The following is a 71507-nucleotide window of genomic DNA, read 5'->3' on the forward strand; positions in this document are numbered from 1 at the left end:
CTGCGGAGGCAATGGACCTTTTCCACATACCGACGGCACCAGGCGGTGGGCTGCACGAACTAAAAATCAAGGAAGTGACCTACCTGCGCTACCAATCGATACCGGGAGCTACGCTACCAGTTTCTTCGCTCTCCGAGCTGCGGCGCGTGCCCAACGCGAGCTTAAAGATGGGCATCCGTGGCGTCCACCCAATAGTTGTGTTTTTCCTTCCGTCCACCTTCTTTTTTTTTGTGTAACCCAATTATATATATATGCAGCAATTACCTGTTCTACTCGCTTATCCACAGGCTCATTCCGATTTTCCTCGATTTTTCGTTCCGACTTACGCCGCTTGGCATCGGGCGTTTGCGCGTGCGCAGAACGCTTCTCGGAAAAGGTCCATTGCCCCCCCCCCCCCCCCCCCCCCCCCCCCCCCCCCCCCCCCCCCCCCTTCCCGGTTCCGGAGCCCCCGCGTGTACAAAAATAAATACACCAACATCTACGCGGCCCTTGATGTCACGCCGCTTTTGTGGCGCTGCTATCGGCAAGGGCCCACGCGCAGACGCTATATACACGCGGTTCCTGCGCATACGCAGTGCACTGCCCACACCCTGTGGGGAACTGCGCGTCCACACCTCGTGTGGACTTGCTTGTAAAAAGCGCGTTGGCCGTCCATGTCCGCGCACTCGAGGTATCGGCCCCTCTCTGTTCAAGATGGCCTCTTCGTTGAATCCAGGACGCTTCCGTTCCGACGTGTATCGTAACCTTCGTCACCGGCGTACGAGGCTTTCACTTGTCAGTGCGACGCTGTCAAGGATGGCGTGGTTTCCGAAGCGCTGTGAAACCTACTTTCGCGAGCATGTGGCTTCATTTGGGCGAGCCTCTTTGGCGCGAGAGCGTCTGCGAAGGAAGTCGAACCCACGTGCTCAGCTTTGACAGCGTCACACGGAAGAGTGGCGTCACGGCGCCTGATCGTGCCATCTAGAGGCACTCTGTTTCCCGACATTGTTGTCGGCGCCGCCATTTTTGTTCGTATGCAGAGACGCAACTGCGATCGTCATGATTCTAAAGGGGCGACTTCCTCAGCCTCAGATTCGGTGTTAGGAACATCACGTAATATTTCTTTGCTCTGTCGCGAACTGTTTTGAACATTTGAGGAGGGCGGAAAAGAGTCTCCTGTGATTTCAGATAAAGCGTTAGATAACTGACAACCATGATTTTAAGCCAAATTATAGGTAAGTTTCGTTACTCTGAAGCGTAGCTTATTTAGTGGCACTAGTCCCGTACTTTCACCCCAAAGCAGAACGGCGCGCCAGTCGGTACGCGGTCCACCATGGGAATGTGATCTTTGCCTAAAAATCTTGCACCCGAGCTTTTAGGCGACGGATATACATGTTGCTTTCCTTTTTTCGCTACTTTTTATCGTATCAGTTGACAAGCTCCACGGAAGAGAGGCGTCCGAAATCGGTTCAGTTGCGCAAGCTTTATGCTTGCGCAACTGAACCACCGCAGGTAATGTGCATCCATTCATACTATCGCGGACAATATGAGCTGGAATAGTCCTCGATTTTTTGGCGTACATGCCATTTTCTGAAAGAGCTAGCTGTGGTCCGGTCTACAAAGGGAATGCGAAGTTGGGGTCCCATGCATACTTCGAACTTTTGACGAATTGAGAGATTATTTATTTACCTATTAATTATTATTTACAGATGGTGGTGTGGAACGCGCGATGAGCGCCGTCACGTGACACTTGTGGCGCTTCCCGATTGGTTACGTCAGGTCGTAGTGTTAAACCGGGTGCAGACGATTTCGCGATCCATTGCGTGATCGAGTTCAGGTAACGGGAAGTCGTCCACCCCCCCCGCGGGCAGTTCGTCAACAGGGCGATAGTGCAGGAGCGACTTGCGAACGGACGCTTTCTTGGAATGACGGCGGCGATTGCTGCACGCCCCCGGGCTTCCTCGCCTCGGCTATCGCGGCGCGGGGGGAGCGATGATATAGTCGTCTGCCTTCCGGAGGCCCGGCGGTTTACGGGAGAGTTGCCGGAGCAGGTGGTTGGAGCGGCGATGACGTGCTCCGACTTGCGTTTTTGGTGTCGTGTGGGTGAAGATGTCGCGAACCTTTGTAGAACCTAAGGTTCGGCGCCGAATCTTCGAACTTTGAGCTAAACTCAATGTTTAGCTCAAAGTTAATGTTTTATGAAATAACTACCACTGCGTACACAATACAAAAACAACATAATATTTTAAAATTTCTTTCGTTAAAATGCTGCACCCCTCTTCCGTCACTGCCAGCTGCCAGCTAGTTTTTAATTTCCGTGCATGCGGGAGATTAGTGCACGCGTATAATGTGCCTAGTAGTCGAAATTTTGGCGAGTTTTCGTCGAAAAACAAGATGAAAGTTCGAAGAAGTCGAACCTGGCCAAACTCGAACCCTGGTAGTTTTGTTTGTCACATAATCGTGTGAGTAAAGCGATACACGGCTTGCTTCTAAAAACAAACAACAACAACAACAACAACAAAGTCTAGACGCACAAGCGCGTGCTCCGGGCTTTCAGCGTCCCCTGCCAATCACGCACGCTCGTGCAGTGGAAGCACTGCTCAGGGCCACATGCATCGGCTGCGCCTGGACCCGCGGCCTGGACTGCAACTGAGTATACCAAGGTTTTAGGCGCCTTCACGCAGGCGGTCACACCCTGCAACGAAGTTAGCGCGAAGCGAATTTTCGCAAGGAGTTGATCAGCGTCCAACTTCTCGTACTCCCGGCTTGCTCCTGCTGTCCTGTTTCCTGGCACCAGCAGAAGGCAGAGTGGAGCTTCCAGACGTGAGAACGACATTACCTTCCTCCGGAGAAGCGGTGAGCGAGAATGCCACAATATAGATATGTATTCATTCATTCATTCATTCATTTGTTTATTTTTTGTGCTCATGAACAGCTTGAAGCCTTGAGAATGATGCACAATTAACATACAGCAAAAAGAGGAATAATTCTACAAATTGACAATAGAAAGCTTGAACGCTTCAAACGATGGTTATAGATTTGTAAGAGAAAACTTGAACGCTGCAAAAGATGGATTAGACATGTCAATGCAAGAATCATTGAAAGTATTATACGAGGTCTGAGTACGTGTCATGGGGCAGGTTCGGAAGAATAATGGAAGAGACATTCGCAAAAATTTTCTCGGAACATGAATATTTATCGATGAAGTTAGGTTTGAACAAAAATATGAGATCTCTGTCGCGTCGTCTGGCACTCAAAGTAGAACAGCTGCGGCTGAAACGGTTCCTCTTTACTCCAGCGTGCTCGTGTTCCATTCTCGACTCGCGAAGACGGTTTCTTGGACTTCCAAAAACGGAAAGCTACTGGAACGAGTCAAATTACAGGCCTAGAGCGCACACGCGCAACCTCTTTTTTTTTTTTTTTTTTTTTTCTCCTTCCTTTTTCTATAGGATCACTTAAAAAACGCCCTTGAGCTGCGTTGCATGCGCATCCCCGTTTTCATGCCCGGACACCAAACATCGGTTCAATGCCCCTGTTCAATCACGATGCACAGAAAAAAAAAATATTTGGAACAGCTATGACGTTCACAGACGCAGAGAACAAAAAGGGCGAGAGGAATGTTTTCGAAAACCTGCAACGGCGGCAACTAAACTAAAGTGAGGGAAAATTGAAGGGCGCCAGAGTGACGCCGACGCCTTTGAAAATGGCAGGCAACGCTCGCCAGACGAACGGCCAGTAGTGTCGACGTACTGATGGATAAATGGAGGGGTCTCAGGCGGTTGCCAGAGTGAATGCCAAATTTAAACGAGTATTGCGGAATCCCCAATAAATCCAAACGACACTGCCCGAGGCACGCACCCAAACAACCCCAGCCGGCTACATTGTTAACTTCAGCACCCTTTTTCGAGCAACAGCCTTCAATTCTAAAGGGTGTGACAAAGGGTGTGGAATCCCGGACAAAAGCTCACCGGACAAAAGCTCACCGGACAATAAAGGGTGTGACAAAGGGTGTGGAATCCCGGACAAAAGCTCACCGGACAAAAGCTCACCGACAGAAGCTCACCGTACAAAAGCTCACCCATTTTTGCACAGACCCGGACAAAGCTCACCCGGGAGAAAATTTCATGTTGGTCTTAACACGAGTGCGGACAACTTAGGCGCATGCGTGCGACATTAAAATGCAACGATAAATTAAATCTGACAGGCGCATACGGTTTGTTGATTAGAGTAAAAACAATTTTATTTATCGAATGGTTAGAAGCGAATGCAGTCCCCCAGCAGTCTTAGTAGATCTGGGTGTACCTGGAGCCCCTCGCAAGTATTTTTTCAGACGATTCTGCAGGCACAGGGTGGTTTTTCGCACCCGCTTCTCTGGGGGTTCACCTCTCCGGGCTTGTGTCAATGCCCTGCCAACGAGCGCCTGATTTTTTCTTTCGGCATTCATTCGGCCTCCTGACGCTTGGATGGGTGTGGCCAACAAGCTTCTGGAACCGATATTCCATCTTTCGCAGGTGTTGTTCATTCCGGTATTTATCTTGAAGAGTGGCGTAGTGCACCATTCTACCGCACTGAGGGAAACTCCGGTCGTCGTCGGCGCACAGTCAGGCAAGGGGAAGAATTCGCTCTCGGTGCCGCCGCAGAAGGAGCAGAAGCATAACGGAAGGGGCCGTTGACATACGTACAGTCAAAGCAGTCCAGCAGGTCGCCGATGTCACCGGTAGAGCTTCCCTGATGTAGATTAGTCCTTCGGGTACAAGTTATGATGGAAAGAGCGCCAGCCTATCCCAACTCCCGCACAGCTTTCTAAATTGGTCATCTGTCTTGTACTTGTCCAAAAGGTCCAACTCCTGTCCCATAAACAGACTTTTTTTTTAAATTCGCGATTCAATAATTTGTGTATTACTGTCCTGCTCCAGTTTCCCTTTCACATCACCCTGATCAAATTCTTGAGATTTCAAATACATTTACGACTCGCAATGATGGAAATAATTTAATTTTCCTAGCCATTCACTTCAAATATTACCCTGAACCCCAAGAAAACCCATGCACCAGTAATGAAGAGACATTGTGCCTAACCTTTATGTGCGCATTTAGGCGTGGCATAAGCACAATGGAAAAGCGAGGTCATCGAAGTGTGACTTCGCTTCTTTGGTCACTCCTCGGGTTCAAAAAATTCAGTTCACGAAGTTTCTTGGTGTGGCACAAGGTGCTCCGGCATACCTTAAGTCAAGCAAGCTTGCTCCTAAATTTTGGTCCCAAATCGTTTGCTCCCCTGCCTGTTATGGCTTACCTATCGACACCTTTGCTTGGGATGGCGTACCAGTTCTAAAAATGGTGCAATGTCCATCGCGTCCGCACTTTATCCCAGCCCATGTTTCGCCCGAGTAGCCCCCGCAAAAAAGGAGGTGAGCTTTTGCCCGGGTCTGTGAAAAAAATTGGTGCTTTTGTCCGGTGAGCTTCTGTCCGGTGAGCTTTTGTCCGGTTACCAAGGCTCTGACCATTTGCTATATGATATTTTCTAATCAACACCAAGAACGTATATATATGCTGCTCTGTAGCTTTTAAAACAAATTGTTCTACAAGATGCGCACTTCGTCACATCTTGTGCACATCTTGTCGAACAATTTGTTTTAAAAACTACAGAGCAGCACCATTTCGTTTGAATCATACCCTCGGCACCGTGGATACCGGGTCCCGTTGATACACGCAAGCACAACACCGGCTGCAAAAAAAAAAAAAAAAAAAAAAGTGAAAAGGCGTTGGTTTTGTGGTCTTGTGTTCGTGCTATCGATGCGATCCGTACGTGTCTCTTCCGGGATGAGGGCGATTCGTCAGATGCGCACTCGTCACAGGGTGATTGGTCACAGGACGATTCGTGACATAGGAGCATTTGTCACAGGATGACCGTAACGCGGACAAGGTCACATCGAGTGGGCAAGGGAAGATAGTAAAATGAAAATTTCAACAACTGCTCACATTCCCTGATGAGGAGTGTCACGACTTCCCGCTGTGACATAAACCAATGGTTAGAAAAACTAATCTTACAATACTCAACGTAGAAAAGGTTTTGTCAGCAGCGGCATACCAACTTGTTTTTGAGTGGGGGGGGGGGGGCAAACCAGACCCCCCCCCCCCCTGGGCCGGGGGGCGGGGCCCCTTTGTATCCCTTGGGCGCCGCCGGCCAGTGTTTGCCCTGCCCAGTGGCGGCTGTTTCAGGGGGGGGGGGGGGGGGGGGCAAAACACATGCCTTGCCCCCCCCCCCCCCCCCCCCCCCCCACACTCTGAGAACTGGGGGGGGGGGGGGGGGCCTTGCCCGCCCGGTTGGTACGCCCATGTTTGTCACTCATCCGCTTCTCCTTTCATCATGTGACGTACGAGTCTTCAGCAGGCTGAACTCAGTCGGGTCCCCCGCGTGTGCATCCTGGCTTGAACGAGCAATAATCCGACTGGCAGCCAAATCAGTTGTTACTTTTGCCTTGGGTACACCTCTTCTGCGACAAATCCATTAAGTATCAGTGTTCTTTCTGCTGCATGTGTACGAGTACCCCTCGTGAAGCAGCATAGCTCCACCTCTCACTGTTGCGATCACCAGGCTCCATCTTTTCGAATGCAGTCCGAATTCAAAAATAGTTGCTCGTATATGACCTCCGCATTCATAGTTCGGGACGGAATTAAAAGCTTAAATGTCTATTACCAATTTTTCGCGTTTGAGAAGCGAAATGCATACTGAGATATGAGGTGAACCACTTTGTCCGCCCGAACCAGATGGAACAATACATTTTTATAGGGGACGAACTTTTGTGGGACCGGTTGCCCACGTGACGAGTCATCCTATGAAGAATGTTCCTGCGTGACGAATCGTCCTGTGTCCAATCGTCTTGTAACAAATGGACCGTATATCGTCTCTTCCATCGTTAGGAAGTTTTAAGCCACATTGCTAATGCGCAGTGTGAAGACACTGACTCAGGCTGCTTGTGTGGCTGCTACAACGGTAATTCAAAGACTGTCCGTAGAGATGTTCGAAGCTGCCCGCAGAGTCCTCTCTGCGGTGAACCCAGAGTCTAATGGTAAGCTGTATGAGGAGCGGTGTGACCGCCGTCGTTTTAGATACCCCGCTGGCGCCTTTGCGCATGCATCGTATCGTTATCGGGTACCGTGATCTCTAGTATCCATCTCACAAGCATCTGCAGAGCAGGCCGATGGCACGAGCGCGTGGCTTTGGAAAGTGCCTCATATGCAAGTGAGTTCTTGTGAGATCAAAAGCATTCTGCCGCCTGTGACTGTCTTTACTGCAGACACTCGTGAGATGGAGCTTATAAAAGTCCCAATTTGTTCGCAGTGCGTACTACGACGAGTTCGTTCGTCATCATAGATGCGCTTGCGCTTCTGGAACCGCCTGTAGCTGCCCAAGCGCTCTCCGACGCTCGCGCTACGCCGGTTGCACGTGCGTCCTGCGTGGCCATCTGCTCGACAGTGCGCAGGGCAACTAACCGGAGGAGAGTTTTCAGCAGACAGCCGTTCGGGGTGGTCGACGGCAACGAGAAGAAAGCGCCCAGTGTGTCTGTGTGTGCGTGTCTCCCACTTTAGTCGGTTTCAAGCTTTATATTTTTCGCTCCGGGTCGGAGAAGAAAAAAGAAGAAAAAAAAAGTAAAAAAAGGAGAGTGTCTGCAAGACAACAAGTCGTTTCCGAGCGGCCGCCGCCGCTTGGGCCCCAGGATTTCTGTTCGTTTCCCATTGGAGCTCGGAGGCCCCTGGTAACAGACGCCCAAAAGTCCAAATATGAGCATCGAGGGGACGTTCGGCCTGCGGAGCGACCGGACGGCTCTCTGTGCCGCCGCGACAAGATGCACGCGGCCAAAGAGGGCCGCTGAATCTTCGCTCTCTCCCTCGTGCGTATCGGACCCCTCTCTCTCTCTAACGGGGCTTGTTTTCTTTTCTGCTGGGGCTGCCCCTTTTCCCACTTCTTGTTTTCTTATTCGTATGTACGGATCTCGCAGCTCGATGGACTAGAGCAAGGCGAGTCGGTGGCGGAGTGGTTTTTACGCGGGACAGAAAGGCGTATTCACGGCGTCTCTGTCTGTCTGTCTGCTGGAATCCGGCGCATGTCGTCCCCTCTTCCCTGTCAACTTGTGAGCGCATTGGCACGCGAAGTTGCATTCATAGACAGTGCGAATGTGCGGAATCTTGATCACAACGCTTCTCTCTCTCTCTCTCTTCACAACACTTCTCTCTCTGCGGAATCTTGGTCGTTGATTTGCTATGGTCGCTCTCCCGCTGCTGGTCCGAACTGCAGAGAAAACGATGACTATAAGCAACATTCGCGCGTGTGGACACACATACATACATGCACACAGACACACGGGTCCATATCACATGAGCGAATGACGTTTTAGCGAACAGCGACATTTGAGCGAATCGACGTTTCAGCGAATAACAGGGGCACGTGTTAAGCCCCCCCCCCCCCCCCCCCCCCCGTCTTTCTCGTTGCGCTTACGCTAAAAAAGCACCTTCATGTTTCAAAAGTACCGCGAGGTGCGTCGATGCACGAGACACGTGCGACATGCAGCCCTTGGGAAGATCATGGCGGCACAGCCCAGCTCTGAGCTAGATTTCACGCCATGCTCTCCCCAGAAGTGGCGCGCGGCACGTGTCTCCAGCATTTGCACAACAAATAATGGCGCCACTTTTCCCAGGATAGGGGGGCTAGCTTACCCCGCTTCGCGGCGACTGTCTGCGGCGGGGAGGCACTCACTTGATCGAATGACGTTTTAGCGAACGCCCACGTTTCATCGAACGACACTTTAGCGAAAAGTCGGACGCCGCGAAGCGGCGTTTTCGGGTGGGCCAAGTGAGTTCATATTTTTGTAATGAGTTGCCGCAGACTGTCGCCGCGAAGCGGCGTAAAGCGCAGCGCGACGGATGGGTTAACGCGCGCCCCCGTTATTCGCTAAAACGACCATTCGCTCAAATGTCGCCGTTCGCTAAAATGTCATTCGCTCTTGTGATATGGACCCTCTGCGGCGGCTCATTACAAAAATGTGAACCCACTTGACCCATGCGTAAACGCCGCTTCGCGGCGTCCGACTCTTCGCTAAAGTGTCATTCGGTGAAACGTGGGCGTTCGCTAAAACGTCGTTCGATCACGTGAGTGCCTCCCCTCTTTACCATTGTTACAACAATGAATCTTAATTGCACGGGCCGTTGACAGAAGGTGCCGGCGGCGCATAAAGGTGTAGTGTCGTCAGTAGTCATTAGATGGCGCAAGAGGCGACTTATCCTTAAAGTCCCTTGATACTCTTTTTTACAAGTAACGACAACCAATACCAATGACAAAGCACGTGCCGCTAGAACAAAAATACGTCATTCAGTTCAGTCATCTGCTGTCCGTCGCCATTCGCTTCCTAAAACCTGCACAGTCACGCAGTCGGCGCTACAAAGAATGTCGCTGACTGTAAAAAGCTCTTATTAGGAACTTTACTCTTCCTCCTCCCCCTCACTCCTCTCTGTTACCACTTGTCCCCAAGGTGACATGAGGAAGTCAGGGATCGGTGGCCGAGTGAACGCGTCTCAGCTCGGAGCGTGGAGCGAAAACTTCTGGCTGCCAAACCTTCTCGGTTCGATCCCCACTCCCTGCGCCCGTTTCGAGCTGGATGAGTTTCGTACCGGCACGCGTTCGTGTAATCACTACTGCGTGGTGCACGTTAAAGACCCCAGGTTAGCGGTTGTACTGCACTGGCTGAAGTTTTCATATAGAGCTGAGAGACAGGTCACCCGTTGAGGCGTACCAACTTCAAAGCTGTCGAAACATACAAGCGATATAATTTTTTGAAATGTCAGTTGGCTAGCGAGCTGGCTCTCGGGGGTAAAGACGAGGCAGGCGTAGCTACGCGAGGCCTCCTCGCCTCGTAGGGAGTAAACGTGGTAGACGGCGCCACCGTCACTGGACGCCTGGGCAGCATGGTCCCACGAGCCGTTGTCGACACCGTCTCGTTTCCTTTGGGTGTTGCGATCGCGGGTAGCTTTGCCGAGTCACGACCCGCTAGGCTTGGTTCCCCACCCAAACGGGAAGTGTTCCAAGGGTGCCCGACAGATGGCGCCGGCGTGCCTGTGAGATTTTTCGTCGTCGGCAGTCACAAGTGGGCAGAACGCACTCGGTCACTCTCAAACGCAAATGGCGCCATCTATCGGTTAGCACTGAAACACTTCAGACCTGAATAGAACTAGTCTGCGGGTTTTCCAGTATTTGCCAGGTCAAATCTACGCATTATTTACAAGAAATGATCGCTTACAACATTAACAAAATAATTTCGAGTGAAAAAAAAAATAATGCGTAAAAATATATAAACTATACACGCGGGTCGGAAGCGCTACAGGACCATCCGATAGCTGGCGCCAGTGTTTTAAGCTGTTACACGGGAACGCAACGCACTCGAGCACACCCAAACGCAAATGTGAGGGCCAGCCTCAAGTCGCGGACACCACTACAGTCTGCCGACTGTCTGAGACGTGTTTCACCACAGCGGATGCAAGCGTTTCCAGGGAGGGGAAGTCCGGATCTCTTGACTCCCGCCCCTCAGAATCCGCACACTGGATGGTTGTGCTAATGCGTGTCCGCACGTAATTCTGCCATCATGTCTGTAGCGACCACCCTGTCTACGATGTACGACCAGTGTTGCAGACAGCTTACGCACCAAACCCGGAAACAAGGATCGGGCGACGGATTTCGACAGTTGCTGCAACAGCGCCAAAGCGGGAGACTACGTCAACAGCGGCAACGGTTGGAACCAGGAAAGGCGGCTCGCAAGTGCGCAGATTACAAGCCATTCATCCTCCACCCATAAATCAGAAGAAACAAAGTCTTTCATCTCTAAATAATTCACAAAATGCAGTATTTAATATAAGGAGCCATCGCTTAAATTTGTTAAGAAGACATCATCACTTGTTTCCAAGGCGAAGAACAAATTCTTTTTTCTTTATTCAACGGTGAAAGACTTGGAGTTTAAGTCAACTCTCTGTTTACAAACAAGACCGCGTTTGCACAGAGACTAGGTGTGGGCACTGGACGCGAGGTGAGGCATCTGCGCATGCGCTGTGATGACAGCAGCGCCACCGTGTCGGCGAGACGCCAGAGCTGCCTGTTGGTGACGTCAATTTCTCCGCTAAATTTAGCGCGGAACTAAATCGGTGTTTAGGCCATATGACGTCAAGTCATAAGTTATAACCCAGACGGGCCGTCATACAAGCAAGAGGCATGGCTGAGACAATAGGGAGTTTTCTTCGATCGTTCCGCCGTCCCGCAACGCTGTCCGCAACCTGCTAGGGTACCCGGAACTCTACAGTCAAGGCCATGGACGCGCAGGCGCAGTAGTGGCTTCTTCGTTGCGGAGGGCTTAGCGGGGGAGGAAACGCGGTCTATGAAAGCTCCCCAATGTCTGCAGACGGTGTGATGAATTAGCGGTGTAAGAGCGGCTTTAGGGGTGATCCCGGATCGGACACGTCACGCGGAGTGCAGCGCTGAGGTCAGGCACTCCGGGAGGCGTTGGACGGAGGATTGGCCAATACGCAAGACCTCGTCCAGTGACCTCAGCCTGGGAGGTAATGAATCCTCGGGGTGCACGCCTCCGGACGGCTTATCGCTCGGAATAAGAGCAAGCATGTTGCTTCCACCAACGTTCCTCCAGGGCCCGCGGTATGTACTAACCTTCATCGAGATATACCATATCTTGGTGTCCAAGAAAAAGAAAATATTCTGCCGCACAGATTCTGTGTATGAAAAGGCCGCGAACCGCAATCTTTCCCTGACGGCTTGAGAGCTATATCATACATTTTCATCAATGATAACTCCTTCGCATGTTGTTTTCCTTTCCTTGCGCAGCTCGAATCGAATACTAGGAATCGTCAATACCAGATGCCACAACCGCGTATGCACCGTCCCTTTGATCAGCCTCGGGAGCTGCGTTCTACAGTCGAGCACAGAATGGGAAATTTTCGTGGACAGTTTTTCCTCCTCGCTCTCCCCAACGAACACGCCACTATACTGCGCATGCTCGCCGCTAGCCTTGTCCGCAGAGTTCCAGATATCCTAGCGGGTTTCGGAGAACGTTGCAGGTCCGCGGAAACGATCTACGAAGGCTTCCTAATGTATCCGCTCGATGCATCCCCCAACATTGATAAATAATAATAAGAATCATCATTTATTTGCATTTTTTCATTACAAAACGAAAAAAGGTGGAAAAGAGGGAAAAAAGCTAATATTGCAGCTTGACGAGGCCCTAGTTCCCACACACACCTTGGCGGAAAAGCAGCGTAAAATAAAAATACAGGACCCAAGCAATCAAATATGCTCCAGCACACCACTCCAATTGTTATACTTAGAAAGATAACTAAAAAACATATGCCACTCAGAAACCATTTCAGAACTCATGCGTGACACTATACGGTATCATATAGAAAATGGGGTTGTAGTAGTTTGTCCGCTAACATTCGGTTTGACTTTCCAAATGTACACGCATCATTTGCTTCAAGTTCATTTAGTAAAGATGGCAACACGTACTTTAATCATGTAAAACCATAATTAGTACGGGGTGTTGAAACATGCAGGTCTCGCCATGGCGGGTAACGTATTTACGATCTAACTTAGTTAAACATGACAATGCAGATATGAAAAAAAAAAAAAAAAAACTATTGTCGTGTTTTAAGGCTACATTATCAGTCACAAACAACCGAAACCTGTGCAGCCGTTCAATAGGAATTACACGATGCTTGAAAAAGAGTTCCTTAGAAGGATGCAAAGAAGAAACATTTGAAACAATTCCAATAGCCCTCTTTTGGGTTAGTAGTAGTCTTGTTAAGTTATATTTTGTAGTTTGGCTCCAAAGTAAATGACAATATAAATAGTGAGTATAAACCAAAGAGTAATATAAAAGCAATTTTATACTAGTTCGAAAGACATGACGGTTTCTACAAAGGAGACCAACAGATTTGCTAGCTTTTGTATGGACATATTCAACGTGCTCATTCCATGATAATAATCCAGTGAAAAGTACACCCAGTGTTTTAACCGACTTTACCACCTCTAGTGTTAATGAGCGTAACGTTATTTAAAACGAATAAGATATTCGTCTACTTCGAGGTCGAAATAGCACACATTTAGTCTTTTCAAAATTTATTTTTAGTCCATTTACTTTGGTCCACGAGTCAATTTTTGAAAGAACTCCTATTGCTTTCCTTTCTATATCATCTGCTGAGCCGCCTTTAATAAAAATAGTCCTATCATCGGCATAAGACACAAGGTTTGCATGCGGTACGCAATTTTCAATGTCATTTATGAAGATTATAAGCAAGAGTGGCTTGAGCACACTAGCTTGAGGTACACCAGTTCTCAGTTTTTGAATGGTTGATATAATTATTATTATTAACGAACTGCATACGGTACTGTAGGTATGACTTAAATAGGTCTAGAGGCGTTCCACGTATACCGTAATTTTCTAGCTTCATAAACAAAATTTTGTGGTTAATTAAATCGAACGCTTTGGGGAAGTCCATGTATACACCCATGATGAGTTCTTTATTCTCAAAACATTCTATCATTTGTTGCTTTTGTACTAACAGTGCTGATTCAGTTGAGCGATGTTTTCGGAAACCGTGCTGACTATTAGAAATTATTGAAAATTTTTCTAGCTAAATATGAAGTCTTTTATGCATGATTTTCTCAAGGCCTTTAGAAAAAATGAATAAAAGAGAAATAGGTCTGTAGTTTTTAAACGTATTCTTGCCCCCCCCCCCCCCCCCCCCTTTAAACAAAGCGACAACCTTAGCACACTGCATTGCTTTAGGAAAAATACCAGAAGAAAATGACAGATTAAATATATACGTTAAAACCGCGGTACCACTATGTCGAGAGTATGCTTAATCACTTTGATGTTAAGATCGTCTACATCTTGACTCCTGGAGTTCTTCAAGTTTTTAAAAACTGCAAACACTTCACCCTCATCAGTAGGGCTCATAAAAAAAGGGTTTTCGAAATTACGCTCAGGAGGTGTAGCTATATCACTTGATTGGCTAACAAAATAATTCAATGCATTCGAAGCACAGCCGGATAAATGGTCGTCTCCGCAGCTTATATTATCTAATATTTGACGCTCGTGGGTGAGGACGCAAGAACTTATTTACCCTTTCCCAGAGTATGCGCGAATTTTTATTATCATCTCTTGTAAAGAGGGTTGTGTAGAATGCGGACTTCGCGCGTATTAACCGGTTAGTTGGTTACGATACCTTTTGAAGGCCCTTAGGTCTTCAGAGTCTCTTGTATTTAAAAAGCGCTGGTATATGCCGGTTTTCTTATGCACTTTGTGCAACAACTTTTTCGTCATCCACGGCTTGCGCAATTTTTTTACAGAGTTTTACGGTTCAATAAAGAAAACTATAATTGTATACAGCTTTTTAAGTGTTCGTAAATGTTCGATGAGTTGAGCAATTTGATATATGGACCAGGAGGCGGGTGTAACAACCACGGATACACCCTTTTCCTCCCAGGGTGTATTCGGCTACCTAAAGTCGGGGTCACACTGCTTATACATCATAAAAAAGGACATACAGATCCGAACGCGAGTCACCGCGTGATCCGGTGACTCGCGGTTCATCACTGGTTCATCACTGATCAGCATCGTTGTTATGTAGGGGGGCTGAGTGGATTGGACGTATGCGTGCGGCGGAACCATTTTAGTTGGGCGGCGACTTGCGCCACCTAACCAGTGACTTCAACATAGTTAAGTGAGTTCCCACCAGCCTAAAAAAAAAAAAAATGCTTTTGCGATATGAGGAAAAAAAAAAAGAAAGAATAACCTGCGGCGCAATAAAGATATTTGTACCAAATAAAAAATGAATTTATTTTATTTAAATTAGATATATTTGATTTATGTAACTTTATCTTTCATATTTTTTTAGATATAGCAAATTCATTATCAGTTGTTTCAATGAAACTGAAACAAAAATTCTTCTAAATTAAATAAAAAAAGATATTAAATTGTGCTTTAAACGTTAGTAAGTATACTTTAAGTGCCTTAACGCATTAACATACCCAAATGTGAGCAACTTGAGATAAATATTGAAATCTTGGGGAAAATACTTTCATCTTATCTAGGTTCGAGGATAACCCATGCCACACAAACGATCTCACAGAGCAGAGCACTTTCATCCTGAAATGCTGCCTACCCATGGAGTCAGAAAGCTCAACGCATCTTGTCGGTCGGTCAAAATCGTCCTTGTCAGAATCATCCGAACGCCGCAGGTTGGAAACGCACCGCACCAGAGAAGCGATGACAACACTGAAGCGGTCGAAGGAAAGAAGAGAGCCGGACACTGCTCCTCCATTAGCCTTTACAGAGAAAACACACACAAAAAAAGTAAACATCCTGATCGGTGTTAACCTCAAACATGGAGCGCTTTTTTTTTTTCTTTTTTTCTCCACCTTGACAATAATTTCTCCTCCGATTTAAGTCAAAAATCAGTGAATTCATCAAAAGTATAACTTTATTGGGGGAGACTTCAAATCTGAATAAATATTGAAATATTGTTCTCAAGTTTGCTTTTTTTTTTTTTTTTCTTTTTTCCCTGAGAAAGGGGGTTTGATTCAAGTTAGGTAGGAAACTTTACGTGATATAAACGATTACATAAATCATCAATTAAATCGTGATTCAAATTACGATTAAAAACACATTGCTTTTTTTTTTCATCCTGCATACAGCTCTTAGGCAAAACACACCACATTCGGTTTTCACAGACACAGAGACGCATGAAGCACGCGTGACACCAGAATCACGATACTTTTGTCTGCTCCTCAGCGTTACATAGCCGACATTATTTGAAAAGCTATACTTTAAGAGAGGACATACAAAAAAAAAAAAAAAAAAGAATAGAATGGCACAGCCAAGATTATTTGACAGAGTCGCTACAACAACTTCCGCTAGAGTGGTTCCAAGCGGGTATGCTGTCGCTATCGCACACAACACCCTTGCCGGACCCTTTTTACACTCTTAGGCCTCCAGAAAACCATAGAGTGTGTTACACAAAATAGGCCCGATGAAGGGCTGTAGCGACGTGTGTAAGTCGTCGGAGCATCCTTGTAACACCTAAGAGGGTGTAAAAATATCTTCATGTGTGGATTGCCGAAACGAGGAACCGAATTTCATCATCGACTATTTTGCGACAGAATGCAACCCTGAGAACCAAATGCTCAGTCTGCGAGACACTTTGCCGACACATCACGCAAGATGCTAGGGCATTCCGCAAATCCAGATGGCTCCAGTAATTCTCAGTGCTGTGCAGTAACGTCATCGTAGACTTTCAATCAGTCAGTGCAACTGCACAAAAGCCCCGCAATGAAACGGAGTAAATCCGTAAAAATGCAATGCAAAGAAAAAAAAACAAAAAAACAATGGCGGCAATCTCATTTAGCCTCGAACCCGGGCGCCTAAAGGGCCACAGCGACGTCGTTTTCGGAGAAGCCGGCTTCCACGAAGCCTGCATACGCTACGCCAAGCACGTCATCTTTTGAGTGACGGCACTTAACGAGCCACAACCGGCCCATTTTAGGTATCAAAATTAAGAATAGTAATAAAAAAAGAAAAATAATAAACCGCTTGTTTCGGTTTCTTCCTTGTCGCTTGCAGCATCGAGAGAGAGACCGTGGGGCTTGCAAGCTCTTCAGGCAACGTGAGCTTTTAACGGGCACGGCCGCTCCGCGTGTGAAAAAACCTCCTCCCCTTCTAGCAAATCCGACATCTAGAAATGCGTGCGTCTACTCGGCGTTTATAAAGGGCCCGGCATCAGGTGCTACTGCGACAAAACAGCGACAGCAACGCTCGGGGACAGCGAGCTTCCCCCGGTTTCCGCGTCGCGTCGCGACCGTCGCGCCTCGTTTTCTCGTTTTTATACCGAAGTTTTTTTGTTCGTTTAGTTTATTTCCGTGACTGCCTACCACCCCCTATCTCTCTTTCCCCCGTTCCTTTATCACCGCTGCGTCGTCGCGGACTGCTCACTTCTTTTAAACATAATACTCCAGCCGTACGCATCGAGAAGATTCTGAGTACGAGAGTGCATTTCACCGCGTCGTCTGCTACCCAAGTGCGTCGTCTGCAAAACAGAGCATCGTCTGCTAGTCAGAGACTGCCGGCCGCCAAGCCACCGTAGCCTTCTGCCCCGAGCCTCGACTCTACCTTCTGTTCGAACTCTTTCGCCAGCGCGCTATTTATTATTGCTCTTATTTATTAACTTACATACGCAAGAATTCCACTCGCAGTGACGAGACCGAAGACGCATTCTGCAAGCTCCTACGACGAGAAAATGGCACAAACAAGAATACATCGCCACGACCACTCTTCCTCTTCATCATCATCTTGCCATGGAACCTTATCGGAGTGCGTCTTCTGCTGCGTCTTTCTGACTGCCTTCTCAACAGCGGCTATGTTGAACTCTCCGCCCGCCGGGAACGTGCTCAGCAGCCGTACCGGTCAGCAATCATCGCTGTCAGCATGCCAGGACTGCGCTCTTCGGAAACTAATCGAAGACCCCAACAGCGAAGAGTACCGTTACGCCAGGATCGAGTTCATCAAGCAACAGATCCTCAAAAAGCTCCGGCTCAAAGAGCCACCCAACGTTCGAATCCCGAGATCCGTGCTGCCTTCGGTGCTCGCCGATCGGGAGGTTCTGCTGTCCAAGGGTGTTGATGATGATGATGCATTTGCGACGAACTCTCGGACCCGGGACGATTTTTACGGAACTATGCAGACTGCCGTGATCTTTCCACAGAACGGTGAGTGTTTCGAAACTTCTTTTCCGTCGTTGATTGCTCGAAAGAAGATGCCTCCTTAGTGTATAATAATTTTTTATTTTTTTTTTTAAGGAGGGGGGGGGGGTTGGAGAGATGGGCGATAGCAGACGCGTAGTATTACTTCTGCGAACAGGCGAGTGGCTTGTGCTCGCATCATGTAGCTTCTCTTAATGCCAAATTCGGGAAAAAAAAAAAAAAATCTTTTATCATAATTTTGAGTAAAATTACATAGTCTCTATTTTGCGGTTTTGACGAGCAGATATCTGTTAAGGTTCGGGGCGGAAGGTTCGAGGAATAGTCCACGCAAGACCTATGCTTCGCCTATATTTTACGCTGTGGCCGCAAAGTATCACGCCGCTCACGTGCTACACGCACACATAATGTCGGAAATGATCCCTGCACATAATGTATAGCAAAGTCACGGCTGTGAGCTAGAAGTATATTACCTAAATACCTCCTGTCAAGATTTTTCTACACCCGGAAAATTGCGATAAATCCATCCAGTTGAGCTCTACCATTCCATATAAATGACGTCAAAGACAAGGTGTCCGTGTGCAACGCACGCGGTCGTTTACTCGCACAAACCGTCGTTATCAAATAGTTTGATTATAATCTCTGGCAGAAGACGGAGCGGAATTCTCCCAGATAAAACCTCTGACCATGAATCGTTGATTGTAGTTCGGTGGACCGCGTGACAACAACGCTGCCTTCCGCCATCTTTTAGTGAGCCTCACGTCAACCACGGTGCCGAGAACTTGCGTAACGGAGGTGATAACGAGGCGATGATTGCGATGATCGCTTCCTTCGGGGATTAGGGACAACCATATACATTTAATTGCCACAAGCTAATGCAGACACCGCGAGATCGTCCGAGGCTCAACCTTAATTGCTCCAGCGCACCACGATTTTGCTATCAGCATGACCATGCAAGAGCAAGAGACGCGGCGTCGCATTCATCAGTCTTGCACAAACAAAATAACTAGTCACTGTAAAAAAAAAAAAAAAAGTTTTTATGTATACAAATTAACCGAAAGCGTTTGCACAGTTCGTCAAATCGGGAGGACTTCCTCCAACTTTTGTGTGCACAAACTACACTCTCTTCTCGTCGCAGACGCTTCATCGCACGCGATTTACGAGATACAAAATCAATTTCTGCATTGGCAAGAAAAGAAAACCTAAGCGACATGGAGCAAGTGCCGATACTTGATCCACGTCGATTCCGTTTGTGCCGGGCCGGCTTAGCGACAGCATACTTCAACCGTTTATTCGAGGTAATCTGTCCCGTGCACACAATCTCGGATTAGTAAAATGCCTTAAATGTCACGTAGTGTGAAGCTATTGATACAATGAATTAGGCACGTAGCCAGGATTTTAATTTGGGGGAGGGGGGGGGGGGGGGCTTATGGCAAAATCAAGGTATTTTGGCAAAATGCTGCATGAGGGGGAGGGGGAAGGGGAGGCCCCATGCGAAATAAAAGATTTCGAAGGGAGGGAGGGGGGGGGGGATTGCAGGCACGCAGCCAGGGGGGGGGGGGCGCCCATGGGCTCCCCCCCCCCTCCCTTGGCTACATGCCTTCAATGGATAATACCGTTGTAATACCCGGCTGCATCTAATCGGTGGCAATATCGGAGTAAAAGCTAACTCCACGTTATTTTCCTGCATATCACATAAGCAAAGATGGCGACTATTCGCGAAAAAACACTCTGTGCCGACATTTCAGTGGTTGCAAGTTGCGACAGTGAATTAATGCGCGAATAATTCCGCATTTATTAACTAATCACTCGACAAATCATTACGTCCCGTTGAGCTTTGGGTACACAACTCGGATTATTCTCAATTCACGACCGATAAAGACGAATTAAAAGACTAGGCCGCTTTGTCAAAGAAGACGCGTGTTTAGGAGAAAGACGACAGAAGTTCTCAAAGGTTCGGGTACTGATATTATCTGCTACAGAAGAGAAATGAATAACCAAAGCTCCCAATACTTTCTTTTACAACTTACGACAGCCAACACGCATGACGAGGCACATTTTGCGAGAACAAGATGGCGGCTTTCAGTTTATCCTGCTGGAGTGTTCCGCCATTAGGCTTCAAAAACCGTAGCGTCCGCCCAACGCCGCCTGTATCGGTCCGCCTTGACGCTTGCTCTGCAGTCGCAACATTGCCACAGCCACAAGCAGCCTCCACGTACCAGACACCGGCATAATCTTGAGACGGTGAAATAAAATATCCGAAGGAAGTCTAGTTTCCTTACAAGACTTTTCTTTCTGTCTCTCGCTCCAAAAGAAGAGAGGAAGAGAGAGAAGTGATTTATCGGCCAAGTTAAAAGTTGTGAACTGCAAAATATCATGTTACGTTTTTTTCTTTCTTGAGAGGGGGGGGGGGGGGGGGTTGTGCAAGGTTATCACGCATTCCGGTGGAAGTAGCAAAGCCCTTTTCCGGTGCCGGTCAGATTGGCGTAGGGTTCGGCCTCTCTTTCAAGGCCGAGGACAGCGCAGCCAATTAAAGATTCCAGAATACGTTTTTACACAAAGGAGCGGTTTTGACCCGCGGTAGAAATATGGGGCGTCTGAAGCCACCAGGCTCGATCTAAAATGGACCGCAAAAATCGACGCCTGCACGAAGCAATCTAAAATTTTTGTCAATGGTGTATTTCACAAGGCCGTTTTGCAGCGAAGCTGTTTACGGCTAGGGTTCCGTGAATTTTTCGTGTGCGTGACCAAAGACTCTCCGCTCGCACCGCCGCACGCGCAAAGTAAATAACCAAAATAAAGCGTCGACGAACGCGCATGCAAGTTGACATTTGTTTTAGGCTTTTGCTTTAGAACAGTTACTGCTGCAGATGCCGGCACGTGCGGAACACACTTCCCTGCCTTCTCCTTGATGCTTGGGTAATCAAGCATCAGAAAGAAGGCAGGGATGGGTGTTCCACGCGCCGCACGTGCTGGCCTCAGCAGTAGTAACTTTTCTAAAGCAAATACCTAAAGCAAAAGACATCTTGCACGCGCGTTCGTCAACGCTTTATTTTGGTTATTTAATTCGAGTCTTTTATACGGGGAAGGTGTCCGCGTGTGGCGCGTGGAACACCAATCCCTGCATTCTTTTTGGTTCTTGGGTAATATAGCAAATGGTCTATCCAGTAGATTAGTTATCGATGGGGACCATTTTCAAGATCAGTAGACTCTCAGGTAGATAATAAAGGTTTCTCAACGATTTGCCACTACGCGACCCGCCTCGGCCATGTCTACGCTCGCATCGCCCTCTCTTTGTCGTCGTTCCAAGCGCTAGCGTGTTTAGTTCCCTTTCCTCCCGCTCTCCCGAGGTGGCGGGCCCGTCGCGCGTGTCTAGTTTCCTCCGGCTCCTCGGGGCGTGTTTGTGTCATGTGCTAAACAACTTCGCTGATCATCAACCATCACAGAGTGGAGTAGCTCACAATTCTTTTTTCTTCTAAAATTACAAAACGTAACTCCCTTTCTGTAATATAAAAAAAAGGGCTAACAAGAACAAACTTGCCAGGGTCAACGGCGGGCGGCGAAGCAGACGACTGAGTCGAGCGGCGGTGCGCGTTTGGCGCACGTATTGACAGACGGCGCTACTTCCTCAACGAGGCGAGAGTTCCTGTACAGCTACCTACGGGAACTCTAAACGAGGCTGCTCGCAGCGACCATGACCTACTAAAATGAAAATAATCTTTTAGTAGTGTGCCTTTAATTAAAAAAAAAAAAAAATAAAAAAAAAAAAAAAAAACGCGGCAGCATAACGACGGCGTTTCTTGCTGCCGACAGATTTCGTCTGCGTGTCGTCTGCTTTGTTTCGCTAACGGCTACATTTCCGACGCTATCTATCAATACGTGCGCCAAACGCGCCCCGCCTATCATCTGCGTCACCGCACGCCGTTGACCCTGGCAGGTTTTTTGGCCCTATTTTTTACAGGAAGGGAAGCTACGCTTTGTAATTCTACAAGAACAAACAGACTTGTGAAAGACACCTTTGGCGGAAAGTTTAGTTTGCTTCGTGCAGGCGACGAGTTTTACTGTCCATTTTAGAACGAGCCTGGTGACTTCAGACACCCTATAGTTGCATATCCACTCACATTCGATAAACATAAAAAAAAAATTTTACAAACGCACGCAGAAGCTTTCACGAATTAAGTACAAAACGAGCGTGTCGGTAACAGTGATTAAACATGAGGAATATACATAGAAAGGGAAGTCTTCGTTGTCCGTCCCCCCTTTCTATGTATCTTCCTCACGTTTAATTACGCTCACGAATGATTCCCTCTTTTTCTTCACTCAGAATTTCCCACGCTGCGAAAGACTATCCCTGCGGTTTTAGCAACGGAACCTCCGCAACGAAAGACGGGCACGGTAGTTGAAACGAAAGCAGACGACAATATGACAGGTGTAACGTGGCCAGACGAAAAAAGCTAGCGCCACCAACAGTACCCAATTAAAGCGGCGTGCTCATGAAGCAGGAATCCGACAAGAAATGTGACGTTTTATCATTATGGGCATGCATTAAAAGACGCCAAGAAGGGGATTATACCTGCGAACCCGCGAATTTTGTCGGGTGCGCAAATGAACTCCACGGTTTCAATAGTTTCGTCTTGGCTGCTATCAAAGCCGATGTTGAAAGCGTAGCGCGGTGATGTCATTTTGCATGCGTCTCGTAAATAGATTGTCGGTTTCCACACTGCTGAGGATAAGAAACCTCCGTCGCGTAAACACATTAATTACCCCCGAAAGACGAGTACGTCGCAAAATAAAGAGTTAAGCAGTTTCACCTCTGCTTATTTTAAAAGGGCACTTCGCAGTTTTTTTAGCGACCCCAACTACTTTCTTACCCGGCATGCTATTTAGTATATATATAAATACAGAATAGCACTTGAGAAAACGACATATGAAGGTGATGCCAAAAGTTTCTCCGCGCTTCCTAGTGACGTGACGTAACATGGAAAACTAGCAAGTCGAGCAAGTGTAAAAACCAAAGTAGGCTGTACATCTTTGTGTATGTGTGTGGGCGTGTGCACATGAGCTCCAGATATGGGCTTGTGTTCTAGTAGTAGCAATGTGTGCGTGCGTGTGCGCGCGTGTATATATATACATATAAAAATATATACAAGCAGCATTAACCAGTGCGGAAGTGCTGAATAGCCCATGCTATTTGTTCGAGCCATAAAATTCACCCTTCAAATTCTCTTCCCTGCAGACACTCACCAGTGCATGTCCAAGGGCCCGCACCCAGGGAACTGCTTCTCCTTCCGGCTAACGACCGAGATCAGCAGCCGTAGTGTGACGCACGCCGAGCTGTGGGCCTTCAAGTCCTTCGACCCTACCCTGACCAACCACACCTTCGTGGTGTCCGAACTGTCCGTGGACCCCCACCAGAACCACCAGCACCTCCGCAAGCGAATCATCGCCTTCGAGACGGCACCCCACAAGTCTGGTTGGTTCCGCTTCAACCTCACCCAGCTGGTGACCCAGTGGGCCATCCGCCGCAACCGACCCAGAGGACTCGAAATCAGCTGCAAGACATGTCCCTCAGGACAAGACGGCGGCTCCTCGCTCCTCGGCACGCAGGGGGACAAGCAGCCGTTCCTGGTGGTCCGGACGGATCCGCGGGCAGCACCCAGTCGGACCAGACGCAGCGTCGACTGCAACGCTTCCGTCTCCCGCTGTTGCCGGGAGTCCTTCTACGTCTCGTTCCGGGAGATTGGATGGGATGGCTGGATCATCCAGCCTGCGGGCTACTCGGCAAATTTCTGCAAGGGCTCGTGCGTCCACGACATCAGCGTCAACAAGTACCACCACACGACAGTGCTCCAGAGGTACCTGCAGAGCAGGCTTGTCAGCAACGAGACGCTGAACCTCAGCCTGTGCTGCACGCCGTCTCGGCTCTCGTCTATCTCTCTGATCTTTGTAGACCAGGACCAAGTGCTGAAGCAGAAGAGTCTGCCGAACATGGTCGTCGAGGCGTGCGAGTGCGCGTGAGGACATTCCCGTCTGGGTCTTCTCCCCAATGCCCCAACGTCTGCTTGCTCGGGCAACCACTTCAGAGTACGCTTTCTTCCACGACGCCTTGCACCTTGGCGGGGGTAGCGTTTCTGCAAAAACTTGCGCGTCGTCGAGGCGACGGTTGGGAAAACTGTCTCGATGGCCTGGCAGACGGCGAATCAAGAGGTTGTTGAAGCGGACAGAGCGAAGTTGCGCGAAGTTCGACGCTGCCGTCGACTACCAGCAAGATCTCGCGCAGCGCCAAGATGGAATCTCCGGCTTCCGATGAACCTTCCGAGCCAGAGTGTGCCACGGCGTCTTTCTTCCGAGTGCTTGGTGTGTGAAAACAATGAATCTCTTATTTATGTAAGGTACAACTTAGAGCCTATTTATGTACAACGAGCGACTCTTTCTATCCTCGCAAGTCAAAACTCCACGTCCTCTTATTCCGGAGGAAAGGTTTGCTGCTCCGAGGGACCACAAGTCTTCCTTATTTCTTCTTCGAAATAAAATTGAGACAAAACTTTTCAGTCCCCAGTCTGACAAATGAAATGTTTTTGCTTGAAACACTACCTATATCCTATTTCACAGACGAGGTACCCCTCATTGTAAAGCATTCGGGGTATTAAAAAGTAATATTCGTGGAAACTTTTGCTTTGGGTACTTTAGTGGTACTTTTGCAACAGCAGGGTCCTAGCGAGACAAAAAAAAGTGGTGTAGAGCTGCACTCTTCTCCACCGTCTTGAAACACGACTATCTTGAAGTTAGTGCATAGACATTATATCACATTAGGAATGAGGCATTATAATGCCCCACGAGTAACTGCATGTTACCATAACTCTGGATATGAAGACGGCGCCTGGAGAGAGACAGAAACCAACTCCGCAAGGTTTCGCAATCAAATTTATGGTTGTCAGAGCAAAGAAACGGAAAGAAATTCGTCAATACTGCAGTGGTGCGAGCGACATTTGTTAGGACAAAACAGATAATCGTTGCATTAAAAGAACACACAAACATAGAGCTAGATTCCTGATTGAGTTCCAACCCCCCCAAAAAAGAATGCTAAATTTTGCAGCAACTTACGGCATCCACCCATACCGAGCATAGCGACCCCAATCTCACGCAAGCGCGGCATAAAACTGGCACTGACCAGGCAAAAAATGTTCATTCTAATAACTTACTACGTCAATAAAAAAACCCTAACAACTAGACTCGACTCTTGGTACAAGACGGGTTTAACTGCCTTTTGCACTCATTTCGTGTATACATATATATATATATAGCATTAGATGTTGTCGGCACATAAATCCAACCACAGGCCACCCTTCCAAAAACACTCGGAAAGCGCCTGTTAGCGCCCAAACGTTGCTTAAGAAAAAAAAGATGGGGAAAAAGAATGTGTCACTACGCAACTGTCCGAAAGCAGCCCCCCCCAAAACATTGTCCATGAATTCGAGGCTAATAAGGGAATCTCCCAAACTGTACACCGTACACACTCTTGCATATGTACAGACACGTACACGGAACATTCGTACGTGTGCGTAGATGTTCTGCAACCTTCGACATACAGGGGCACAAGGGATAAGGGCATTGGGAGAAGAGTCGACGGCCTGGATGTTGCAACCAAAAGCCCTGACCAAGTCGGCGACTCGCGCGGGAACGTCCGCAGTATTTACATTTGGCCAAACGTGCACGAATGACACGGGTACAGAAGGCCGAGCTTGAGGAACGTTCGCAAGTATGCGTCCTAGCTCGATTTCGGGGGGCGGCCCAATCTTCCGAGTTTTTCCGAAAATAACGCCAGGCTTTCTTCGTGACGACTTGCGCAGATCGACGACACATTAACTCGATCCCATAGAGGTACGCCGATTTCCAACCAAATCCGTATTCCCATGCCCCGAGAATAAAAGGCGGGCGGGGTTAGGGAAGTCAGAGGTCGTTTTAACGTGCGGATCGAAGCCACGGATCCAATCGAGTCCTTCCTTTGGGGCGAGCGTTCGACCACGATGGAAGCGACAATTTTCGTGACGGATCGTCCGGTGATTCGAGTCGAGGTGTAAGCTGCACGGAGGATAAAAAAATGAACAATATTTTTGAAGAAAAAAAAGAAAGCAATTGTTTCCTCATTGCTCTTCCGAAAATAAATAACCTCGCATCTTCGGCACATGCAACGAGCAAACGGGCCTCGCCGGCGCCGAAACTACAGATAACGACGAAGCGACGGACACTGGGCCGAATTACGAGGATGGAAGGAGGGAAGGGAGGGGTTTGTCGGTCAGTTTAATTCCCGGCAGAACGAAACGGTCGGATAGTACGATCACCAAAGTCCCGCGGCACCCGCCTTCTCCGCGTCGACGGGGTTCCCGTGGCTCCTCCGAAACGAAACCCGGGAACCGCGAAGCTACGCTGCCCGAAACGAGCCTCCGACCAGTGCACTTAGCGTCCCACTCACCCCCTGGGTTGAAAGTCGTCCCCACGTGGCGACGAACGACGCCACAAAAGCCGAAGTGTCGCACCGTCGCAATCCAGGCGGTTGGATGCAGAAGTTCCGGAAAAAAATCCCGAAACGAGGCGAGTGTAGCTGTAGTCGTGGCGTCCTGACTTCGTCTGCCGAAGCTTCCGTGGGCTGCCAAGCTGGAGGGCGACTCGCGGCAAACTGGGCGTCTGCCATGCCCACCGCCGTCGCCACGACGCTGCCATGATCGCGACTGGTAGCGGTGCGACACTTTTAAGACGTCGTCGGGCAGAAATCGAGGGACCGCTTTTTGGGACGCGGTAGACAACACATCAATCGGAGATTCATTCCGGGCAGCGTAGCGAAACGGAGGAACGGCCGGCACCGCGCTCGCGACGAACGCCGGGTCTATCCCTTGTTGTCCTCGCCACTGCTCTCGCACTCGGCGGGCACTCCCGGGGACGCCGAGTCCTCGCTCCGGCTGCTGTCTGGGAGGTTGCCCTGCTCCGGGTGCATGAGTAGCCTCGCCTTCTTGGAGCACGGTCCGTCGCTGTCGTCTTCCAGGCTCGTTCCGTCTGCGTAGGACGAGCTGTCGGCGGAGAGCTGCGTGCCGTGGCTACTCCCCGAGGCCGGGGTGGACGACGGGTTGTTCTCCTCGGCCGACTTGAGGGTGGCCACGCGGCAGTCCAGCGCGCTGAACAGCTGCTCGGCGTCCTTGCCGTTAGCCTGTGAGGTACGCAAATGGCGATACTTGTCGGCTGTTTCGTCACGGTCCTCAGACGAACAAGTTCTGCCCCAGGAAACTTTGTTGCCAAAAGCAACACTACCTATTCCAAAAAGAAAAAGAAGGTATTGCTAATATTTTCAGGCAGCTGCACACGGCGTTTCAATTATTCCGAAATGATACGACCCTTAGGTCTGAAGCAAAGATAGTGCGACCAATTGTTCATCTTTTCGACGGGTCCCGGGGGTCTTCATGAAAGAACGGATGCATCCTGCGACTTTCTCCGCGATGGCTTCTCCAAACCCATGTCCATCCGTTAGGCTCTCCGAGCGATACGATTACCATAAAATACCGCGGAAGCGCCCACTCAAACTTTGGAGATAATCGTAAAACAATGGGGGATGGGTGCTTGTCCGGTCATCAATTTTACATATAAATGTACTGTGCATATTTTTTCAGATCTAACAAATTTGGTAACGGCCGCTTAATCTGGAATGGGCGGATGCGCGGTGTTCTGCGGTAGTACTGTAAACAACTGTGTTTTTGCGAAGACCCGATTTTCACGAATCGCCTACAATTTGCCATAATCAAGTCCCACAAACAATCCTGTTAAGACGTAAACACAGTGGAATCTATATTGAGATCCCATCGTGTTGCGAAAATTGGAACCAGTGGATATTTTCAACACTTCAACCTTGACCTAAATTGCGAAATATTGAGCCCGCAAAAAATAAGTCGTTTACAGTACTTGACTCCATAAATTTAATATGATAGTTCTAAAATCAAAGTCCTATGAATTCCAGCTGCCTCGGAACGGCTAGGCATAGACTGGGACATCTGTGGTATCAGTCGATGGTACCCATGAGTGCATGCGGCTGGCGATGCCCTAATATACTCAAACAAGCAGCAAAACACTATCTGTAAGGATCTAGCTCTTTTTTGGCTTACTTTGCAAAAAAACACCGACATTGCAGATCATAAAAAAATAAATAAAGTCCGACTAGCACCCCAACAACTTCAACTCGCCGAGGCAAAACAAACACGCCTAACCTTTCGTCTGCTTTCCTTCACTGCTTTTCTGTCGCTCTCTCTCTCTTTCTTCCTCTCAAACCAGTGACATCAGCATTCAGGATTTGCCGCATTCTGCTCCCATCATATCCTCCCCCCTTTGACCCCAAACGTCTGCAGTCCATAAGGCCAAACTGACAATAAGGTCAATTTGACCTAATGGAGAACTCTCCCCTGGCATCACGAAAAGATTCCAGACAAGGTAATCTAAGGACCATACTTTCGCGCTTGTCGTTTGGGCCGAATGCGCGGGGTTGCATACGGGGTCTGGTAAGACAATTACCTGGATGAGGTAGACTCGGATCCCGTCCGGATCGATGGCCGACGTCCGCACCGTCTTGGAGCTGGGGTGCTCCACCACCATCCCCGACCACACCTTGGTGTTCAGGATCACCCGCAAGCTGCCCTGGGTTCGCATAACTGCACCAAAGACCAAACAAACCGTGTCACCACCTCAGAGTCGGATATGAAGGATGTGTGTCAAACGCCGAATAGACTGAATCCGTCTTCCTGCTCCGTGTGTGGTTGCAAGACATCATCGGTACCACAGCAATCCATTTGTCGTGTAAGTTAGCAACAAAAAAATTTGACATCACACGTAATATTTGCCTAACGCTAAAGTTCATCTGCATAAATGCAGTTACAGCAATAAAGGCCCATTCACACCGTTGCGTTTTACCATGTTACGTCGAAGTACTACCGCAAGGCGCCCGGACATGCATTCTTCATAAATATTGTGCTAAGCTAGTCCCTCAACTGGAGGCTACGCTTCATTCAAAGGACAGGTGTTTCAGTATTTTGCGGTCATATCTGCACTTAAATCTATGCAAGACACTCAGATGTACCGGGTGTCCCAAATAGCGGCCAGGCTCTTTAAATCGACTGCGAAATTCGGTTTCTTAACCTATCGTGCTATGAGTTTGCACAGTGTTGCCCACAGATGGTGCATTTTTTTTGTAAAATTTGCAAAGAACAAATTTACCTGAGGAAAAAGTAAAGAAAGAAAAAGGCTTAACTCCTTTGGAAACGCAGTGACGCCACCGGTCTTCAAACAATAAGGCGCTGTTTCACACGGAAGACAAGAGATGGCACAAGTGGTCACGATGCAAACTGCCGCTAACAAACGAGCATACGGCGCCGAGAGCCGGCGTCATTTGCAGACAATTTTTTCGACTCAAAAGCGGCGCGAGCTCTTTTGGTATCACTTGCCAATGCATTATTTTACCATCCTTACTAAAGAAACACATTGAATGGACACAAAATCAATTAAAAAAATAGTTTGCTGGAATATTTTGACTTTTTTTCTTTTCTTTTTTTTTTTTTTCGGTGTAATCATGTTGTTTGTTTTGCAGGTCCTTGTTGTTACCGCACCTGTTTTTGGTTCTGCGACTGTTGCCACTGCGGAACGTGCGGTGCTTTTGAGTCTAAAAGATTGCCTGCTCATGACGCCGACTCTCGGCGCCGTATGCTCGTTCATTGGCGGCAGTTGGCGTCGCAACCGCTTGCGTCATCTCTTGTGTCCCATGCGAAATGGCGCCGTATTGTTTGAAGACCAGTGGCTTTGCTGCATTTCCATAGGAGTTAAGCCTTTTTCTTTCCTTACTTTTTCCTCAGGTAAGTTCGCTCTTTGCAAATTTTACAAAAAAAAAAAGAAATGCACCATCTGTGGGCAACGCTGCACAAAATCGTAGCACGATAGATTAAGAAGCCGAATTTCGCAGTCGATTTAAAGAGCCTGGCCGCTCCTTGGGTCACCCAGCAGTCAAAGACTACTGCAACAACAAACCTCAAAATTGTTTGCCCACCCTAATTACCGCAATAATTTGCGCACAGTTTACGAACAAGGCGCGCATGTTTCCTTTCTGCTTGAGCAGACTGCTAGACAATTGTCATGCTCTACAAGAAAAAGCTCAGCCATAGTCGAAGCCGCAAAAACGCCGCATGTGTCAGATCCCAGGCACATGAACACCACATTCAGTCTCGCAGTGTGCGCAAAAAAGGTATCTCCGCGTCATCGTCTTCAAGAGTGCGACGATCGGCTAGACGCACATAACCAGTTCGTAAATAGTACGTAATCATTAGAGTGGTTACGGTAAAACCAACGAGGAGGAAAAATTGAGGCGGAGCGCCGAAGGCAAAGCGCGACTCACCCAGCCTCGACTGCAGCACGCCGTCCACCTCCTGGTCGTTGAGCCTGAGGTTGCCTCGCCCCCGCTCCTGCCAGGAACCAGTCACCTTGTCGAAGGTGAACAGCTTGCAGTTGATCTGTGTGCCCAAAACAAAGACCTTCATCGCTCACCCGTACAAACTTCAAGCGACTGGACCAAAATAAAGCCGGTGCAGTCGCAGCCAATTCCTGCCAGTTTGCGCGAGGCTGGTAGCCGAAAAACTGCCGCGACGGGAGACCGCCCCACCTGCGGACGTTCAGGCATTGGTGAGGAGATTGAACTATGAAGAGTGCAAGTCTGTCTGCTTCTTGTGGTGACGTCAGGACGCTCCGATTGACTCTTATTAAAGGATAGTGGATAGACCTGAAGGCAGCTTGCTTTGAGGTCTGCCCACTATCCTTCAATCGGAGCCAATCAGAGCTCAGTGGTCTGGCGTCACCACAACTCGTACAAAAAAACCAGACAAACTTGCGCTCCGTATAGGGGGCACTCTTTCCAGTTTGTTTTCCCCAGAGCACGGTGTTCACTTAACACGAGGCCCGTGGGCTTGACCCTTTACGTAATGTAAAGAGCATCGACAATGAACAGAGTGACACTGGCGGGACGCAACAAGCCGAATCTCCCCCGAAAGCGGTTGTCGGAGGATGCAAGCTCGACCTGCTTTGGCCTTTGTGCCGAGCAGGTGCCCGTCACATGCACGGTGCATCGCTCAGGCGGGCCGGAGTGGTTACACGAGAGAGACCGACCTCGGACGACGGGAGAACTTGGGCCCTGACCAAACGTAGACCGAGTGCCACATCATTGTTGTTGTGCCCTAATGCGTGTGGTTCCTAAAGTTGGCTGCTTGGGGTGCGGCGGGTGGATCTCCTTTCCAACAGAGCCCGGAATGCGTCTCCGGACGGTGCGGTCACTGTGTCCTCGTTCGTGGTGTCTCCATTTCTGGCCGACGACGGCGTCGAAGTGTCACGCCATTGCTACATTCTCCGACATTACGGTCCACGAAAGTTTCGACAGCCACGATTTGGGACGTCGCGACAACAGAGACACTCGTCTGCTCTTACGTTTTGCCGGAACTTCAACGATCGGCAGCCACTTTAAGACAACTCTCGGTGCGTGAATCCACAGAATGTTAAACGTGCCGGTCCAACCAAGACGCTTCCCAGGAACCTTAACGCAAACGGAGCGTGCGGGGCAAACGTACCTGTAGGACGTTGGATTCATTCTCCTCTCCTGTGACCACCGTCACCTCGTTGTACCTCCGCTTCACCTGGCGAGACTGGTACTCCTCCGCGGACTCGGAGAGGCTCTTGGCGCCTTGCCGGCTCGAACCTGAGCGTTCCGCATTGTGGGCGGCGTTAGAATCATTTGCCGACGATCGCGTGGCAGAGTTTACGGCCAACGTGAGGCGCCTCTTCGCGTTTTTGGCATCGACGATGTGACACCACTTAGTACAAGTCCTTTTTTTTCGTTTCTCACACTGAAAATTGAGAAGACAGCGGAAGTACCCTGTCGTAGAGGTTCCTTTGTTCGTTCTGTACGGCGGTCTACAGCACTTCAATCGCATGAAGTGAGAATTTTATTTATATATTTATTCACACATGCTACGTTCTACAGTGAGGAGACGTGGCAGGAGAGTGAAACATACTTGATAAAACGGTACACCAGAACATTTAAAGCAGAAGACAAAAGGCGCCCGTGTTAATTACTATTTTCAGCGTAGCACGACTCTGAGTGAGGAATCGGGCAACGTTGGGTACTGTTATTTTAATTTAAAACCATGTCTCGGTGGGAGATTACAATAAAATGCTAATATATAACTTTAACAGAACACAAAGGGTACCAAACTAATATGGGACAAAAGAATCCAGGTACAACAAAGCCAAATATGGATCGTTCAAATAATAAGACGGATCCAAGTAATAAATAAGGTAGTAAAGTGGAATGAATGCCAAGGTAACAAAGTAAATTGAATATCAAAGAAAGAAGTTGGGTGGCACCAAGGCACCAATGTATAAGGTAGCAGCGGAACAAAGTACTACAGAGGTAGACAGGAATAGGTGCCAAAGTGACACATTACTAACATTTAAAACTGCAGAAGCTACAAGGTGGGAAAGTACCCAGGTGTCTTTGTGCAGAAGTGTAAACAAGACAACATTGAAGTGGAAAGAGGTGCACCTGGGGACGTAAGGTCGGTGGGCTGATCCGACGAAGCCACACTCTGTCCGGCCTGCATCTGCTGGAAGGTAAGCTCCGTGGACGACGGCACAGAAGAGTCTGACGAAACGTCGTCATAGTTCTGGGAACAAGCGAGACCAAAGCACAATGACGGATGGCGCAAGAAAGCAGCCCACAACAAAGAAACTCTCAAGCTACGAGCACGGTGTCGCAGACGGCTGTGCACCGAAACGTTGCAGACATGCACCGATATGCCGAAAAAACCGTCGGGGGATGCACAAAAACGTTGAAGGGCAGGACAATGCACATGAAGATTCTTTTTCAGACCCGGTCCCATTTTCTTCGCACTATGTGCTTCGAGATGTTCACTCTAAGCAGAATTTTTTTGCTGAAGTTTCATGTATTCTTTTTGAGTAATCAATGTTTTGTGACCCCTATTTGAAAATTTACCCCCAGTCTGCTAATTCTTTTTTTTCTTGCCAGCTTCAAAGTTGAAGACTAAAACAGACTGGCATAGTGTTATGAAAGCCTCAAAATTTCCTGAACTTCAAGGTTGGTGTCTAACCTGAATAGACCCTTTTCAAAACTTTGAAATGATGCACAGATCATGTGCGGCTGCACATAATCTGTGCATTATTTCACAATTTCGGAAAGGTGTCCATTTAAGACACCCAAAATTAAAATAGTCATGACCTCTATTCCAGCGATGCTACTAATGTAACCTATATTTAGCAGCAGTGTGCAGCCTTCTAGGAAATATGACACCACCCAAAGTTGCCAGATCAAGATTCGAAGGGAGTCTACTCTAACTGTGATAATCATGTCACGCATCCACTTTCTATGCTGGCTAGGAACGACACAAGTTCCAACTGAGAAGTGACGGATATAAACTTACGGCAGCTCTCTCGTGCAAGTTCTCTCCAAAGACAAATCCGTCTGGTGGCACCGTCGGATGTGGCGAGTGAATCCTAAAATGCAAACATACGAACGAAAGATATGAAAATGAAAATACATATTTTATAACGGCGTCTGTAGCATTCCGTCAAACATTCCTCGGGAATCTCAGTTCTTATTAAACACATTCTGCGTTAAAAAAAAGGGGGGGTGGGGGGTGCAACTTAGTAAAAGTTATCCCTCGGCCCGGGAATCCCAGTTCTTATTAAACACATCCTGTGCTAAAAAAGAGAAGGGGGGGGAGTGCAACTTAGTAAAAGTTATCCCTCGGGTCAAAGTTTTCTTGGTTGGTGGCCCAGCAGCCATTAAAGAAACGAACAAAACAATTTCAGTCGCCTGCCCTTAGTCCGTACGCATCCACAAATGACGCATCAAAATGCGTAGGACAAACACTCACGCGTCGTCCGAAGAGTTGAGGAGTCCCGCCGCGCTGAGTTCTGTCGAAGACGTTCCGTTCCGCAGTTCGCCAACCGGCGGCGCCAGGCCGTGGTTCTCTCGGCTGTTGCTTCTGTTCGTGCCACCGTTGTTGCTCGTGTCGCTTTCTTCCGCCAGCGCTTCGCTCCGCGCGGCCTCTGTTGCTCCCACCATGCCGTTGGTCACGGCCGCCGTGGCCTCGCAAGTCGAGGACACCTCACGGAGGTCCCTCGGATTCGACGGGAGGTCGGCCGCCGAAACGTCGTCCTTTGTCTCCGCCCCCGCGGTGCTGCTGTCTGTTTGTCGTCAACGGGAAGAAAGAAACATTTCAATAAGAAAACAAAAAGAACGGTAAGAAAAGTAAAACATTACAAAATTTCTTGTATGAAAGTCCTGTCACACTGGTCATACTAAAACCGTCTGCAGACAAGTTCAAAACAGACAGACGTGTCAAGCTAACATGCTTCCAACGCGCTTCGGTCATGCCTGCAGATCGTGTCATCGTGCCTGGAGCGAACACTGTGTCTCTTGTACATACTTGTATGCTGAAAGGGGATTTATGCCTGTCGAGGATCGCAAGGTACCTAGGCACACAGGAACAGCTAATGGGCAACTATGTGGACTTCTGGTATGCTTAAGGTAACCTACATTTTATGTTTCAGTTAGTGAAACTGCACATTATAGGCTGATTTTCTAGTAACTTCAAACTGTGGCAAGATGCATTTCTACAAGTACAAGTATGAAAGAGGGCTCTGCATGGTGAATTGATATCATGACACTGCGGTCCGCACACCTCCCAACGCAAACGCTTCGTTTCAAGGAAGTCGCAGAGTGACAATCAAATTGCCGTTGGTTTGACACGTACCAGATAAAGCGTCTATGTAAGAAGCACAGCGAAATTCAAGAGAGAAACGCCTGTCCGATTATGTCTTATTAGGCACATCTTTAGCTGACGGAGAAAGTATACAAAGGCTCAGGACGTGAAGGCCCGTTCACACTTGCAACCGAGGACGGCTGGAAGACGAGATCTGTTAAAACTTCTTAAAATTCCTTAGGACGAGGGAACACACTGGCATTGCGGCGCCATCTATGCGGTGACCCTGGAACTGCATTTCACAAGAGCGAATATTTTGCGGGATTTCCGAGATCAAATGTGCATAATACCCATAAGAAAGGCTCGTTTATAACGTTGACAAAAATGTTTCGAGCCAAGAAAAAAAGGATAATGCGTGAGAGAAATAGAAAATATACCAGACCGCCAAGTTTACACTACTACCCAATAGATGGCACCAGAATCCCTCTGGTTGTAAGAGGTTTTAAGGAACCCAGTTTTAAGAGGTCGCAAGAGTGTGAACGGGCCTTGATTCATTACGTTTGTGCCCCTCATAAATTTTCCCAGTTTTGATGTGACATCAGCCGCGCAACAATCGCGAAAATGTCTCTTAATTATTTACGTACAGAAAAAAAGTTAAGTGTACCGAAAAAAGTACATTGCAAGTAACTGTGCCTGTATCTAGCAGCTTGAAATAATCCCCCACATTTACGATCCGATGGCTCGTAAAACGTGCCACTCACTATGTTGCTGGCGCAACTTCTCACTCGCTAAGAGAAGAGGCTTGGCGACTCAACCCACAGAACTTGCACAATGACTCAGCAACTCTATCGCAAAAGAGAAGGACAGGCAGTGAGGACAGGCAGTGGGGGGACCCACCCAGAGCGGATGAGGACTGTTTCAACTTCTCCGCCTGGAATGCGAGGGCGGACGGCCGCAGGACAATCTTGCTCCCAGATGATGACACGGCGCACGCTCCTTCTGCAAGCGACAGTAAAAATGGGGCGGCAACGTAATTGAGGGGATACTTCCACTAGGGTACATACAATGTGCTTCGAACTGGTAAGTCTACTGCCCCCTCAAAAGTGCTCTCAGGAGTCGGTGGCATAGCCAATAATTTTTTTCTTTTTGGGAGGGGGAGGGGGGCCGAGGTGGGGGGGCTAAAACTTCGTAAGCGCCCCCTCCCCCCCTTCCCCCCGTGCTACGCCCCTGTCAGGAGTAGCTCAGACTAAGCAGAAAGATACCACTGAAAGTGGCCAGCCTCTTCACAACACTGGCTTGCGCCTTTGGCCTTCCAAGATTAAGCGAGTCGTGCAAGTAGGTGAACAACACGACTCTTCTAAGGTAAGTCGTAACAACATTTTTGGGTGAACAAATTTGAATTTATAGATTCGTTCGACGACGAATTGAGCTATGGGACACAGAATAAAAGGTACGTACCGGCACCAAGGACTAACGTTGGCGGCGCCACGATCGGCTTCGACTCTGCAAGATGAGAAGGGTACACAAAGTCGCGGTTATTCCTTCGCTCTTTTCGAGCCCCAGTCCCACGGTGCCCCGCTTGTCGTCGCCACAATCATCGATGTCCCGGCCAACATCATCATCATCAATGCACCGAGATGAGTGTGTGCTGCACCTTTGTTTTCCGTGCTGTCCGCCACGCTCCTCGTCGGGGTGGTGGTCTTGATGGCAAAGGGGTTCTGCTGGATACGTGCCATGCCCACTAGTCCGGCTGCAGTTGAAACCAACGGTAAACACACTCCGTCTCCACGAAGCTGAACGAGGACGCTTTCAGCGCGTCTTGCTTTGTCCCAGCTTGAGTGAAAATTGATTGTGAAAGGGTGCAAGCCAGAAGCTCTCTTTTACACAGAGCCTACTCGCAAACAGCTGCGCAACAAAGCGACATCATGTGCCACCGATGGATTGCAAAGCGTCCCAGATTCAACAGCTGGATTGTTTGTGGATTCTGGAAGCCATTCCCCGCCAGACTTCTCGCGTCGCAGACAGCTGTTGTCATTATGCTCCAGCTAGCCTCGCCAACTGAAAAGGCATGCATGCCTTCTGTCGGACCAAGGCATGATCCTGTGGCTTCTCACCATACTCGGCTCTCTGTCGTGCCGCTAGTACTAGAGTCACTCAATAGTACTGCCCCTCAGGCCCTATTCTGAACTGGATCTTGAACCTAGATAAATGGTACTGGCAGTACCCTTTGTAAGCGTACAAGGCTGTGAGGAAGTGCACATAAAATGATCCGGCATAAGCCTGTACAAACTGAGGCAGCAGGCAACCCTGGCTATGCTGCACGTAACTTGAGAGCACAGAAGCCATGTATGCGAGATGTGCAGATAAAGAGGAAGACACTCACTGCCTGCTGAAGACAGACAAGAGCTGGAGACTAACGCAGCCTCTCCATTGCCTGGGTTCTCTCCTGCTGCGATTGAGAAAATTTAATATCGTAAGAATGATTTCGAATGTAGGCCATGAAAAAATCTCCGGGGCATTCGACAACAGCCCAATGCCTCCTCGGTTCAGCACACGCGCCAATCGTGCAGTGCTTTGATCAAAGCAATCAGTCACTCAATCAACCCAGTTTTTTAAAAAAAAACTTAATGTTTCGTTGGAGCTTTTAATAAAGATTTTAATTATGATGTCCTAGCTTGTTTTGTTATGCTTGATAACTATGTGCTATTAATTTAATATTTGCCTGGGTTCTCTTTTCTATGCCATTTTGCCGGCAGCTTTGTAGGGCATTTCACAATGGTGTAAAGGTGTACTTCTCTTGAGAACCAAAACTTTTGGTATGCAAAAGGTGCAGAAAAAGTATTACATTAACTATGCACTAAATGTGTCCAATACAAAACAGCAAAAAAAAAAAAGTGAGCATTTGAAGTTGTAACAATCTAAAATTTATAATAGCAGTGAGAAAAACATGCTCTTCGCAGTCTTGTTGGAAAACTCAAACGCGCTTTTGTAGCAAGAATTAGGTAACCAATAGACAAACACGAATTAACCAAGCAATATGCAATGTCGTCGTTCAACGTTCTATGAAACCGTAATCGATTGAAGCAGTAGCTTATGGGCCGCTCTCCGCTCATTTCAAGGAACAGACCCCCCAGGCCCCCCTGCGCGCTGTAACATAAAACCGCACAATCGCCCGACAGTCTCCAAGCGCCGCACGCCTAGCGTGTCATTGCCGCAATATATAACAAACAAAAAAACGTCGGTGCATTTGCTGACCTTACAAATTTCGTCACCGCGACGCAGAGCAAACCACCAAGACGCCCCATCGAACCACAACCTATGTTGGCGGGCAAAGTGTAATGTAAACACGCTGGGTGATACGGTGGGGCGAAAGTGTGTCGCACACCTCGAAAACGTATCGGCGGTGAGAAACTTCCAGTGCTCGCAGCGGTAGCATTTATAGGATCGAAACTGCGAATTCTCGCGGTGGGGTGGGAACCAGTTTAACCGCGAAAACCTCTCGTGGGACCTCATGGTATTGGATTGTTCTTCGTAAGAGACCAGCGCGTCAGCGCCGTGCTTGTGTGGACGCTTTTTTTGGTGTCCGACGTAACTTTCGCGCGGTGTTGGGTGTAAGCAGTACGGCGCGATTTTCTTTTCTTTCTTCTTTTCGCTTCTCGTCAACTTTGTTTGGTCCCGACGCCAGGTCCACCGCTGACGTTTGTGTCAACGCGTACGAAATGCTGAGTGATAATCATTGTTTACCGATGTTCACATCTCCGAAATCATTTCGAAACAGCATGGGACTCGCATCGTGTCTAGTCGATCGATACCACGTAATTAAGCTGCCAGTGCGGCGACGGATATTGCAGGGAGCTAACGGAGCGCCCGAGTTGGCCCCGTTTAGCCCGACTGAAAGGGAGAACGGCTGTCCTTTCTTTCGTACCATATCCAAAAACCTCACCTTTCTCCGCCATTTTGAGAGCTCCTATCTTTTTTCCGTTCGTTTTGCTTTCCACCAGAAGGCGCTGACTCGGGAGTCAGCACTCTGTCGAGGCGTCAGACAACTGGATCTACGTTTAAATTAGTTAAAGGCAGTGTCTGCGTCGACCCGGTCTACGCAACGCCCAGCGTTAGGTAGACCCAGAATTCTGATTGGCTATTAAGAAAAAGTCACGTGTCTATATAAATTGAGTGAATTATTTTGTTAAGTTTATTTATATAAGTTTTAAATTAGTAGAAATGAAATTATATTAGATATATTGAATGCATTCTGAGATAAATATTATATGCAATGTCACGTGTTACATTTGATGAGAAGCGGGAGAGTCCCTTCGTTTCCCGCGTTTTGACCGTTGTTTACCTTTTCGGCTCCTGGTGTTCCTGCAACCTTCGCAAGTCCACCTCCATTTGTCGTGAATCCCCGTTTCTGAGCGTTGATTTTCCCTTCTTGGTGTCTTGTTGATTTTTTTACGTATGTATTTCTTTCGCGAGATTCCGATTGCCTGTGTATTTAGCCCAAAACTCGGTGTACCACGTGCTTTGATATCTGGGGGTTCCGTGACTGGGGCAACTGGGGTTTCTTGTGGAAAGACCTTCGGCATTTTCCTATTGAAACCAGACGTGGCTGTCGAGATTCAGTCGATTCGTTCTTTTTGCGGCGATTAAGCGTCTGTTCGTCATGACTGCTGGATTGACGGTCGTCCTCCCGAGGCAGAGCAGCCCGCGGTGGACGTGCCGAGGTTGACCGGGAGGCCAACACTTTCTGCAGGAGCCACAAGGCAGGCCATGGTTTCATCGAAAGCCGGGAGTGGAGCGGGATGCTGAAGGATAGCGGCGCTCACTTCAGTGAGGTCAGTCGATATGTTGAAGTTTATTTCTTCATCTGTCATTTGATTACTGCAGCACACCAGCCTCGTTCTGAAAATAAGGATGCAGGGGTAAACGTTTGGCAAGCAGAGGCAGTTTGTGTGCTATATGGATCAACATGAAATATTTGCAGTGGTATGCTCATAGGTTTAGCCTCTTGTCCAGTTAAGACCATAACATGCTCTGCATGCTGACATTGTTGTTATATCTTTCTTATGTTGACAGCTATTTTGCTTAACATACTCTTTGTGCCATCCCTACGAAAGCCCCAACAGAAGGGTGGGCCAGGTAATGGGCGAAGTCACATAGATCACTTTCCCCAAGCCCTTAATCTAATGACTAACAAGCCTACCTTCACAATTTTGTGCTCGAACCACAGTTTGCTCTTGCAACAGCGGCCACGGGGCAACCGTTGCCAACTGCACCACCTTAAAGCCCCTTTATGTTTCAAAAGCGCAAGGTGCGCCGATGCACGAGGTACGTGCTACGTGTAGCCCTTGGGAAGATCATGGCAGCACAGCGCAGCACTGAGCTAAATTTCAGCCGCCATGTTCTTCCCAGAAGGTGGTGCGCGGCACAAGTCTCGAGCATTTCCACAACAATGAATGGTGCCGCTTTTCCCAGGATAGAGGGGCTTTACACCAGCTACGAGCCATCGGAGCCAATCCAAGGCCCTGTGAGTGTTAAGGCTGATCCACACATACAGCGGAGTGCTCAGTTAGCGCTTCATGAGCGCTGGAAGCAGCGCTCGGTTGTTGCTTTAGCAGCGCAGTGCAAGCGCGCTCCTTGTGCCGTGCTTGCTGCTGCGAAGCAACGCATGCATGGCGATTCCGTTGTTATTTTTCCTTTGGCATTGAAAGAAGAGGAAGTAAAAGAGCCGCTCTCCAAGCAAAGGGTCGGGAAAACGATTCAGAGTCATGGACTGTGAGCAACTAAGTGATTGGGTACGACCTTATCACTTTCTATTCAACATGCGTGATCCTGGTTTCAGAGACACGCAGTTAAAAAATAATCACCTTCTAAAGAGCTCTGTGTCCCGGTCCCTCGGCCTGGGAACGAGGTTCACCGGATACCCGTCGATATCTCGGTGGCGAAAGATTTCGTGCACTCAGAAGGCTCTTCTGGGTGTTAAGTCGTCCACACACATATGCACTAATTGCGTATGTAAGGGCATTTGTCGCCTTTCTGTTTCAGCATCCCACATGTCCGTCATGGTACTGTTGCACACCCAACCACAGGAACCTAACATCAGTACACATGCTAATCTGCAGCAGTAACGGTCGTACAAGGAGCGCTACTAAAGCGCTGATTGCGCGCTATATTAGAACTAAGTCACGCGCAAGGAAGCACCACATGAGCGCTCTTTGGAGCACTCACATAGCGCTAACTTAACGCTCCGCTGTATGTGTGACCAGGCCTTTACTTGACCTTGAAGAGGGTGACATGCGTAGAGCATATCAAGTGCTACGTTCGCAGGGCTGGGTTGGCTGAGGCAGCTTGGAGCATCCGCTGCGGTGGGACGTGATGTGAAACAGAATGTAGACCTGTTGCAAAAATACACATTGATGCTATAGTTGTTCAAATAGGGGAAGTACTCTCACTGTCAGTGGACGATTTTGCAAATGTGGGTGCTACCAGTAAGCACTGTAGAGAATGGACCCTTTTCCTGTTTTCCGGTTCGAGAGTACAAAATGCATGTGTTGCTAGGCTAGGTGGGAACAGGGCTGCCATTTTGCTTGAAGCAAGGGCACTGTGCGATTCCCAGTGGCAATGCCAAAGCGCTGTGTTGCGTTCAGATGACGGCATCAACACCAGCCGGGGGAGGGGACGAGTTTTTTTTTTGGTTTTCTTCCGAGAAATTGAATCTTGATGGAAGAGCGGCGTGAATTCGCACGGTTATAATGTACTAGATTCTAGTACACCGTAGCACGGTGAAGGGGATTGACTTGTCAGGCCCTACAAAGGCTGGGGAGGCAAATAAGCGTACCTGACTACTGTAAACAACTTAATTGTTCGCAAATTTCTTGACTTAAAAATTTCTGCAAAAAACGCATCCCATCAATATATGGTAAAGAATATATAGCTCACCACTCCTCGCAAAATTTTCTGCGCATGAAATATTCTCCAAATTTGCGAAATATTGAGGCCGCAAAAATAAAGTTGTTCACAGTATGTGGAGCTAACTAGTCGTGGTTCAATAACATTAACGGCACTTTAGAAAAGCACTTCAGAAAGTTGCAGAATTGTTACAATGATGCTTCATAAGACAAGAAAAGCATAGGTATAGACCCTTTCAGGCAACATTGCATGGGCACCGGCATATTGACGTCACGTGACCCTGCCGCCATAGCCGACCTTCAGTTTCTCACCGTTCCCCCGCGTTGTGTGCTGCACAGGTCACTACCGGAGCTTTGTTTTCATGTTTTTTCACGTTCCGTGTTGAAACTGTGTGTCTTTTCAACATTGAAATTGTGTGTCTTTTCGATATTTCGGGCTTTTGTTTAATCATTTGATATCTATATTTCAACACAGCTCTTGTATTTTTGTATTTATGAAATGGAATCGGACAGCGAATGGATCGACGATAAAAGATTATGATTTCAGAGACCATATAAGTTCATCCCGTTCTGGCGTTTTTCTCGCTAATAAAGGGCAGTCTACACCATTGCGACATATGCAAATTTCAACTGACGCAGTAAGGCTATCCAGTCGTGCTTCCCGCTGCATGTGCACACTTGTTTCTGTAAAGATGACCAGCATGTAAGCGATTTAGCTTGTGACGAGACGAGCGGTGGCGACAACGACAAGAGTCAGCGGCGAGCGACGGAGATTTCTTACTGTCGCTTGTCGTGTTACTCAGTTTTTGGGTTTCTAGAAAACGTCGCTCACCGTCCTGGTCGCTTGCTTCGTCGTTTCCGTGCGGTTCGTCTCGTCACACGACTGACCCAGTGACAGCGAAGCGGGTCACCGTCGCTTGTCTCGTTGCTTGCCAAATCGCTTGCATGCAGTTTATACTTAAAATCGAGGCACCAATGGTTCAACGTTGTGTGCTTGTAAATTAATTGAGTATAAACCACATGTAAGCGCTTTGGCGAGCAACGGCGATCTGCTTCGCTGTCGCTCGGTCAGTCGCACGACGAGGCAAACCGCATGGAAGCGACGGCGAAGCAACCAAGACGGTGAGCGACGTTTTCTAAAAATCCCGAAAACCGAGCGATGCAACGGGCAACCGTGAGAAATCTCCGTCACTCGTCTCGTCGCACGCTAAATCGTTTACATGCGGGTCGGCTTTACGGAAACGAGAGGAAACAAACATAGTTGGAATGCTACCCGGTCGAAGTCTTCTCGCTTGACCGCTTGTGTCAAAGCAGTCATCTTCGAAGTGCGTTGAACAAGAAACGTCAGTATTCTTGCGCAACCAACCATCCCCCCGCCGAACAGCATGCTCCCTCGCAGCATGCAAAGTATTGTCTTTAGGAAACCGGCAACGTGCAAAGATGTTTAATGTTTTATTTTTCCATTAAAGTGCATTTAATCATCTAGCTTTCTCCCGTGAGCTTGTTTGTTTGTTTATTGTGGGGTGTCGGGAAGGGGGGGGGGGGGGGGGGGGAAGCTAGGAGAAATGTGGGCCTCCGTACAGGGGCAAGTCGCTACCTAGCTTTTGGGGAATGGGAGGAATAGAGAGGAAAGAAAGAGAGAAAAAGAAAAGAAAGAATGATTGAGGCGTTTGAACGGGGCGTTGAATCGTTAGCTGACAGACGAGTAGCGTGACTCTGAATAGCCCCATTTAAACGGGCATCCATACTTTGTGGAGGAATCAGATCTGGCACAATTGATTAGTGCGTAAATACGCTAGAGCCGGCTTGCAAGTCCACTTTCGCGCAGATAAGCCAGGAGAGCACGAAAGGCCTTCTCGGCTACTCCTTGAGTCCCGTTTGGATTTAGAAGGTCTTCAAGATTGGAGTGGGAGAGGCCGGCCGTCGCATACCGCTGAATCAGAAGCTTCCGATGCTGGTCGTGGCTTGGGCATAGAAGAGCGTGTGCTGTGTCTTCAGGGTCACTGCAAGATGGACAGTATGGGTCTGACTTGCGATCGTACATGTGAAGGCGTTTGGAAGTATACGCACATCCAGCTCGAAGCCTGTGCAGCAAGGATCTCCCGTGAGCCTGCTCACTTGCAGTAGTAAGCTATTGGCCTCGGGATCGACCTAGAGGTGGCGCTGCTGTCGTGCTATCATCATTATCAAAGCGGGGATGGAAGCATTGCTGTCCCATAGGCTCTCCACGTTCGCGTGCAAAACGGTGTAAATTCTTGCATTTATTTTGTTGCACAGTATCGGTGGGAAAACAGTTTTAGCGGAAAGTGGTGCGGTACCGTTCGGTGCGTCAGTAAAGATTGAATTGTCTTACCAGCATGCGGCTTAAGTATAAATAACCATGTGTGTGGATGAGTCGTCTGCCCTAGGCAGACGTTGGGAAGCATGGCTCACTACGACGGATGCCTGTCTTTGGGTAAACTGCACTATTTATGTTAAACATTTCTTTCTTTTAAAATAGTTCTATCGGTTCACGAGCGTGGGAATTTAACAAAATAATTAATTGTGACCCGGATAACATAATATGGGTACTGTGGACTGTGAAATGGCAGGTTCTATTCATTTTTGTTTTTGCAATTTTGAGCTTTTTCATTAATATAAATATTTAGCATGAAGAGAAGCTAGTGCTGTATCAGAAATTACCGTGCTATTGAGTTCTGCTGCAGCCTGTTGTCCTTTTCTGTGCCATGGTGTGGGTAAGCTTTTCGGAGTCGGAACAATTTTACTACGTTGCAATAAGGAGAGAGTGCCTCTTCTAGTTAACGATCCGGAAACTGATCGTTGGCAGGACAACTGAAGCAAGTGAAACAAACTATTCTAATATACCTGCCGCGATAGGAACAAACGGGTGTAGCCAAGCAAGGCAGTAGCGTGCGTGCTATTAGATGCTTTTCTCGGTAGTGTGGGTTCACCCGCTTCAATTTTCTCGGTGAGGGTTGTGGATGTCAAAAAGCCAATATTATAAATTTCCGACTAAATAATCTTCTATTTAAACATAGTAGACACTGCAACTTCATCAAATGACCCGCACCACGACGTCGCCGGCATCGGCCGCAGCGACAGTCTTTTACTGATGGGGGCTAGGGACTCACGAGACTTTGCGATCACCCTCTGCCCTCACCTAACGCACATTGGGACTGGGCAGTACATTGATTAACCTTCAGATTATTCGAGTGATGCTTTAATTGTGATATTTTGTTTTGCCGTTTAATTGGAATCTTGTGCTAAAGGAAGTCATGAAAAAGTGAAAAATGCCTACTCTATAGACCGTTCCATTAGGGTCATAGCAAAGAGGGTAATAAAGAGAAAAAAATGCCCTCACCCTCTGTCATCTGCTCCGCCGAGTGGGCTGTACCTAGCATCCGGCTGGCGTACAAACTCTGTTTAAAATCGCGTCATTATGGGAATTTCAAGCGCAGATGCGCAGATTTTGGTATGCCAGATCTCGTGTAATACTATGCTAGATAAAAAGACTAACAGGGTCCAACTGCGTTACCTGTGTGCAAATAAAAAGAAATAGTGAAAACTGTGTCAGATTTGCCGGTCTCTACGGCGAAAAGTGAATCCGGTGGCTGTACCTTTTTTACTATTCAAAGTTCATACTGGTGTAGGCCTTTAGCGCTCATGAGTGAGGTCCGAAATATTAAATAGAAACATGCTCTCGTGCCGCAATAAACGCAGTAGCTGAGGGTAGTACTGCCGGCTGGCTCAACTGCTATTTAAGTAACAGAAAAAAAGATATGCTAGTTGATCACTTATTGAAATAGAACAACAGAGAGCTATAGGCTGATTTTGGAGCAGCCATAACTATTCTAAGAACGCGGACCACTCCACAACGGCAGCCACGAGCGAGAGTTCGATGTTCCGTACAGCCTGCCGGTACAGTCCAAAGACGGAGAATAACAACCTCCCGGTTGGTCGTCTGCTAGTGGAGTCGGGCACGTGCCCTCTCTCGTTTTACCCCACCAAACCCGCTGAATTTTCCGGATGTATGGAGAGGGCACCGCTGTCGAACGAAATGGTGCCGCCCAGAGAGCACTAAATGGAATGGTCTATATTTCTGACATTTTATTTCTTTTATGACACGGGCTTGCACGGTAAACCACTTCAGCATGCATGTGATTGTCATAGAGGGTGATTATACTGTTTAAATAATAACTTAAAAATTACTGCACATTAAAAGGCTTCCCGTGTTTATATTTCTGTAGGCGTCACAACGTGAAGTTTAAAATGGGAATGCAATATGCCATTTCTGACATGCTAAAAATACTAAAAAAGGTGTAGTTTTATTGTCTTTCATGCATAATGACCGGTGAAAAATCGACTAACGAATTTATCAATTGATTTGTGTATTAAACGGTAGCGATCAGTAGGATTAATTTTTAATCAAACCACAGCCCCAATCAACATTCAATGTTTTATGAAACCTATTGTTTGTGTGAGATACCAAAAATATATGGGACCAGCTGTCGTATGCAAACCACAACACTAAGATTATGGAAGCATCCGACTTAATAATAATCGCTTTGCTGAATTTCCGTGCATGTGAAATGATACTCCATAACTAGGGTTCTGCGTTTTCGGTGTTGTTGTTGTTGTTGTTGTTGTTGTTTTTTTGTTTTTTGTTTTTTTTTTTTTCTAGAAATTGGGGGAATTTTTGGGGGGGGGGGGGGGGGGGGTTCCATTTCTTTTACAGATTCACTGTTTTTTGTGTGAATTGGTGTAGTCATAACCAATTTAAACAAAAACCACGGAATCTGCAGGAAAACATTAAACCCCGAAATAAAATACCCCCGATTTCGAGAAGAAAAAAACACAGAAAATGCGGAACCCTAACCATAGCCTTTAGTAGGAAGAAACGACAGCAATAACAACAAGCGTTGAATGAGGAGGGCTCAGCTCAGCCGGGAACGGACTAGCATCATCAAGATCCGAAATTCGGTTGTGTGTATGTTTATACAGCCTAGAACTTGGTATACCTCAAAGGGCGACGAGTCTCCCAGCTGTAGATGAGCAATTTAGCGAGTGCAGTACAACCGCTAGCTTGGGGTAACGTGCACCACCCAGTAGTGATACAGCAGGCACGTAGCCAGGGGGAAGGGGGCCCATGGGGCCTGGGCCCCCCCCTCCCCGAAATCTTCCATTTTGCTGGGGTCTCCCCTCCCCCTCATACAGCATTTTGTAATGGGCGGCCGCTGACTTTCCTTCTTCATCAGAGTGGAAAGGCTGAAAGTTTTAAATTCGCACCGAACCTGAGCGCACTGAACGTAGTAACTTAATGAAACTTTTCTTTTATTTGAATCTCGCTTTATTCTAAAAGTTATAGGCAAATTCAAATTACAAAACCAAGCAAAAAAACACCTCCTTCATGACGTCTTTCGTCGCTTGAGTGGCCGTGAACTAGAGGAGGGGTAGCGAGCTCAGCGAGCGCTCACCGCTGCTGCACTCCGCGTCAACGGCTCGAGAGGACACCACTAAAGCATGTTCTGGATAGGCTGTATGAAGCGGGCAGCCAGGGCGGCTCGCATTGCATTTGCTGCGAGATTAAACACTAATTTGGTATGACACTTCGTTGGCCACGAACGACAGCAAACACGGGATAAAGATCAGTTCAGTACAGCAGCCACTTCACGCTGCCATACTTCCAAACCTGCTCCGAAGGCCTTCGGAACCGGTCGGATGCTCGACCGCAGCGGCGCCGGGTACATTCGAGACCTTTCTACGCTCACCGCTATACTCTGTTTCACCTTATGATGTACCGCAGGAAAGGCTACAAGCATGAGCTCTTTGCTCTGAAGCACATCTCGGCGGCACAAGCTCTCGTGACTTAATTAAGAGTGGCTGCCAACACTATGAGCTTGCGCTTTTAAAAAGAAGCTTTTAGCGGCTCTGACCAGTATTAAGGCGAGGACCAAACACAACACTTTCAGCACTGCAGGTCGCCTTTGTAGGTAGAGGTGTCCACGTCGTCCGGTTAAAATGTGACGCATTGATATTTAGTCATTCTCTCCTTGCCCGCTGGCTTGCCCGAACACCAAGAGATGTGGAAACCGCAAAAAAGGTAGATGCTTAAATATGATTCCAGGGCCCCTTTAATGATACCTGCAATTTTACATAACAGCTAGATGACAGGACAATCAATCAAATGCTTGGCGAAATCCAAAAATACATCTATCTGTCCCCTACTATCAATGCACTGGCATCAATCGTGAAAGACGTCAATAATCCATGTTGTTGTTTTTTTTACATGAGGTAGTTTTATGTTATTTTTGTGTCAACTTCAGCTTGTGTGCCTTTGTGTCTAATATCTGCAAGATAGTATATGTGAAGCAAAATGTATTAGTGCAAAGCACTGTTTCCTGACTAGTAATGTTATAAACTACTCTGGCATACCACTGCTAAAGGGTCAATTGCAGTGCCAGTTTACCTTTTTATAGTAGAGTGAATATTTATAACAAAAATGAACAGGTTTTCAGTGACATTTCTAATACAAAAAAATCTACAACAGTGGTTTGTGATTATGATCAAAAATGCTTCGAGGACAATTTTTATGTGAACTAATGTGCTATTTTGTTCAATACTTAATGCTTTCGCTCGGTACGAAAGCATGCAGTTGCTATTCTTAATGTTCATAAGATGACGTTGCCAGCATGATCAACACATGAGTTTAAACCTGGGTTACAAATGATGCGACGAGTTAAATATTTGTATGAATTTCCTTTCCTTCCACTTCAAAATTAGGGATGACCTATATTCGAATATGTTTTTACTCAACAATTTTGATTACTTGTTGAATGTTCAAACTAACTTGTAAATTCGCTTTGTTTAGGCGATCATTATCCAAGAGTTCTTGTTTTTAAAAGTAGTAACACACTCCTTAGTGCACTGAAGTGGTGTATGTCTGTTCCACGTGGTCTAAAATTGATCGTTACGGTGCTTGTACTATGACAATTCTTTTCTCTTGCAGCCCAGCTTGAACCCCACCATTGGCGTCCTGGGCACCACTCTGAATAAGCTGCTTCAGTTGTGACTTGTAGCACAAAGTTTCTGTCACCCAGTTCATTGTCATCTCTGAACCAAAGCATTGGTCCTGCCTGCTAGTCACCACTTGAATAAAAGTTTGAATGGTGCAGTGTGTTTGTGTAAATAAACTGTTGAAGTTTTGACAGTATTTTTGTTTTTGTAGGTAATGAAAATTATTTACTTTGAAAGATCCCATCCATCCATCCATCTATGATCCTTCATGCCATAAAGTATGTACTATTCCCAAAGTAAAATTTGACAGTCTGGCAGCTGCCGCTGGCCTGGAAAATTGTGAGGGCTCACGCCTGTAAACTACATGTATTGTTTTGTGAACCTCCTCCGACTCCCTTGTGTACCTGAGAACTTAGGAGGTCAGTTTTAAGTCGAAGGGGGATAGCCTATTTTTATTTACAAGGAAACTTTTGTACTTGCATATGCATAATGACCCATAGAGGCTGAACTCCATGGGACGAATATGCTGTGAAAAATCTAATTTTGCCCGGCGGCTTTTGTTCTGCGCATGGAATTGGCACAGTGGCTGCTACGTCCCGCGCAAAGTGAGTATGTTGTAGGGCGACATTCTTCAGTTATTCATCGCATGGGACTGGGAGGACTAAGGTTTTCATGTTCCAGTATAATAACAATAGTTATGTTCAACAGATGTATGTGTGAAAAGTAAACATTTTGGCAAAATTGTGCCTGGCTAGGTGAGTATTAATAAAAAGCTGCAGGTACGCTAACCAGCTGTGTTCAAATAGCCCAACATTTCGCGGCCTACTTGTTCACGGGTGACTTATTTGGCTGGGAGTTTGTCTTTCTCTTCTCCTTGTCGCTGCCTTTAAATCTCGCCTTTTTGTGACACTTAGAAGCCCGTGAATATAACTGCTTGGGAAGGTTCGGGTTCTTTGTATGCTGAATATGCCATGACTCAAGAGTAATTTTTTCCAGGTTCGAGATGAACTGAAAAAACAACTTTTTATAGTTGTAGCTTATTCAGCGTACAAAGAACAACCAGAACAAGTTGATCGGTACCATCCCAAGCAGTTATATCCACGGGCTTTAGGGTGCAACAAAACGAGGAGAATGATTTAAATGGCAGCGACAAGGAGGGTAGAAATACAAACTCCCAGCCAAATAAGTTGCCCGTGAACAAGCAGGCCACCAAACGTTGGGCTATATAAACACAGTTGGTTAGAGTACCTGCAGCTTCTTTTATTAGCAGATGTATGTTTAAAAAAATCAAAATACATATAGCTTAGGCTTCACAGCACATGCCTAGGCTATTAGGTACTTAAAAGGAAAACAAGGATGAAAATAGAAAAGGTGTGAAATGGCCAACTCAAGATCGAGTTTTAAAAAAATTGGATACAAATATTGCACTTTTCCTTTTTTTTTTTTTAAGTATGGCTTTCCACCAGTGTTAATTCAGCCTTTATTTCTCTATCGGCAAGTACTAGGCAAGATGCAAGTTCTCACAATGCTGCCTCTTTGATAGTGTGCAAAGGCTAAAGCGATCAAAACATTTTCCAAATTTAGTTATGCAGGTTTGCACCGTTTCCTACTTCGTTGCTTAATTAGGTAATTATATTTCGCTGATTTTACACACTTGTCGCCCTCAATGAAATTAACACTGACCTAAGTCGGGGAGCAAAATAAAACCGGACACCCTTCGTGCTATGGGTTTTAGTTGGTACATACTGTTGGCAATCGGGTCATCTGAACACAGAAAAACGGGACACGAAGGAAAGAACTGAACAAACAGCGGTCCATTTGTCCAGTCATTTCCTTCGTGTCCCGTTTTTTCGTGTTCAGCTGACCCGATTGCCAACCTTACGTGCCTGCATAATTACAAGGGAGCTTCACCCTTAGCAGGCAAGCACTGCGGGAAAGTAGCAGGGAGAGGGGCTCCTCCGTTGTTGTCCCAATCCCGCTGTTAAATAAAAAAAAAAAAAAAAAAATGTGCGTCTAACTGCTTTTTTTTTTTTTTTTTTATGTTTCTTGCATGAGTTGGTGAGTTTAGTATTTAGGAAAATCAGAAAGCTCCCATACAGCGGCCGTGCACCGCGTAGTCGGGCTTCTCTCCGGCGCGACGGGGAAAGTACGCCCAAGGGAACCATGGAACGTTTTTCTTCGTTTTAAATAATGCAGACTCGACGTAATCGCTGGTGTGGATAATGCATAAGACGCTTTTGTTTCTAACTTTATCATTCTTGCAGAATCCAAACGCTGAAAAAAGTGCACAAAAAACTGAAATTTCATGTCGGATTTTATTTTCAGTGCATCAATCATCCAATATCGCGGTAATTGTTAAGTATACGCCTCGCAAGTAGGCTCATTTTCGTCTTCTGCGCATGAAAAAGGAAGTAGCGGTGACGTCAGAACGCCGAGCCCTGATTGGCTGATCGCGACCCCCTATCTCAGCGTCGTCTGCTCCTTTGCAACGTCGTCTGCTCGCAACATCGTCTGCGTCTGTCTTACCTTTCCTGCGACTTTCGGAAGTTACGAGCGAGCTCGACTTCGCCTTTCAGAGAGGGCAGACGAAATAACTCGAGCGGTACGTTGTTTTTGTCTAACAACTAGAAGACGCGCATCAAGGAGGGAAGTCAAAGGACTCACTTCCGAGGTGTCCCGAGGCGCCGAGGTTTGTTTGAAGAACCGAGGGTGAGGGTGTTAGTGTCCGCAAATTCCCTCCCAAAATACTTTTAACCTCCTTTCGTGTGCGGCGAGGCCCCTCATTCTTTAACGGCGTCGGCGGGTTGGCGCAGTTAACGTCGTCTGCTTTACGTCTACTAGTCAAAGCGATGGCTGCTTTACCTTTCCTGCGTCTGTCGGAGATTCACCGCTTTTCACCGGCGAGTCACCGTTGCCTCGGGAAACAAGGAGATAACAAGAGGAAGAAATTGACCTCTTAATCTAAAACTGAGGTCAGCGATCAAAGTATAATACTGGAAGGGTTCACAAGGGTCGCGCGGGCATATTCCATTCAGCACGCCAGCCGGTCGTGGGCAGACGGTCGCCGAGTCGCGGAGTGCGTGCTAGGCCTAACTGCCGTGCTTGCTTGGTGGCGTTTGGTGGAATCGTGGCCGTTAGAGCTTTTCCCGGATGTTTGTGGATCCAGCGTTCTTGTTCATCGTGGTCTGTTGCAAGTACTTTTTACTTTTTTCTTGCTGCTTGAAGTTGGGACGCGTGAGAAGCGCACGTAAAAAAATAAACGTCCGTGGGTCGTCGCGACCGCGATGCTATCGGCCATGCTGATTTGTTCGTAAGAAGTGCGTAAGAGAGCTTCGGAGCTGTCGTAGGATTTCGTCGTAACCTGCGCAAAACTTACGAAAATTTCGTTCCGTGCACATTTTTGGCGTAAGATTGCTCTGCACTTCCGAAAGTCGCAGGAAAGGTAAGACAGGCGCAGACGATGTTGCGAGCAGACGACGTTGCAAAGGAGCAGACGACGCTCAGATAGCGGGTCGCCATCAGCCAATCAGGGCTCGGCGTTCTGACGTCACCGCTACCCCCTGCGCAAGAAGCAGACGAACTTGCCCTCCGCATACTTCGGGTGTCGAAAAAGGGCCCTCGTATATTTTTCGAGCTGAAATATACATTCATATAGAACAAACGTTTTAAACTAACCAGTTAGAAAATATTTCTCGTCCGTGTTTTTAAGATAGGCCCAAATTCACCAATTATTTAGGTAATCTTTCCTTGTATATAATTTTTTTGTTGTAGTTGTAGGGTATGTTGTTGTTACCCTCCGCGCGCCCTTAACTTATTGAGACCGGAGTGGCTAACGGCTGCATCGACCTTATATATATATATGCCCATTTCTGACTCTTGTCCAATCGCCGGCTAGCTGAACAAAGCGACATGTCCGTCGTCCCAAAATTAGTCTACTCCGACCTTACGATGGGCCGCAGCTGGATTGACTGGGATCACTCGTAGCGTATGCTATGCTCTATGTCAACAGCATGCACTCATTTTCACCGAAAACCAACGCGTCTAAAGAGAACTTACAACCCTTCCACGCTTTCTAGAAACGTGAAGATGACATAAATTTCAGTCAATTAAGAAATATTTGCTTTTGTTATCTGAGGAAGTTGGCACAAATTCTACTATACAATGCAGCACACGTATATAGATATACGTACATATATATATATATATATATATATTATACAATATCACAACGCAGTGCCAGCAATTTTTTGCGGCTTATACGCGGGGCCATGGGCTAAAGGTGCACCTCTCCGGTAAATATAATCGATTTTGCAATATTACATAAGCTTTCGTCTGTAACAAAAATTTAAAATACGCTTGCGTGACTCATTTTTCAAAACAGGAAAATTGTCTAAATAGTTCTTCGGGGAAAAACAGGAGTCTCCAATGAAAACAATACTTGTTGTTTGCTATACTTTGATGGAATGCATTTATATGGTTTCCACACGGCCATACACCACTTTTGGGCCGTGCCAAGGCGCCCCGAATTCCACTCCCTCTCCTCCCATTCTACCCCTTACCACATGTCTTGCGTAAAAGCAACTTTTTTTTTTTTTTCATTTTGGTAAAACACTTGAGATTAGGTGAAGATATGCAAGGCCGTCACGAATCACACACACTTCAGCTAAAGCAGAAACCTAATATAAATGGCACTTTGGACAAGAACTCATCAACGTTTTATTATGATTATTTACTATCTGGAACGTGTTATGGGGAGTAATCACTGGCGGCCATAGCTATGTGCGCGACTGCTGAGCGCGTGCTGATGGCGAGCTTCCACAGTTATTTTAATACGTGCACTCCGCACCATCAAGATTGCCGGTCTTATCAGCCTATTAATGTGAGCTCTTTCTGAGCATGCGCTCTAGACAGCACCCACAAATATGGCGTCCATAAGGCGAGTGCGTTCAGCGTGTGTACCGTATACGTTGCCATGCTACTTGATGCTGGAGTAATTTGGCACGTGCTTCATCATGAAAGAATTGGTACATTACAGTGTTGTAGTAAAATACGTAATGTACATAGGTATACATGACGGCGGCGGTCAGATGTATTTACAGACTACACAGCCTGTACTCCATCCCAAAAAGATCTGCAGTGCTGATCTTTGCGATCACGAGCGCGTGGTTTTGAAGTGTCTTTGACGCACGAGATTCTGCTGAGCTATGGTCACACGCGTGTGCCGTCTTTACTGCAGACATTTGTGAGACGGAGTAGAGTAGTGACCATAATCCTCTGGCCCCAAATTTTTTTGAGTTTTGACAACTTGAGATTTAGATAACAGATCACTCATTTTTTATTATATTGTATACACCGTGAACATTTCTTTTCCTTGCAGTTCGCACACCGTTTGGCATGCACATGTAATATATTTGTTTAGAATATTTCTATATTTATAATGTATATATTATTGTAGATACTATGTTCATAGTACCGCTTACCTGTCACAGGCAAACTAAAACCTTCAGCGTCAGCACCCTCTCCTGATGCATCCTTTCGTTTATACGGTACAGCGGGACCTGTCCTTACCTAAATCGGAATTGGGCTGTCACGCTGTATCACCCAACGCGCAGCTTTACACTATAGTATGTGCGTATTCGTTGCCCCGGTATGCGATCAAGGGACGCGCCATCCCCATTTTAGCGTTCGCGCCCATGGCAGGTGCTTTGCACTTTCCAACGCGGCGAACATGCACGTGCTGAGGTGGTGCCATTCTCTCTGTTCGTGTCCATGCTTACCAAGGCAACAAACACGTGTTTGCTGGGTTGTGAATTTGTAGATAACATCTCCAGTGCTGACAAATCAGCGCGGGTGCGAGTGTGGTTTTGAAAAGTGTCTTTTGTGCGCGATTTCTCGTGTAAACAAAATAATTCGGATGAGCTGAGGTCACTGGACAGGCTGAACTAGCCTCATACACTTGTGGCATAAACTTTTTGGTTCTATGTTATCTGTTCTTGTGGTATATTGTCAAAGCTAGCGTAGCTTCAATGTGCAGCAGCCCCGCACTGCTGCGAGAGCACGTGGCTTTGTCTATTACATTTCATTCGCATGCGTTCGCGCAACTATCTGTGATGGAGTTGGAGCACTGTGGAAGCTAAGCTATAGCTTTGACAACGTAGCACAAAGGAGACGCTGCAGTCCCGCCCTGCTATACTCTGTTTCATACTTAGTGTGCAACGCTCTCAAAGCTACTGGCGCGAGCATGGGGCTTGACCTCGTTGATCATTTGCACGTGTTCTCGCGCAAACAAAACCATAGATGAAGCCACGCGCTCGCGCCAGTAGCTTTGACAGTGTTACACGCTAAGTATGAAACGGAGTATAGCACTGTTGCAAGAAATATATGTGGCCACGTGGCTTCGTCTTGCGTCTTATTTGCACGCGCTCTTGTGCAAAGGAGGCGCCGTAGCAACACTCTATTTGCTCGCGCAAGTAGAGTGTTGCTACGTTTGTTGCACGTCTCAGCCACTTGCTCGCGCAAGTAGCTTTGACAGCTTTGTTTGAAGGTTTGTGTTTTTCCGTCCTCTTCTTTTCCCTTGCTGGCGCAGTCGGGGAACGGTCAGGGCATGGTGTGCCCCCGGGGAGTGGGTGGGATCTGAGACCGAGTGGGCTAGCGCACACCAGCTCGGAGCACGTGGAGCGAAAGCTCGCGCTGCAGAACCCAGGGATCCTGGGTTCAATCCCCACCCCTGCCCGTTTCGAGCGGGATGACATCGTACCGGCGTGCGGTCGTGTATCTGTGTGGTGCACGTATACGTTAAAGACCCCAGGCTAGCAAACGCACTGCACTGGCTAAATTGCTTATCTACAGTGGGTTACAATGTCGCCATGTTCTGGCAGGCTAAACTCGTCCACTATAAACAACTAACAACTGATTTGTTTGGTTTCCTGTCCCTGGGGAAGCTACGCTGGCTACGCCGCTACGTTCGCCTTGATAGCGTGGCGGGCGTGGCACGCTGACACTTCCAGCGCCCACTTGAGCTCTAGCGGTAGTCTGAAGCAACTATGCGTTGCTAGGAGGCGTTGGTTGTGTTTGTTGCTTGAAGCGATTTCAAGATGGCCGAAACTGAGTCGCGGGATAGTCGATGCAACGTTTCAAAGTGGTGCTTACCGGTGTTACAATGTCACTCTAGCACAGCCTCGGCGGGATCAGCGAGAGCGGGACATTGTGGGACAGGCAGGTCGGTTTCATCACCGCTATCATGATTTGAAAATGCTGCCGGCATGCAGCAACCATCTCGTTCGAAGACTTCGTCGTGAGGTGCGAGTACTTGTGAAGTTAGCACCGAATAGCGCAGCGTAATTCATAGCTTCAACACGGCAAACAGAACTGGTATCTCGTGTGTTTCCTTCGTACTGTGAAGGTTAGGAATTACGCAGCACTGTGAGCTTTGAACCACTATTCGCACACCCTATTTCTCGTGGTTTTGCCCACAGATCTTTGCTGCACCCCGCTCGTAACGTCCACAGAAGGGCAGAGACGGTGTGTGTATATGTGCGTGTCCTTTTTTACGCGCCGCCTTCCTCCTTGTGTGTCTCAGGTTTGACTATGTTAACAAGTGCGACTTAGAGCACCGCAGCGGAAAAGTGCTTAGGAGAAAAAGGTAATTAAAATAGTAGCAGTCAGCCCGTTAGAATATGGTCTTTGAGTGTACAGTATAAACCCTGATGCGTCTAACCTATTTTAGACTGTCCGAAAAAATAAGTTTCCCAACGTTGTGTGCTGCGATTTGCTACAGAGGGGCATTAAGTCACTTCATCATGATCACGTGTAACGCAGCAACAGTGTATTGTAATGACTAGGTTTATTGCTACTGAATGAAACCACTAGGTCACGTTGCTCAAGAAAAAAAATATAAACTTGCGAAAGCAGGTGTGGCATGTTGATCATAAATAATATAAGAAAATATCGCGAAACAGTACTTCTCTTCCACTTGACTTTGGCAAAAAGTCATCTGTGATAACCCTGTTGCTCACCCTTTACTTCTTTAACATAATTTAAGAAGAAAAAAAACGAGACTGGGGCTGTTTCAAATCTTACCAAAATGGATTCGAGTTACTCTGGCAGATCGTATCACGTGACAGCACAGATTGAAAAACGCTGGACGCCAGTAGGTTTTAGAACGCCAAGGGTACGAAACTTTTACCCTGGAGTAAGATAGAGTAAATTTTGGAACACGGCCTTTGTTTCACCGTATGATGTACCGCAGGAAAGGCTACAAGCTCGAGCTCCATGCTCTAGGGCACATCTCGGCGGCACAAGCTCTCGTGCGTTAAGAGCAGCTCCCAACGCTATGAGCTCATGCTTCTTGCCTTCTCTGGGGTACAACATAAGGTGAAACGGAGTATAGGTGGTGCAAGTTTGGAGTGAAAATATAAACGAAAAAACTTACCACATTCAAAAAAGAAAAACCTGCCTCGGACAGGCAGGTGCGACTTGGTCAAAGAGCTTCCTAAATCAAGGAGGTAGTATAGCAATTTTAGATGACCGAGCACATACGTCTTGATTGAGGCTAAGACGGCTCAATGCCTAAGAAAGTGGAACAGCACCCATGGTTAACAGCCAAGAGGCGAAGCGTGCCGAGGCACAGTAGACTAGGGCTTGCCCAGTCATGGGGTTAGCCCAAACAGGAAGCGGCGGGGGCCGCAGAAGGCCCAGCGGGGCCTTTCGTGACCCCTGCTTTTGCGGCCCCTGCTGCAAAAATGATCTTAGAATGTTCGTTAATTCCTGCCCGTTTTTCATTGCTCACATTGAAAAAATCTTCTACGATTCCCTACTCTGTTGGGCGTAATCTCATATCACATGACAATTCAGCTTTTTTGCTTGTTAGTTTGGCCAAGGATGGAATTTGCATAAATTGTTTAGAATTCAATAAGTGTAAGTCAAGTGCTTAAAGGGGCCCTGCAACAACTTTTTAACTGGTTTTTAATTTGCACCGAACCTGAGCGCACTGAATGTAGTTACTTAATAAAACTTTTCTCAAATTTTTCTTTATTTTAAAAGTTATAGGCAAATTAAAATTACAAAAACAAGCAAAAAATAGCCTTCCTCATGACGTCCTTGGTCCTGGCTTGAGTGGCCGTGAACTAGAGGAGCGGTAGTGAGCTCAGCGGGCGCTCACGGCTGCTGCGCTCTGTGTCGACGGCTCGGGAGGGTGCCACTAAAGCACATGCTGGATTAGCTGGATGAAGCGAGCGGCCAGGGCGGCTCGCATTGCATTTGCTGCACGATTAAACACTAATTCGGCATGACACTCCATTGGCCACAAATGACAGCAAACACGGGGTAAAGATCAGCTCAGGACAGGAGCCACTTCGCGCTACCAAACTGCCAAACCGCAAGCCACACCTGCTCACCGAAGGCCTTCGGAATGCTCGGAACTGGTCGGATCTTCGAGCCCATGCGACCGCAGCGCTGCTGCATACATCAGGGAAGTTTCTACGCTCGCCGCTCGTTGGTGCCTGATCCCACTACCCCTTTCTAGTATGTGCCGCCTTTTCCACCGCTGGGTGGTGGGTATGTCGACGGGTCATTCCTTGTTTCCATACTTTATAAACTGCATTCGTTTCTTTTCTGATCTAAAATACTGAACAAAAACTACTTTCATAAATAATTGAAATGGTTTGCACCACTTATATTTTGTACTTCGACTAGTAAAAAAGCTTTTAGCAGCTCTGACCAGTAGTAAGGCCAGAACCAAAAACGTCTTGATGTCGTCACATATCGAGCGCTTTCGGCACTGCGGGTCGCCTCCGTAGATGGAGGTTTTCGCGTCGTCCGGTTAAAATATGATGCACTGATATTTAGTTACTCTCTCCGTGCCCGCTGGCTTGCCCGAACCCCAAGAGACGTGGAAACCGCAAAAAAGGTAGACGCTTGAATATGATTGCAGGGCCCCTTTAAGTTGGAATATGTCCAGTGACGATTTGTCAGGCCTATGTATGATTGCCATATTGGACAACAATTTTATTACGGTTATTCATATCTTTTGGCAACTTTCACCTCTTTCCATAAGGTGACTACTTTGTGATATGGTGTTTCTTTACAAATTGATTAATGCTGTAAATCTCTTATTTCTACTTACCATAGAATACCGTGCATCCGCCCGTTCCATATTAAGCGCCCATATCCAAATTTTTAAGATAGACAAAATATGCACAGTACATTTATATGTAAAATTGATGATCGGACAAGTGCCCATCCCCCATTTTTTCGCGTTTATCTCTAAATTTTGAGTGGGCGCTTGCCTGGTATTTGACGGTAGTAAGATTTTATTCAATGTTCCTTAATGTCAAACCAGGCTTAGGGCACCTTTTCATTCTTGTAATTTGCATTGTGAAACTCCTTTGTCTAGGATTCAGCAGGCATATAATAAATGTGACAATACATACCTTGACTTCTCTGCTCCTTTTTCAATGTAAAAAAAAAAAAAAAGAAGTCTTATGTATGCTAATTAGGATGTGACAATGTTGGTTTTCTTTTTATTGGATGGGGTGAGTGCACCCCTGTTTAGGTCTAAGAGTTGCCTGGAAACACGCAATAAAACCATGATTGATTGATAGCATGAATACAATTTTTGTCGGTAGACTGCAGCATTTTAAGCTGTAGTCTACTGAGAACATGTGCAAGATGCAGGAAGACCTCAGTTGTCGAGACCCTTTAGTGGAAAGAAATGGCTGTGGATGTAGAAGACAAAATAAACAGTCACTTTGGCTTTGCACAATTGTCATGATATTGTGGTGCAATATTTTTATTTCCATTGCAGAGATTAGTACATGTTCTGCCTCGTAAAACCAGTATACCGATTTTACAATGTTCCTTATGCGAAAATGCTATCTTCCCTTCTCCTTCTCTCCCCTCGTGCACCCTTCTCCTTTTCTTCTCCCTCTCGCTCCTTCCCCCCTTCCCCACCAACGTTTGTTGGTGCAGAGTTTGCTGGCAACAAATATATGTTGTTGTAAACTGAAAGCTTGTACAGGTCTGTTTCGTCCTTCTGTTCGTTTTGTGCTTTCTTACTGTTACATCTGTTCCAACACGCTCGTCAAAATCTTCTCGACTACTCTTTTTTTTGCATATCTGAGTCTGTCTTCAGTCCCTGTTTACTTACTGCCCTGGTGACATTGAGATAGCATGCTGGCCTATGATGAAACCTGCTCAGGTGGCTTCAGTGTACAGAGTTGCAGCCCAACTGCGAATTATTGTCAGATTTCCCTTATTTCGGGAGGTAGTTGGTTAGACTGTTACGTGCGAATAAACTAAAACTCTGCTGTGAAGGAATTGTTGGGAAATGGAGCCTTGCATGGGGGGGCACATGTCTTGGTCAGAAGAGGCACTGTCCCCAGTGACATACCTTTACACTCTTTTCCCTCCTCTTTGTATGTTTGTAACTTATTATTTAATGTTCATAACCTATATGAAACACACATTGGTTCTTTCTAGGGCTGGGCAATTGGTCGATTAACCTACCACCTAATGCTTTAATCACGATTCATTTTTTTAACCGGTTGATTGGTAAAATTTTGACAGACCAAAAGTAAAAATTAAATGCTTTCACCACGCAGATGTGGATGAGTACACCTATATGAAGGGCATATTTTTACTGACATTTTAACCTAAAGTAAACTGTAAAGACGAGACTTGTAAATACAGACAAGTGCAGAAGTTTACACGTGTCCCGGCCACTTCAATGCCATGCGAGTGTCTGTTTATTGCAGCAGAGACTATTGTGAACAATCAAAGGTGGCCGCTGTTGCCGGAGAATACCAACAAACTTCCTTGCCTCAAGCAGCTGAAGTAATAACCTGCGAGTGTGAGTGTCTCTGAACTGTACAGAACGACATATCGACGATGATTTGTAATTAAAATTGTATATTGCACCGTTTGTCACATATTAAGCAAAGGCAAAAAAAAAATATGTATATATATATATGTAATTTTGAGTTATGAACGAGACTAATTAATTAATTGAATGAAGGGTGTCAATCGGGTTAAAATTTTTCATCGACGCCCAGTCCCACTTTTTTTCTCTTCATGTAATGGCAGTCGCGGAAAATGTTTCAGAAAAACTAGCAGCGTTCACCCCAACCCACAGACAGAACAAGTGGCCACATGATCTAGAGCCAATTACCAGAAGCATACTATTTGGATTCACAATTTTGTTTTCTGCTGCAGATACCGGTCACCTAGATGTAGGCACGCATGTCCACCTTGACAGACTCCCACAGGAGCTGAATGCCCTTGCATCACTTGTGTGGCAGCTTCTCTATGCCCTGCTAGAACCACTTTTACAGCGGAGCTGTTAGGGGCTGGTTTCCCCAGGATCGTGTCCCTCACAAAGAAATGAAGACATTGAACTCTGGACACCTACCACCATCTATGAGCGACGGCGGCAAGCCACCTATCTGGTTGCCGCCGTCGTTCATGGGTGGCGGCAGCCTTTCCACTTTGGCTTGCTGACTTGCGGCCAGCCATTACTTTTCATTGTTCAGCTCCGCTGGTTTTCCTTCTTCACCACATTGGAGAGGCTGAAAGTTTTTTTCTCGTCATTTGTCCACTTTTGCATATTGCAGTCATATCGGTTGTCAGAGTCCTTTACTAAAAAAAAAAAAAAAACAATGACTTTTTTTTTATTTTTTGAGTTTTACATTTACGCTTGGACAGCTGCTTCCCGCGTATTAATGACTGCGAAATGCCACATTTTATGTGGTAAACACTGGGGGCCCGGGCAGGCCATACACGACTCAACATCCGACTGGTTGTTTGACATGCCAAAAATACTGCTGAACCCGATCAGACACCAACAATCACAGGCTCACATGAATGCAGCGGCGTAAACTTTCCATCTTCTTGGGGGGGGGGAGGTGTTTTCCGCTCAAGTGTAAAAGCACCCCCCCCCCCCCCCCCCCCCCCCCCAGAAGCACGCAGGGATTCTATGTTTCATGCATTTTGTCAATAAAGGCAACGTGGGCATTATTTTGTTTACATGCCACTACTAGAAACAGCGTCTCGGTAAGGATCATGGCCCGGGCCCGGGGGGGACGGAGCCCCCCGGATCTCATTAGGGGGGACCGAGCCCCGATGACCCCCGTAGTCTACGCCTATGCGTGAATACACACGATGCAGCGAGTGGGTGGCACCTGATGAGGTTCGACAATCTTTCTGGTATGTCGTAGGACCAGTCAGACATTTGGTCGTGCATGCGTATTTCCTGACTGGTCCCCCAGTGGTTATCATGTTTGGTGCCTCAAATAAATTATTCCTGCAAATTTGCATTTTAAGTTTTCTGGTGCAAGTAAAAGAAGAATTTTTTTTTTTTTTTTTCAAACTTTTACTTTTTCAACTGTAATACCTTGACAGGGTAATACAGAATAAAGAAATAAACAACCATGTTGCTCTCAGTAAGGCTGATTACAGTTGTTGCTAACAGTATAATAGCTACCCTCCCATTTTTTTTTTGTAAGCTCAGTGTAAGCATGCTGGGTTCCAGGGTACAACACAGATGAAAATATTGTCAATGCTTACATAAGTGCACCTTCAAGGCCAGCATCATAGGTAGGTAACTAAAGAGGCAAAATGTGTAGCTTAATCTACCAGTAGCTTTACTTGCTGTGTAATAGAGGTCTTTCATGCATGTGAAAAGAAAACCGAAGTGAAGTGGTTCAAATAGTTCTTCCCGAGGCATCCATCACATCTACATTTGCTTCGGAAAATCAATGCCAAGCATTTTACACTTTCACATTCTCCCATTAAAAAACACAACACACAAAAGAAGAAGAAAAAAAAAAAAAAAAAAGAGGACAAGGGGAACACAAGAGAAGTAACTCTGTATTCACTCTTATTGATGTAGTGCATATATATTTCTGGGATGAGGAGGCAGGGGAATGTCCCCCTGCCACTTCTTCCCAGAAACCGCTGGGATGTTCGTGTAACTGGGCTTCGGTAAAGTGGTCCGTTCTTCCCGAGATCGTACCACTGGTACGCTTAGGCAAGACATTGTTATCGTCGTGAGATATGCAAGGACGACGGAGGGAGAGGCCAAAGCAACGAAAAGCTCTACACTCCGAGGGGTGTGCAAGCGCTCTCGTGCAGTGTAAACGCTGCTCAATACAATATTCTCGTACTTGTGTTTCTCAGCTCGCTCGCAGGCATGGGGAACACATTGCTTTCGGCGCGAGGCCGGCGAGGCTTCCACCTTCAGTGATTTTCTGGCATCGCGTGAGCGTCCAGCGTGATCTTGCATGCTTGTGGCTCAGCGGTTTTCGACGAGCGGGAGGACGCGCTGGGGTCAGTGCTGCTCTGGTGAGCAGCGATAGTTAGGATCGCGAAGGTTATGCAGGCTTGGCTATATTATCAAGATGCATACATGGGCTGACTGATACATTAATTTGTTAAGAACTACATGAAATTCTCTAAATAACCGAATAGTCCCGACAGCTGACTTGCCATAGCGCCGCCATTTGTAAACATGTGTGCGTACTCTTGAACCGGAGTGCGAGGTGGCAGCGATTTTTGGTCCTGGTCATTGATGGCATGGGTTTGCCTTACTAACTTAATAGATAATAATTAAAACAAATTTCAAACAAGTGCAAGTATATAACACAAGCGACCCATTTGTATTTTAAATTAATCTAAAGCCGGATATGACATCAGAGTAACAATATCGTTTTGTTGAAAAACTAATGGGTTTGTAATGAGTTAATAACATATTGACATTAAAATAGTTTATTAGCAATATAGCATGTAAAAGCTTTGCGACCCATGCGTTGTAAAAAACCGGATATGACGTTTTGGGTCGACGCAACGTTTAGCGTTGCGTCGACCGGGTCGACCCAACGCCGCCCTTAGTTAAATTAACGGCGCCGCCATGTTTGGTCAAGTCAGCGAATAAGGGGACGAAAATGGTCTCCGTTGTTCTTAGAGTTTATTGCTCCTGACTGCGAATGGAATATCTATTTAGCTTCAAATTTCGCTCAGATAATAAGAAAACAACGAATGTTTAAATCACGAACTCGCTAACAAGTAGGAGAGCTAGCTTATATAGTGTAAAGAAGCGACTCAAGCTAGAAATAAAATAATTACCTCGCTTCAAAACCACTCTTAAAAAGCTTCAGCTGTTCATTTTAAAATAAAAAAAGTTGATAAATATAAAAGGGTCAAGCCCGTAGTTCACAACTTTACAGATATACAAAACTTAGGCAACAAAAATATCGTAGAAAAATAATATGATCGCGTCCGGTTTCGGTTTCGCTATCATCCGCGCATTCCTTCTCACGTCAAAAATCATGCGCCTCCCGAGCATGTTTAACAAATATTTATAAAATTATTATAAGTAAGCTTAAAATCGATGCTGCTTCTCCTGATAATTAATCAGTGCCACGTCACTATCACCTGCCTATTTAACTTTTTTTTTAGGTTTAAATAATTGTTATTTTTTCAACCTTTCCAAATCGATTGAAATATGTCGCCCGCCTCAGAAAGGCAGGTTGTCCAATCATCTTTCGGACCAGAATAAATAAGAAAAACGGGAACGCCCTTACATTCACCAGAATGACCCAGAAGCAAACACTTGGCCTCCACCCATCGAAGGCCTAGCGGAAGCAGACGAAAAACGCTTTGCATGCGCGTGGGACGTATTAAACGATAATTACGACACGACAGATTTCTTTGAAAGGCTTCGTCCGCAAGTCGTGTTTACGACCAGTATCCCATAGTAACCGCCGGCCGTACCCCAACGTATATATAAAAGAAAAGAAAAGAGGTCCTATCGACCGCAGAGTGCAGCAAACCCAAAACAGGCAAGATGCAGAGTTTCGGAACCAAGTTTAGCCTTTCGCATACATGGGAATTGCGATATGTCCCGCAACTTGTCATAAAGGCTGCAGCGGACCGTTAGAATTCCGGGGACTGATTGACGGCACGGGAGCAGCCATTTTGTTGTGGGTGGCTACACTGAACCGCCGTCGTCTGCCAGACGGGTCGTTCACAATCGGTCGAGCAGACGACAAACATCGGTGCGACAGCAGAAACGGATCAGGACATAGCAAGTTGGCTCGAGTTTGGTGAGAAAGTCGACTTCAGTTTTTAAAGGTAAGTTTCCAGAAATATCTGTAAATTTTGAGAACGATTTGCGTTATCAATGCATAGCCCAGATGTGTCGGTGGGAAACTGCGTGGAACCGGCTTGCCCCTTAAGCTGAAAAGCTTGAATTAAATTATTTAATTATTTTATTATGAAATATTTCCAATTGATGTAACGAACTTAAGTTATATATACAAAAAACTGAGTTACCATTGAACGATTGAGCGACAACTAGACCGGTAAGTGATAACGTGCATCTTTTATGACTTGTGATAAAATAACACGAAAGTTGCCTAAACGGTAACATAAGTGCGTATCGGTTTAGCCCTGATGCAACGGGATAGGCTGAAAACATCAATGGCTCAAGCATACGTTTGCAAACGGTTGAACATGTGCAGTTGTGGCATATGCAAGCATCAGCTCGTTCAACTATGCCCTTGTTTTGCGCACAATCCCAGCTACTAGATTCGAAGAGAACTAAATGTAGGGACGAAAATATGTTTAATGTAAAGGAATGCAATGACACTCTCGCTGCAGATACGTATTTAAGATTGACCGTTGCTTTTATTTCTTCGAAAAGATTGAGAAACAAAACAAAATATCCTGCAGGTCAGAACGCTAGCTTCAGTGTGAAAAATTGTCGTATAACTACCGACCCTTATAATACACGACATTAGGCTTTTACACAATCCATGCAGTTCCCCGTGTAACCCTAAATTCTTATATGACAAAATAAGAAAATGGTGTTTGCGATCCGTTGCCAACCTGTCATCGACGTTAGTTTGGATAGTGGGGCACTGGCGCATGCGCAATAAATGTCGATCGCAGACGCTCGATTTGTGTACGGTGGGGAAAGTCGGTCGTCGCTCAAAATCAATACCGGATCACTACAACGCTCGCGTGGGCTGGATTCAAGAAGCATATGCATAAATGACCGGACGTTTTTTGCGATCGACAGCGTGCGTTATATAGAACAAAGCTCCTCGTGGCACGCCTTTGCCGCCGCTACCATTAGCTGGAATACTCGCTCCATACCCTCCAGTCGCTGTGGAACTGAACTGAATCAAAGGAAGCGTAAAGGCCCGTTCACACTCTTGCGACCGAGTACGACTGAGAGAGACGAGATCTCTTACAACTTCTTAAATGTTTCTGGAATGAGGGAACACACTGACATTGTGGCGCCATCTATGCGGTGACCCTAGAACTGCATTTCACAAAAGCGAAGGTTTTGCGGGATTTCCGAGGTCAAATGTGCGTAATACCCATAGAAAGGCTCGTTTATAACATTGACAAAAGGTTTTCGAGCCAAAAAAGAAAGGATATTGCGCGAGAAATAAAAAAAAATATGCCGGACCGCCGAGTTTACACTGCTTCCCAATAGATGGCGCCAGTGTGTTCTCTGGTTTAAGAAGTTTTAAGGAATTTAGGTTTAAGAGGTCGCAAGCAGTCGCAAGAGTGTGAACGGGCCTTAAGCCCAAAATGAAACGTTAAACGTTAAATTCAATTGAAACAACACGCGGACGGAGTTCTTCAGCGACTATTTCTTTGCATAGTGGCATAGACGACGTCATATCTATCTGCCCTCCATATAATGTTTAAAAACTTTCAGCCTTCCCACTTTGGGGAAAAGGAAGACCAGCGGAGCTGAAGAATGCAAAGTAATGGCCGGCCGTAAATCGGCAAGCCTGAGTGGAAAGGCTGCCGCCATCTATGAGCGACGGCGGCAACCAGATACGTGGTTTGCCGTCGTCGCTCATAGATGGCGGTAGGTGTCAAGAGTTCGGTGTCATCATTTCTTGCTCATCAAACATTTTTATAGCGTGTATCTGGAGACGATTGCAAGCGGGGAGCCTCGACTGGAGCCCCATGCGCGCAAGCACGTGCCGCGAGCGCGGGAACATGGTTTGCCCGCAAGGGCGGAGACATGGAGGTGGCCAGTCGCCATGCTTGCAATCGTATATATATATATACCTTTCTCGCCCGGCGGATACCGTGACCGCGGGCTTCAAAGGCTCCGGTAGTGCGGCACGCGGAACACGGTAACGGTATGATAAATGTCCCCATTATCATCTGCATATTGTAAAACTGAAGATCTACTCCTTTCTATTTGTTTCTTTGTTTCTCCGTTCATTACACAGTGTAGCAAACCAGCACAAGGCGCTGGATGACATCACTGTTTTAATAAACGCCTACTTCTCTCTCTAAAACTGAAGAATCCAAAACCACTTTAGCAGCGTCATTCACAAAGATGCACAACACACACAACAACAACAATAATGATGATAATAATAATAATCAGCCTTTATCATACAATGCTTAGGAACAACCCTGAGGTATTGGTCTTAGTAAACAAATATACATAAAAACAAAAAAAATATATAGAAAGGTAATGCACTTGACACTGTACATCGTTCAGACATTGAGACATTATATGTTCTATGAGAATAAAGCAAAATGAGACTAATTTTAAAGCATAATAAGAACGCAGCCCGGGGGGGGGGGGGGGGGGGGGGTGCTTATGAGGCCTCAGCTTCCCCGAAATCCACCCCCTCTCCCCTTCTTCGCACCCCAAGTCATGGACACCTCAGCCGCCTCAACACCCCCCCCCCCCCCCCCCCCTTCCCCCCCGAAAAAAAAATCCTGGCTACGCCACTGCTAGGCACCATTTGTGTAAAAAGTAAAATAAAAAAAAAAAAAAAAAAAGGAGGCAGTAACAGCCGACAAGGAGCACAGGACAGTAGGACAAACCGAGGCCCCATCAAAATGCACGTTTGAAGTTGATGAAATTCAGACATACCAGAGCCGTTCAATGCTCAACATGCACGGGCAAGTATTTAATAGAAAAAACAAACGTCCTGTAGCGTGTGTGGGAAATATACGTTTGTCAGAGTAGTGGTTGAAATACGCGCAGTCATTCTCACGATTGAGTTAACCGCGCCAAAAGTTCCGAAAACAATACAAGGATGATTGAAACCGAGAAGGCACACATGGAACTCGAAAAGTGCAGTTCAGATAACAGGCTCGGAGAATTGATCAGGCCAATTAACGTTTAAAAAAAAATATATAAAGAAATCCGCGTTCTCCCGACGCCGGTCAGGCTAACAGACCAACACGTTCTAACGCAGCCTCATCTAAACAGTCTTCCCCGAGGCAGCGATGTTTAAAGACAGAAGCAAGCTTTCTTTGCACACGTTCGAATTCCAAGGAGTGAGTTTTAGAGAGTGCGGCCTGGATAACGGACTGTAAAACATGATAAAAGCAGTCGGGTTTTTGAACTCCCTGATAAGCGAGAGGCAACTCCCAAAGCAATGACGAGTTAACCAGATTACCTACTGAACGGGAAAACGCAAGCTAAAAAAAAAAAAAAAAAAATAGACTAAGATCTTTTATTACACCCACTCGAGACAAAGTAAACCCCATGAATATTAATAATATTATAAACAAAAGAGGTATTATGCGATCCTTGAGAGAGTGTCATGATCTTGGTTTTAGACGGGTCCAAAAGAAGGTCGTTGGCAGGGCAGTGGCATCAATAGGGTCAGTGGCACCCGGGGTGGTAGCCCTCCGCGACCCCCCCCCCCCCCCCCCCCCCTCGCTCCCGTGGCCCGCCGCGACACCCCCCTGAGAGCTGCACCCGGAATGGTCCCCCCCCCCCCCCCCCCTCCACCCCTTGTGCAGCATGAGGAATTTAAAATAACATGAGACGGCATTTACGAAAATTATATACAGAACAGGCCCTAAAAGAGATCCCTGAGGAACGCCAGAACTTGCCCTGTACAACAAAGACTTCATACTGTTGATGCGGACTTACGCTTCTTTATTTGACGTAGTTTACATGCATGGTAGAAACGGGGGAAACTTCGATGTATAGATGATATACAATAATTCTCTGAGATAGTCAATAAGACATTCGATAGATTTCGACGCTCGCTACGTCAGCAACGTTACGCGCTTGGCCTGTCCACTTGATGAATTTAGAGGACCGTTCCACATCGTAAACATCTCCTTTATACGAAGCAACGAGTGCGTGGACGCGACGTCGTTACGTCGAGTCACCGGCTAATTGCCACTCTCCTATATCCTCGTTTAACTGACTGCGGCGGGCGCTATCCGAGCCATCCCAGTCAATTCAGCGCCGAGATCGTATACCAGTGCACGGAGTGTCCCTGCTTCCGACCGGAGGATCACGTGACACGCCCTCAGCGCCGGATTGGCTGGTATAATTCGGTGGCGTCCGACGCGGTCCGCCTCGACAATAGCCTTTCGTTCTCTCCAATCGTGGCACTCACGCATCGAGGGCCCAAATCGATGGTGAGAGGTAATGCAGGTCCTCCTCTATAGCCCCAAAGAGGCTACTGCATTGTGGTCCGCTTGAATTAATGATGGCCGGGAAGCTTGGTTGGGGACACGCAGTGTGCCCATCAGCATATTGTGTCACGTTTTCGCCGGTCTTCGTTCCGCCTGTGGAACATTCAATGTGCGTACGGCTTGACGGATGGAAGCACATGCGTGAAAGAGTCACGACACCATTGTGTGAATGTATGTGCGTGTGCGCCTTTTGGATGGTTTTCGTGTTACTTGGGCCTAAAATTACCGGGCTGGAATGTGGTCGGCTGATTGAAGGCGACAACATGAACGTTACTAAATGAGGAAATGCTACCAATGAAAACGAACAAAAAACGCGAAACAGTGTTCACATTTCATTAATCTAATACACGCGGAGTTTGAAAGTAATTTAAAGACGGTAGTGCGACGTTCGAATGAAGCGCATTTTGCGGTAAGAAAATGTTGTCTTCCAGTCCGATCTGCTATGTTCTTCGTAAACGGTAAGCCCGTATACCGTCACGGAAGTCAGCAGTGCTTGATTTTTACGCTTACTTCGCTGCCTGTGAATGACGTCACAAAATGAACCTCGGTAAGGCACAAAATCTCATTTTCATGCGCGATTTCCGGACGTCTCCTTTAATACCATCAAGCGCCCTAGGCAAACTCCGGTCGTGGCGCCCCCCCCCCCCCCCCCAACCCCCCCCCCCTTTTTCTTTTATTCGCGACTCTAGCAAATCGACGCCGCCTAGCGGCAGTGCCCAGAAGCTCAGGAAAGAAGGTAGTTTCGACTTTGTCGTCTGCTATCGCTGCTTGGTTCTCGTAGGCAGCATAGAAACAGAAATTGTTTGCAGTAATTTTTTTTTTTATGATTCCACCGTGTCATTCCTACGCACTGACTATAGTTTCAACAGTCGGAAAATTGCATTGCTTTCATATGTAACACGGATTTTACGCTGCAGTGCAGGAATTTGTGATGGTCCGCGTGCTGAACGACGAAAACGACCTCCTTTCGCCCGCCATTTTGCCTGAGCAGCGCGTCCTCTGTAGTTCGCTGGAGTCGCGAATACGCTTCTATCAACTAGGTACTACGTCACGTTGGTAGTAAACATCAGAGTAGTTGCCCAACAGGAGCGTTTTGTCAGCCGAGAGTCGCATATTCCAAAAAAGAACGGCCACCGAGCATATAGCACCGTTTCGAGCGCTGTGCTTAAATAAATGAAGATCCTAAGAAAATGTATGGCAGACTGCTAGGCAATTCTGTTGCATGCATACGCGAAGCGTTGTATAGCAACAGAAACGCTAAGCGATATACTCTGAGTTTTCACACGCCAGACGCTTACGTTCCCGGCGCTCTTCATCAGGTAGTTTAACGCGAACCAAGTGTACACTTGATAGTTGTTCCTAGAATGAAGCGATACTACCGCTAATCGAGCTGATAAATATAGCGATCTTCCAGAGCCTTTCATACTCTCAAGCTCCTTTTTCTTTGTACGCACAGGCGTTCGTGCTCCTCTTCGCCTACCTCACTCCTCCTCGCCGACCCCTCCGGTCACATGACCTCCCCGTTAACCAATCACCGTCGAGCATCTCATTCCTCCTCTCCCACCCGTCAACCAATAAGTGTCGAGCCTCGCGGCCACGATTTTATGTGGGCTTCACGAAATGTCGAACACCTAGCTAAAGAATGTTTCACGTTAATACTTAATAGCCCCTCAACTCACGGCGATGTGTCGCTTTTTTTTTGTTTTTGTTTTAGTTGTACGGATCAACGCTTCCAGTAAAATGGTGGCTCCAAGAGGGTGTCCTTTTTAGAGAGCAGCTCTTAGGCGCCCGTTTCCGGCTTGAGCGGCGTCGCCGTCGGCTTCGCAGTCGGCGTAGCCGCGCGTTGCATTTTGGGACGTTCTCAATGACGTCAGACGTGACTTCACGAGGGTCACGAGTGAAGTCACGGGTGACGTCACCCTCGTGACGTAACACGGCGCCTAAATTTAGCGGGAATATTTCCCCGCTAAATTTACCGACAAAAATTTCCCCACTAAATTTAGCGAAAACAATTCCCCGCTAAATTTAGCAGAAAATTTCCCCACTAAATTTAGCGGAAAGTTTCTCCACTAAACTTAGCGGAAAAATTTCCGCACTAAATTTAGCGGAAAAACTGCCCCACTAATTTTCGCGGAAAAATTTCCTCAGAAAAACCCTTCAGTGATACCCCACAGAAAAACCCTTCAGCCCCCACAGCCCTTCAACCCGTCAAACGCTTCAGCCCAAACTCCTTAGCCCATCAACCCTTTAGACACCCAAATGACTGTGAACCATAGACAAAAATGCAGTTCAAAACGTTATTGGAAATTTATTTCAGGCATTTCGTTTTACATATGGTAACTCAAAACGACTATCAAAACCAACGTTTGTTCAAACCCGGGCGCAAGCAGCTGTAGACGAAAGCGATCACATCAAATAGGGACAACTGAGTTCTTTATCACAAAAAAAAAAAAAAAAAAAAATCCCTTCAATGCACTTACAATGCCGATGCGTAAATTCCTGATATACGGTAGTTCAGCTATTAAAACC

General features: G+C 47.0%; 3 protein-coding genes across 4 annotated transcripts in view; 2 read left to right on the forward strand and 1 right to left on the reverse strand.

The window, feature by feature from the left end:
* The first annotated feature begins 16440 nt into the window (after positions 1 to 16440).
* On the forward strand, positions 16441 to 24350 carry LOC115329081 (growth/differentiation factor 8). Its single transcript, XM_029990538.4, has 2 exons — positions 16441 to 17791; positions 23019 to 24350. Exons 1-2 carry the CDS (start codon positions 17323 to 17325, stop codon positions 23798 to 23800), a joined length of 1251 nt encoding a protein of 416 aa, XP_029846398.2. The 5' UTR covers positions 16441 to 17322; the 3' UTR covers positions 23801 to 24350.
* A 338-nt stretch (positions 24351 to 24688) lies between these two features.
* Positions 24689 to 38657, reverse strand: LOC8034202 (ran-binding protein 3). 2 transcript variants are annotated; one of them, XM_029990539.4, is made up of 12 exons: positions 38519 to 38657; positions 36959 to 37024; positions 36230 to 36325; positions 36034 to 36078; positions 35473 to 35574; positions 33745 to 34057; positions 33289 to 33361; positions 32394 to 32514; positions 31420 to 31547; positions 30201 to 30315; positions 28334 to 28470; positions 24689 to 26984 (listed from the first exon to the last, which is right to left on the reverse strand). In XM_029990539.4, exons 1-12 carry the CDS (start codon positions 38529 to 38531, stop codon positions 26667 to 26669), a joined length of 1527 nt encoding a protein of 508 aa, XP_029846399.2. In that variant the 5' UTR covers positions 38532 to 38657; the 3' UTR covers positions 24689 to 26666. The 2 variants fall into 2 exon arrangements, with proteins under 2 accessions (XP_029846399.2, XP_029846400.2); XM_029990540.3 differs by having other exon boundaries at positions 36959 to 37021; positions 38519 to 38607.
* Positions 38658 to 64089: 25432 nt separating this feature from the next.
* LOC115329067 (calcyphosin-like protein) overlaps positions 64090 to 71507 on the forward strand; it is an 8839-nt gene continuing 1421 nt past the window's right edge. Inside the window, 1 exon segment of the mRNA XM_042289243.1 lies at positions 64090 to 64619. The gene's annotated coding sequence lies outside the window, so the exon portion shown is untranslated.

Source organism: Ixodes scapularis, unplaced genomic scaffold (assembly GCF_016920785.2).
Source record: "Ixodes scapularis isolate PalLabHiFi unplaced genomic scaffold, ASM1692078v2 PGA_scaffold12__126_contigs__length_90152505, whole genome shotgun sequence".
Taxonomy (NCBI): Eukaryota; Metazoa; Arthropoda; class Arachnida; order Ixodida; family Ixodidae; genus Ixodes; species Ixodes scapularis.

What these genes read in the sequence shown, in the direction of transcription:
- LOC115329081 (XM_029990538.4), top strand. Translation starts at nt 17,323, where the DNA reads ATGGCACAAACAAGAATACATCGCCACGACCACTCTTCCTCTTCATCA. An exon ending in CGTGATCTTTCCACAGAACG is followed by an intron (nt 17,792 to 23,018) that starts GTGAGTGTTTCG and finishes TCTTCCCTGCAG; the next exon opens with ACACTCACCAGTGCATGTCC.
- LOC8034202 (XM_029990539.4), bottom strand. An exon ending in CTCAACTCTTCGGACGACGC is followed by an intron (nt 33,362 to 33,744) that starts GTGAGTGTTTGT and finishes TTTGCATTTTAG; the next exon opens with GATTCACTCGCCACATCCGA. An exon ending in CGTGCTGCAGTCGAGGCTGG is followed by an intron (nt 28,471 to 30,200) that starts GTGAGTCGCGCT and finishes TCTTTGGTGCAG; the next exon opens with TTATGCGAACCCAGGGCAGC.